We start from the raw sequence: 72,089 nt of genomic DNA on the forward strand, positions 1-72,089 counted from the left end.
TTTCAAAGTTCTACACCAAACAGAGTTAATCTGACTATTTTTTCCGTTTATCTACCTTGATCTAACTGTTTTTCTTCTGGATATAGGCTTCAAATCAAGATTTCAAAGTCATGCACGAGTCTTTTTCGCTGTACAACTTAACTGGTAAGGAATTTGTATCAAAATACTTTTTTCTTTACCAATTTATCTGTATTTTTTCACCTTTTACAAGCAAACCCTTCATCTTCTTCATTTTTCTACCTTAAACTCTGTTTGTGTCATTTTTTTTCGTTAATGGTATTTTTTTAATAATGCACTGTATCACCAAATCTCTTTATTTTTACCCAATTTTTGTTTTTATTCCAACATTTTTCAAAGAGTTCTTCACATTTTTCCAATCACCGTTTACTCCATCAAAACCATTTCGTTTACAAAACGTTTTGTATTCCAACCCCTTCAAATACGGCTTGAAATTTTTTTCCAAATCAACCTGTCAATCAGTATTCAAACGCATTAAATTTCGCACTGCTCGAGATAATGATGAATAAACTGCTCCATCATCTGCCACACGTTATAATTATTAAACTTTATTCTATTACAATATTAAATACCTGTTCCTGAAAAAAATCAACATTAGTAAATTACATTAAATAATTCTTCTTATACTTTTACGACGCTTCATAATTCTTTTTTTTAACGTATTATTTTTTAATTCGTATTTATTAACCTGTACTTTTACCAGTTCAGATTGTCCAGTATGTATGGATACTTCCAACAGCTATGACTTCTCCTATTCTTTTTATATACATTCCCTATGTTTACCAATTCAAAGTCAGACATCTGATTTTTCTACTGTTACCCATTTTCTTCTCTTACAATTTTACTTCATCACCAACCTATTCTCCTGCAATGGAATCCATGCCCACACCACAATCCATACTTTCTTCATAAATGGTTGGCAGATTCATTTCTATGTTTTTGAAAGACCAGGTATATTTTTTTATTCAAACTCATTTATTTTTGTTATTTATATTTATTTATTTCTTTATTCTTAACTTGCTAATATTTTAAGGACTTTGGACACGTCGACCGACTGTTCATAATACGTTATTGGAAGGACCTTGCTACTAAATGGATTGTTGTTGATTACCAAAGTAATGTTCACCATGTTACTTACAACATGGATATTCACACTCCAATGATTACCCAAGGCTAGAACCAAGTAAGATCTTTCTATGGAGATCATCAACTCTTTGCAGAGGATCACCCTGAATTGTTTTTTAAAGTTGAAAGTGAAAGAACAAGCAGAGATATCAAAGTTCTTTATCTATTTTTTTGGTATTAAAGTTGAAAATTTTATATGTAATTTTGTTTGAACTTCTTTTATATATATATATATATATATATATATATATATATATATATATATATATATAAAAGAAGATTTCAATTGGACTCTTATTTTGTATGCAGTTATTATATATCTCAATATAAAAGTTATATTTTATTCTCTTTTATTATATGTATTTTCCTTTTGTATTAAATTTTGTTCGACTTCATTTTAGTCAATATAAATCATTTTTAATTAGAAATTGAATTAATTAACAATTATTACCATTCCATATAAATGTTAATTAACATTTATCACATTTTTAATTCACTTTCACCTTTTTGAGGGAGCTTCTAAGTAGGTGGTCATGCCTTCATCACTGTGAAGCTTGTCCTGTTCACTTTAAGGGGATTAAAGGTGAAAGCGAGTGAATTTAGAGTAAAGTTTGTTGAAGTTTGTGAGTGATTTGATGGATGTGATAGATTAAAAATTATATTTAAATCATAAAGAAACAAGATTACCAAATTGTATTTTATTTTAAAAGTAATTTAAAATTATCATTATATAATTTTGATTTATCGGAGAAAAAATATGAAAATATATAAATAAAAGTAACATATTTTAATAAAAAAATAATTAAAAGATAATTTAATAAAAATATTTATAATTAAAAATTACTTTTTAAACCTTCTTTTTTTACAATTTTCAAATTTTCGTTATTAATTATTTCTGTAAAAATAATTTGAAAAGTCATATTTTTATATCATTTTCATAATTAAGCTGAAAAATAAATTGCGGACATAATTGTAATCTTGATATCACCCTCAAACAAAGACATAACAGAGATGATTTAAAAATAAAAGAATTTCCTTCTCTCTCCCTCAAGGTTGATCGGATAGAGAGGGAGAGGATGACATCAAGTGGATTAGAATGTGAAGTTTGTGTTGTTCACTTTAAGTGGATTAAAGGTAAAAGTGGGTGGATTAAGAGTAAAGTTTGTTAAAATTTATGAGTGATTTGATGGATGTGAGATTAAAAATTATATTAAAATCAAAGAAAAACAAGATTACCAAATTGTACTTTATTTTAAAAATTATCATTATATAAGTTTGATTTATCATAGAAAAAATATGAAAATGCATAAATGAAAGTAACATACTTTAATAAAAAAATATTTAAAAGATAATGTAATAAAAATTTTATAATTAAAAATTACTTTTTAAGCCAATTAAAGGGTTAAAGTGAGTGGATTTAGAGTAAAGTTTTAAAGTTTTTGAGTGAGTTCATGGATGTAATAGATTAAAAATTATATTTAAATCATAAAAAAAACAAGATTATCAAATTGTACTTTATTTTAAAAATAACTAAAAATTATCATTATATAATTTGATTTATCATAGAAAAAATATTAAAATGTATAAATGAAAGTAACATATTTTAATGAAAAAATATTTAAAACATAATGTAATAAAAAAATTATAATTAAAATTTACTTTTTAAACCTTATTTTATAATAATTTTAAAATTTGTTATTAATTATTTTTGTAACAAGAATTTGAAAAGTCATATTTTTACATCATTTTCATAATTAAGCTGAAAAATAAATTGCGGACATAATTGTAATCTCTATATCACCCTCAAAACATGACAAAGATGATTTAAAAATAGAAAAATTCCCCTCTTGCTCCCCCTCTCTCCCAAAAGGTTGATTATAAAGAGAGGGAGAGGATGAAATCAAGTGGATTAAAGTATGAAATTTATGTTGTTCACTTTAAGTGGATTAAAGGTGAAAGTGGGTGGATTAAGAGTAAAGTTTGTTAAAATTTATGAGTGATTTGATGGATGTGATAGATTAAAAATTATATTTAAATCAAAAAAAAACAAGATTACGAAATTAAAAATTATCTTATATAAGTTTGATTTATCGTAGAAAAAATATGAAAATGTATAAATGAAAGTAACATATCTTAATAAAAAAATATTTAAAATATAATGTAATAAAAATTTTATAATTAAAAATTACTTTTTAAACCTTATTTTATAACAATTTTTAAATTTTCGTTATTAATTATTTTTGTCAAAATAATTTGAAAAGTCATATTTTTACAACATTTTCAAAATTAAGATGAAAAATAAATTGCGGACATAATTGTAATCTTGATATCACCATCAAACCAAGACATAACAGACATGATTTAAAAATAGAAGAATTTTCCGCTTCCTTCCCTTCTCTCTCCGTCAAGGTTGATTGGAGGTTGAGAGGGAGATGATGAATTCAAGTGGAGTAGAGTGTGAAGTTTGTGTTTTTCACTTTAAGTGGATTAAAGGTGAAAGTGGGTTGATTTAAAGTAAAGTTTGTTAATGCTTGTGAGTGATTTGATGGATGTAATAGATTAAAAATTATATTGAAATCAGAGGAAAACAAGATTACCAAATTGTAATTTATTTTTAAAATAATTAAAAATTATCATTATATAAGTTTGATTTATCGTATAAAAAATATGAAAATGTATAAATGAAAGTAACATATTTTAATAAAAGAATATTTAAAAGATAATGTAATAAAAAATTTCTAATTAAAAATTACGTTTTAAACCTTATTTTATAACAATTTTCAAATAAAAAAAGTGGATTAAACCTAACCCTAGCTTCTAGAAACTAGGTCAAATAAAGTTTGTTGGAGTTTGTGAGTGATTTTAAGGATGTGATAGATTAAAAATTATATTTAAATCATAAAAAAAACAAGATTACGAAATTAAAAATTATCTTATATAAGTTTGATTTATCGTAGAAAAAATATGAAAATGTATAAATGAAAGTAACATATCTTAATAAAAAATAATTTAAAAGATAATGTAATAAAAAAATTTATAATTAAAAATTACTTTTTAAACCTTATTTTATAACAATTTTGAAATTTTTGTTATTTTTACATCATTTTCATAATTCTGCTAAAAACTAAATTGCAGACATAATTGGAATCTTGATATCAACCTAAAAACAGACATGATTAAAAAAAATAGAGGAATTTCCCTCTTTGTTGCCCTCTCTCTCCCTCATCGTTGATTGGAGGGAGAGGGATAGGATGAATTAAAGTGAATTAGAGTGTGAAGCTTGTCTTGTTCACTTTAAGGCAATAAAAGGGTTAAAGTGAGTGGATTTAGAGTAAAGTTTTGAAGTTTTTGAGTGATTTCATGGATGTAATAGATTAAAAATTATATTTAAATCATAAAAGAAACAAGATTATCAAATTGTACTTTATTTTAAAAATAACTAAAAATTATCATTCTATAATTTGATTTTTCATAGAAAAAATATGAAAATGTATAAATGAAAGTAACATAGAAGAATTTCCCTCTTGCTCCCCCTCTCTCCCACAAGGTTGATTATAGAGAGAGGGAGAGGATGACATCAAGTGGATTAAAGTGTGAAATTTGTGTTGTTCACTTTAAGTGGATTAAAGGTGAAAGTGGGTGGATTTGGAGTAAAGTCCTTTGTGAGTGATTTGATGGATGTTATAGATTAAAAATTATATTTAAATCAACGAAAAACAAGATTACCAAATTGTTTTTATTTCAAAAGTAATTAAAAATCATCATTATATAAGTTTGATTTGTCGTAGAAAAAATATTAAAATGTATAAATGAAAATAACATATTTTAATATAAAAATAATTATAAAATAATGTAATAAAAAAAATTTATAATTGATAATTACTTTTTAAATCTTATTTTATAAGAATTTTCAAATTTTCATTATTAATTATTTATGTAAAAATAATTTCAACAACCATATTTTTACATCATTATAATGATTAAGCTAAAAAATAAATTGCGGACATAATTGTAATCTTGATATCACCCTCAAACCACGACATAATATACATGATTTAAAAATAGAAGAATTTCCCTCTTGCTTCCCCTCTTTCTCCCTCAAGGTTGATTGGAGGGAGAGGGAGATGATAAATTCAAATGGATTAGAGTTTGAAGTTTGTGTTGTTCACTTTAAGAGGATTAAAGGTGTAAGAGGGTGGATTTATAGTAAAGTTTGTGAGTGATTTGATTGATGTGATAGATTAAAAATTATATTTAAATGAAGGAAAAACAAGATTACCAAATTGTTCTTTATTTTAAAAATAATTAAAAATTATCATTGTATAAGTTTGATTTGTTGTAGAAAAAAATATTAATATGTATGAATGAAGATAAAATATTTCATTAAAAAATTATTTATAAAATAATGTAGTAAAAAATTTTATAATTGATAATTACTTTTTAAAACTTATTTTAGCACAATTTTCGAATTTTTGTTATTAGTTATTTTTGTAAAAATAATTTGAAAAGTCATATTTTTACATCATTTTCATAATTAAGCTGAAAAATAAATTGCGGACATAATTGTAATCTTGATATCACCTTCAAACCAAGACATGATAGAAATGATTTAAAAATAGAAGAATATTCCTCTTCCTTCCTCTCTCTCCGTCAAGGTTGATTGGAGAGAGAGGGAGATGATGAATTCCTGTGGAGTAGTGTGTGAAGTTTGTGTGGTTCACTTTAAGTGGATTAAAGGTTAAAGTGAAGGATTTAGAGTAAAGTTTGTTAAAGTTTGTGAGTGATTTGATGGATGTGATAGATTAAAAATTATATTTAAATGAGGGAAAAAATGGATTACCAAACTGTACTTTATTTAAAAAAAATAAGAATTATCATTATACAAGTTTGATTTTCGTAGAAAAAAATATTAAAATGTATAAATGGAAATAAAATATTTTATTAAAAAAATATTTAGAAAGTTATGTAATAAAAAATTTAATAATTAATAATTACTGTTTAAACCTTATTTTAGAATAATTTTGAATTTTTGTCATTCTTTAATTTTGTAAAAATAATTTTAAAAGTCGTATTTTTACATCATTTTCATAATTAAGCTGAAAAATAATTTGCGGACATAATTGTAATCTTGATATCACCCTCAAACCAAGACATAGCATAGATGATTGAAAATTAGAGAAATTTCCCTCTTGCTTCCCCTCTCTTTCCCTCAAGGTTGATTGGAGGGAGAGCATGACATCAAGTCAATTATCAAGTGAAGTTTGTGTTGTTCACTTTAAGTAGATTAAAAGTGAAAGTGGGTTGATTTAGAGTAAAGTTTGTTAAAGTTCGTGAGTGATTTGATGGATGTGATAGATTAAAAATTATATTTAAATGAGGGAAAAACAAGATTACCAAATTGTACTTTATTTTTAAAAAAAATAAAAATTATCATTATATAAGTTTGATTTTCGTAGAAAAATATTAAAATGTATAAATGGAAATAAAATATTTTATTAAAAAATATTTAGAAAATTATGTAATAAAAAAATTATAAGTAATAATTACTGTTTAAACCTTATTTTAGAATAATTTTGAAATTTTTTTCATTATTTAATTTTGTAAAAATAATTTTAAAAGTCGTATTTTTACATCATTTTCGTAATTAAGCTGAAAAATAAATTCTGGACATAATTGTAATCCTGATATCACCCTCAAACCAAGACATAACATAGATGATTGAAAATTAGAGAAATTTCCCTCTTGCTTCCCCTCTCTCCCTAAAGGTTGATTGGAGGGAGAGGATGACATCAAGTCAATTATTGTGTGAAGTTTGTGTGGTTCACTTTAAGTGGATTAAAGGTCAAAGTGGAAGGATTTAGAGTAAAGTTTGTTAAAGTTTGTGAGTGATTTGATGAATGTGATAGATTAAAAATTATATTTAAATGAGAGAAAAATAAGATTACCAAAGTGTCCTTTATTTAAAAAAAAGAAAAATTATCATTATATAAGTTTCATTTTTGTAGAAAAAAATATTAAAATGTATCAATGGAAATAAAATATTTTATTAAAAAATATTTAGAAAATAATGTAATAAAATAATTTATAATTAATAATTACATTTTAAACAATATTTTAAAACAATTTTGAAATTTTTGTCATTATTTATTTTTGTAAAAATAATTTTAAAAGTCATATTTTTTCCTAATTTTCATAATTAAGCTGAAAATGAAATTGCGGACATAATTGTAATCTTGATATCACCCTCAAACCATGAAATAACATAGATGATTTAAAAATAGAAGAACTTCCCTCTTTGCTTCCCCTCTTTCTCCTTCAAGGTTGATTGGAGGGTGAGGGAGATGATCAATTCAGGTGGATTAGAGTTTGAAGTTTGTGTTATTCACTTTAAGTAGATTAAAGGTGTAAGAGAGTATTTTTAGAGTTTTGTTTATTTAAGTTTGTGAGTGATTTGATGGATGTGATAGATTAAAAGTTATATTTAAATCAAGGAAAAAAAAGATTACCAAATTGTCCTTTATTTTAAAAATGATTAAAAATTATCATTGTATAAGTTTGATTTGTTGTAGAAAAAACTACTAATATGTATGAATGAAAATAAAGTATTTTATTAAAAAAGTATTTATAAAATAATATAATAAAAAATTTATAATTAATAATTACTTTTTAAAACCTATTTTAGAACAATTTTCAAATTGTTGTTATTAATTATTTTTGTAAAAATAATTTGAAAAGTCATATTTTTACATCATTTTCATAATTAAGTTGAAAAATAAATTGCGGACATAATTGTAATCTTCATATCATCCTCAAACCAAGACAGAACATAGATGATTGAAAAATAGAGGAATTTCCCTCTTGCTTCCCCTCTCTCAAGCTTGATTGGAGGGAAAGGATGACATGAAGTGAATTATAGTGTGAAGTTTGTGTGGTTCCCTTTAAGTGGATTAAAGGTGAAAATGGATGGATTTAGAGTAAAGTTTGTTAAAGTTTGGGAGTGATTTGATGGGTATCATAGATTAAAAATTATATTTAAATGAGGGAAAAACAAGATTACCAAATTGTACTTTATTTAAAAAAAATAAGAATTATCATTATATAAGTTTGATTTTCGTAGATAAAAATATTAAAATGTATAAATGGAAATAAAATATTTTATTAAAAAATATTTAGAAAATTTTGTAACAAAAAATTTTAAAATTAATAATTACTTTTTAAACCTTATTTTAGAAAAATTGTGAAATTTTCGTCATTATTATTTTTGTAAAAATAATTTTAAAAGTCGTATTTTTACATCATTTTCATAATTAAGCTGAAAAATAAATTGCGGACATAATTGTAATGTTGATATCACCCTCAATCCAAGACATAACATAGATGATTGAAAATTAGAGAAATTTCCCTCTTGCTTCCCTTCTCTCTCCCTCAAGGTTGATTGGAGGGAGAGGATGACATCAAGTCAATTATCGTGTGAAGTTTGTGTGGTTCACCTTAAGTAGATTGAAGGTCAAAGTGAAAGGATTTAGAGTAAAGTTTGTTAAAATTTGTGAGTGATTTGATGGATGTGATAGATTAAAAATTATATTTAAATGAGAGAAAAAAGAGATTACCAAATTGTCCTTTATTTAAAAAAAATAAAAATTATCATTATATAAGTTTGATTTTTGTAGAAGAAAATATTTAAATGTATGAATGGAAATAAAATATTTTATTAAGAAAATATTTAGAAAATAGTGTAATAAAATAATTTATAATTAATAATTACATTTTATACCTTATTTTAGAACAATTTTGAAATTTTTGTCATTATTTATTTTTGTAAAAATAATTTTAAAAGTCATATTTTTACCTAATTTTCATAATTAAGCTGAAAAATAAATTGCGGACATAATTGTAATCTTGATATCACCCTCAAACCATGAAATAACATAGATGATTTAAAAATAGAAGAACTTCCCTCTTTGCTTCCCCTCTTTCTCCTTCAAGGTTGATTGGAGGGTGAGGGAGATGATCAATTCAGGTGGATTAGAGTTTGAAGTTTGTGTTATTCACTTTAAGTAGATTAAAGGTGTAAGAGAGTGTTTTTAGAGTTTTGTTTATTAAAGTTTGTGAGTGATTTGATGGATGTGATAGGTTAAAAGTTATATTTAAATCAAGGAAAAAAAGATTACCAAATTGTCCTTTATTTTAAAAATGATTAAAAATTATCATTGTATAAGTTTGATTTGTTGTAGAAAAAAATACTAATATGTATGAATGAAAATAAAGTATTTTATTAAAAAAGTATGTATAAAATAATATAATAAAAAATTTATAATTAATAATTACTTTTTAAAACTTATTTTAGAACAATTTTCAAATTGTTGTTATTAATTATTTTTGTAAAAATAATTTGAAAAGTCATATTTTTACATCATTTTCATAATTAAGTTGAAAAATAAATTGCGGACATAATTGTAATCTTCATATCATCCTCAAACCAAGACAGAACATAGATGATTGAAAAATAGAGGAATTTCCCTCTTGCTTCCCCTCTCTCAAGCTTGATTGGAGGGAAAGGATGACATGAAGTGAATTATAGTGTGAAGTTTGTGTGGTTCCCTTTAAGTGGATTAAAGGTGAAAATGGATGGATTTAGAGTAAAGTTTGTTAAAGTTTGGGAGTGATTTGATGGGTATGATAGATTAAAAATTATATTTAAATGAGGGAAAAACAAGATTCCCAAATTGTACTTTATTTAAAAAAAAATAAGAATTATTATTATATAAGTTTGATTTTCGTAGATAAAAATATTAAAATGTATAAATGGAAATAAAATATTTTATTAAAATATAATTAGAAATTTTGTAACAAAAAATTGTAAAATAATAATTACTTTTTAAACCTTATATTAGAACAATTTTGAAACTTTTGTCATTATTTATTTTTGTAAAATGATTTGAAAAGTCATATTTTTACATCATTTTCATAATTAACCTTAAAAATAAATTGCAGAGATAATTGTAATCTTGATATCACCCTCAAACCAAGACATAACATAGATGATTGAAAAATAGAGAAATTTCTCTCTTGCTTCCCCTCTCTCTCAAGGTTGATTGGAGGGAGAGGATCAATTATCTAGTGAAATTTGTGTGGTTCACTTTAAGTGGATTAAAGGTGAAAGTGGAAGGATTTAGAGTAAAGTTTGTTAAAGTTTGTGAGTGATTTGATGAATGTGATAGATTAAAAATTATATTTAAAGGAGGGAAAAACAAGATTACCAAATTGTACTTTATTTTAAAAAAAATAAGAATTAATATTATATAAGTTTGATTTTCGTAGAAAAAATATTAAAATGTATAAATAGAAATAAAATATTTTATTAAAAAACATTTCGAAAATTATGTAGTAAAAAATTTATAATTAATAATTACTTTTTAAACCTTATTTTAGAATAACTTTGAAATTTTCGTCATTATTTATTTTTGTAAAAATAATTTTAAAAGTCGTATTTTTACATCATTTTAATAATTAACTGAAAAATAAATTGCGGACATAATTGAAATCTTGATATCACCCTCAAACCAATACATAACATATATCATTGGAAAATAGAGGATTTTCCCTCTTGCTTCCCCTCTCTCCCTCAAGGTTGATTGGAGGGAGAGGATGACATCAAGTGAATTATCGTGTGAAGTTTGTGTGGTTCACTATAAGTGGATTAAAGGGGAAAATGGATGGATTTAGAGTAAGCTTTGTTAAAGTTTGTGAGTGATTTGATGGATGTGAAAGATTAAAAATTATATTTAAATGAGGGAAAAACAAGATTACCAAATTGTACTTTATTTTAAAAAAAATAAAAATTATCATTATATAAGTTTGATTTTATTAGAAAAAAATATTAAAATGTATAAATGGAAATAAAATATTTTATTAAAAAAACATTTAGAAAATAATGTAATAAAAAATTAATAATTAATAATTCCTTTTTAAATCTTATTTTAGAACAATTTTGAAATTTTTGTCATTATTTATTTTTGTAAAAATAATTTTAAAAATCGTATTTTTACATCATTTTAATAATTAAGCTGAAAAATAAATTGCGGACATAATTGTATTCTTGATATCACCCTCAAACCATGACATAACATAGATGATTTAAGAATAAAACAATTTCCCATCTTTCTCCCTCAAGTTTGATTGGAGGGAGAGGGAGATGATCAATTCAAGTGGATTAGAGTTTGAAGTTTGTGTTGTTCACTTTAAGTAGATTAAAGGTGTAAGAGGGTGTTTTTAGAGTAAAGTTTGTTAAAGTTTGTGAGTGATTTGATGGATGTGATAGATTAAAAACAATATTTAACTCAAGAACAAAAAGATTACCAAATTGTCCTTTATTTTAAAAATGATTAAAAATTATCATTGTATAAGTTTGATTTGTTGTAGAAAAAAAATATTAATATGTATAGATGAAAATAAAATATTTTATTAAAAAAGTATTTATAAAATAAAGTAATAAAAAATTTTATAATTGATAATTACTTTTTAAACCTTAATTTAGGACAATTTTAAAATTTTTGCTATTAATTTTTGTAAAAATAATTTGAAAAGTCATGTTTTTAAATCATTTTCGTAATTAAACCGAAAAATAAATTGCGGACATAATTGTAATCTTGATATCACCCTCAAACCAAGACATAACAGAGATGATTGAAAAATAAAGGAATTTCCCTCTTGCTTCCCCTCTCTCTCAAGCTCGATTGGACGGAGAGGATGACATGCAGTGAATTATAGTGTGAACTTTGTGTGGTTCACATTAAAGGTGAAAATGGATTGATTTAGAGTAAAGTTTTATTAAAGTTTGGGAGTGATTTCATGGATGTGATAGATTAAAAATTATATTTAAATAAGGCAAAAACAAGATTACCAAATTGTGCTTTATTTTAAAAAAAATAAAATTATCATTATATATGTTTGATTTTCGTAGAAAAAAATACTAAAATTTATAAGTGGAAATAAAATATTTTATTAAAAAAATATTTAGAAAATAATGTAATAAAAAAATTTATAATTAATAATTACTTTTTAAACTTTATTTTAGAACAATTTTGAAATTTTCTTCATAATTTATTCTTGCAGAAATAATTTTAAAAGTCGTATTTTTACATCATTTTAATAATTAGGCTGAAAAATAAATTGCGGACATAATTGTAAGCTTGATATCACCCTCAAACCATGACATAACATAGATGATTTAAAAATAGAAGAATTTCCCTCTTCCTTCCCATCTTTCTCCCTCAAGGTTGATTGGAGGGAGAGGGAGATGATCAATTCAAGTGGATTAGAGTTTGAAGTTTGTGTTGTTCACTTTAAGTAGATTAAAGGTGTAAGAGGGTGGATATAGAATAAAGTTTGTTAAAGTTTGTGAGTGATTTGATGGATGTGATAGATTAAAAACAATATTTAAATCAAGAGAAAAAAAAAGATTTCCAAATTGTCCTTTATATTAAAAATGATTAAAAATTATCATTGTATAAGTTTGATTTGTTGTAGAAAAAAATATTAATATGTATAGATGAAAATAAAATATTTTATTAAAAAAGTATTTATAAAATAAAGTAATAAAAAATTTTATAATTGATAATTACTTTTTAAACCTTAATTTAGGACAATTTTAAAATTTTTGCTATTAATTTTTGTAAAAATAATTTGAAAAGTCATGTTTTTAAATCATTTTCGTAATTAAACCGAAAAATAAATTGCGGACATAATTGTAATCTTGATATCACCCTCAAACAACCAAGAGAAAACATAGATGATTGAAAAATAGAGGAATTTCCCTCTTTCTTTCCCTCTTTGTCTCCGCTTAAGGTTGATTGGAGGGAGAGGATGACATCAAGTGAATTATCGTGTGAAGTTTGTGTGGTTCACTTTAAGTGGATTAAAGGTGAAAATGGATTGATTTAGAGTAAAGTTTTATTAAAGTTTGTGAGTGATTTCATGAATGTGATAGATTAAAAATTATATTTAAATAAGGCAAAAACAAGATTACCAAATTGTGCTTTATTTTAAAAAAAATAAAAATTATCATAATATATGTTTGATTTTCGTAGAAAAAAATATTAAAAGTTATAAGTGGAAATAAAATATTTTATTAAAAAAATATTTAGAAAATAATGTAATAAAAAATTTTATAATTAATAACTAGTTTTTAAACCTTATTTTAGAACAATTTTGAAATTTTCGTGATAATTTATTCTTGCAGAAATAATTTTAAAAGTCGTATTTTTACATCATTTTAATAATTAGGCTGAAAAATAAATTGCGAACATAATTGTAAGCTTGATATCACCCTCAAACCATGACATAACATAGATGATTTAAAAATAGAAGAATTTCCCTCTTACTTCCCCTCTTTTTCCCTCAAGGTTGATTGGAGGGAGAGGGAGATGATCAATTCAAGTGGATTAGAGTTTGAAGTTTGTGTTGTTCACCTTAAGTAGATTAAAGGTGTAAAAGGGTGGACTTAGACTAAATATTTTTAAAGTTTGTGAGTGATTTGATGGATGTGATAGATTAAAAATTATATTTAAATCATGGAAAAAAACAGATTACCAAATTATCCTTTATTTTAAAAATGATTAAAAATTATCATTGTATAAGTTTGATTTGTTGTAGAAAATTTTTTTTAATATGTATAGATGAATATAAAATATTTTATTAAAAAAGTATTTATAAAATAAAGTAATAAAAAATTTTATAATTAATAATTACTTTTTAAACCTTATTTTACGATAATTTTCAAATTTTTGTTATTAATTTTTGTAAAAATAATTTGAAAAGTCATGTTTTTAAATAATTTTTATAATTAAACCAAAAATAAATTGCGGACATAATTGTAATCTTGATATCACCCTCAAACCAAGACAAAACATAGATGATTGAAAAATAGAGGAATTTCCCTCTTGCTTCCCCTCTCTCTCCCTCAAGGTTGATTGGAGGGAGAGGATGACATTAAGTGAATTCTACTGTGAAGTTTGTGTGGTTCACTTTAAGTGGATTAGAGGTGAAAATGGATGGATTTAGAGTAAAGTTTGTTAAAGTTTATGAGTGATTTGATGGATGTGATAGATTAAAAATTATATTTAAATGCGGGAAAAACAAGATTACCAAATTGTGCTTTATTTTAAAAAAAATAAAAATTATCATTATATATGTTTGATTTTCGTAGAAAAAAATATTAAAATTTATAAGTGGAAATAAAATATTTTATTAAAAAAACATTTAGAAAATAATGTAATAAAAAATTTTATAATTAATAATTATTTTTTAAACCTTATTTTAGAACAATTTTGAAATTTTCGTCATAATTTATTCTTGCAGAAATAATTTTAAAAGTCGTATTTTTACATCATTTTAATAATTAGGCTGAAAAATAAATTGCGTACATAATTGTAAGCTTGATATCACCCACAAACCATGACATAACATAGATGATTTAAAAATAGAAGAATTTCCTTCTTACTTTCCCTCTTTTCCCTCAAGGTTGATTAGAGGGAGAGGGAGATGATCAATTCAAGTGGATTAGAGTTTGAAGTTTGTGTTGTTCACCTTAAGTAGATTAAAGGTGTAAAGGGTGGACTTAGACTAAATTTTTTTTAAAGTTTGTGAGTGATTTGATGGATGTGATAGATTAAAAATTATATTTAAGTCAAGGAAAAAAAAGATTACCAAATTGTCCTTTATTTTAAAAATGATTAAAAATTATCATTGTATAGGTTTGATTTGTTGTAGAAAAAAAATATTAATATGTATAGATGAAAATAAAATATTTTATTAAAAAAGTATTTATAAAATAAAGTAATAAAAAATTTTATAATTAATAATTACTTTTTAAACCTTATTTTACAATAATTTTCAAATTTTTGTTATTAATTTTTGTAAAAATAATTTGAAAAGTAATGTTTTTAAATAATTTTCATAATTAAACCAAAAAATAAATTGCGGACATAATTGTAATCTTGATATCACCCTCAAACCAACACAAAACATAGATGATTGAAAAATAGAGGAATTTCCCTCTTTCTTTCCCTCTCTGTCTCCCTCAAGGTTGATTGGAGGGAGAGGATGACATCAAGTGAATTATCGTGTGAAGTTTGTGTGGTTCACTTTAAGTGGATTAAAGGTGAAAATGGATTGATTTAGAGTAAAGTTTTATTAAAGTTTGTGAGTGATTTCATGGATGTGATAGATTAAAAATTTTATTTAAATAAGGCAAAAACAAGATTACCAAATTGTGCTTTATTTTAAAAAAAATAAAAATTATCATTATATATGTTTGATTTTCGTAGAAAAAAATATTAAAATTTATAAGTGGAAATAAAATATTTTATTAAAAAATATTTAGAAAATAATCTAATTAAAAAATTTATAATTAATAATTACTTTTTAAACTTTATTTTAGAACAATTTTGAAATTTTCTTCATTATTTATTTTTGCAGAAATAATTTTAAAAGTCGTATTTTTACATCATTTTAAGAATTATGCTGAAAAATAAATTGCGGACATAATTGTAATCTTGATACCACCCTCAAACCATGACATAGCATAGATGATTTAAAAATAGAAGAATTTCCCTCTTCCTTCCCCTCTTTGTACCTCAAGGTTGATTGGAGGGAGAGGGAGATGATCAAGTGGATTAGATTTTGAAGTTTGTGTTGTTCACCTTAAGTAGATTAAAGGTGTAACAGGGTGGATTTAGAGTACAGTTTGTTAAAGTTGAGTGATTTGATGGATGTGATAGATTAAAAATTATATTTAAATGAGGGAAACACATGATTACCAAATTGTACTTTATTTTAAAAAAAGAAAAATTATCATTATATAAGTTTGATTTTCGTAGAAACAAATATTAAAATGTATAAATGAAAATAACATATTTTATTAAAAAAATATTCATAAAATAATGTAATAAAAAATTTATAATTTCTAATTACTTTTTTAGTCTTATTTTATAACAATTTTCAAATTTTTGTTATTAATTATTTTTGTAAAAATAATTTCAACGGCCATATTTTTACATTATTTTCATTATTAAGCTAAAAAATAAATTGAGGACATAATTGTAATCTTGATATCACGCTAAAACCGTTACATAACAGAGATGATTGAAAAATAGAGCAATTTCCATCTTTCTTCCCCTCTTTCGCTCAACGTTGATTGGAGGGAGAGGGAGAGGGAGAGAATGAATTCAAGTGGATTAGAGTGTGAAGCTTGTCTTGTTCACTTTAAGCGGGGATTAAAGGTGAAAGTGAGTGAATTTAAAGTATTGTTTGTTGAAGTTTGTGAGTGATTTGATGGATGTAGTAGATTAAAAATTATATTTAAATTAAGAAAATAACATATTTTATTAAAAAATATTTATAAAATAATGTAATAAAAAAATTTAAAATTAATAATTACTTTTTAAATCTTATTTTAATTCAATTTTAATAATTTCAAAAGCCATATTTTTACATCATTTTCATAATTAAGCTGAAAAATAAATTGCGGATATAATTGTAATCTTCATATCACCCTCAAATCATTGCAACACAGATATGACTCAAAAATCGAGTAATTTCTATCTTTCTTCCCATCTCTCTCTGCCAAAGTTGATTGGAGAGAGAGGGGGATGATGAATTCAAGTGGATTAGAAATTGAAGTTTGTGTTGTTCACTTTAAGTAGATTAAAGGTGTAAGTGCGTGAGTGAATTTAGAGTAAAGTTTGTTAAAGTTTGTGAGTGATTTGATGGTATTATAGATTAAAAATTATACTTAAACCAAGGAAAAACAAGATTACCAAATTGTCCTTTATTTTAAAAATAATTAAAAATTATCATTGTATAAGTTTGATTTGTTGTAGAAAAAAATATTAATATGTATGAATGAAAATAAAATATTTTATTAAAAATGTATTTATAAAATAATGTAATAAAACATTTTATAATTAATAATTACTTAACAAACCTTATTTTGGAACAATTTTCAAATTCTTGTAATTAATTATTTTTATAAAAATAATTTGAAACGCCATATTTTTACACCATTCTCATAATTAACCTGAAAAATAAATAGCCGATATAATTGTAATCTGGATACCACCCTCAAACCATTGCATAATAGAGATGATTACAAAATAGAGGAATTTTCATCTTCCTTCACCTCTCTCTCCATCAAGGTTGATGGGAGTGAGAGGGACATGATGATGAATTCAAGTGGATTAGAGTGTGAAGCTTGTCTTTTTCACTTTAAGGGGATTAAATGTGAAAGAGGGTGGATTTAGAGTAAAGTTTGATAAAGTTTGTAAGTGGTTTGATGGATGTGATAGATTAGAAATTATATTTAAATCAAGGAAAAATAAGATTACCAAATTGTCCTTTATTTTAAATATGATTAGAAATTATCATTATATAAGTTTGATTTTTGTAGAAAAAATATTAATATGGTTAAATGAAAATAACATATTTCATTAAAACAATATTTATAAAATACTGTAATAAAAAATTTTAAAATTAGTAATTACTTTTTAAATCTTATTTTTACATGTTTTTCATAATTAAGCTGATGAATAAATTGCAGATATAATTGTAATCTTGATACCACCCTCACATCATTGCATAACGGATATGACTCAAAAATCGAGGAATTTCCATCTTCCTTCCCATCTCGCAATGCCAAGGTAGATTAGAGGGAGAGGGGATGATGAATTCAAGTGGATTAGAGTGTGAAGTTTGGGTTGTTACTTTAAGTGGATTAAAGGTGAAAGAGGGTGGATTTAGAGTAAAGTTTATTAAAGTTTGTGAGTGATTTTATGGTATTATAGATTAAAAATTATATTATAACATATTTTTACATCATTTTCATAATTAAGTTGAAAAATAAATTGCGGACATAATTGTAATCTTTATATTACACTCAAATCATTGCATAACAAAAATGATTGAAAAATAGTGGAATTTCCATCTTCCTTCGCCTCTCTCCGTCAAGGTTGATTGGAAGCAGAGGGAAATGATCAATTCAAGTGGATTAGAGTGTGAATTTTGTGTTGTTCACTTTAAATAGATTAAAGGTGAATAAGGGTGGTTTCAGAGTAAACTTTGTTAAAGTTTGTGAGTGATTTGATGGTTGTCAACACCTAATTTCGTCCGGGTAAGAAATAAAAAAATTTCCTTTAAAATAATTAGGAGAAGGGAAAAATAGGAAAAAGTGAGCATTGATTTGTATATAGATATATTCCTACTTTTACTTTCATCCCATTTTTAATTTTAATTTTTATCTTGTTTTATTTTATTTTATTTTATTTTATTTTATTTAATTTTATCTTTTTATTTTATTTAATTTTATCTTTAAACTTTTAATTTAAATTTTAATATTTTTGTTTACTTTTCTTATTTTGTTTTATTCTTTTTGAAAAAAGTATAAAAAAAAGAAGGTGAAAATAATAAAAATGAGAAAAAGTAAAATGAAAGTCAATGGTGCACCTTCTCTACACTTTTGAGATTTGGCATGAGAAAGGAAATGGTGGGGAGGTGTATCACCGGTAGAATGGCAGAAGCCAACCTGCATCTCACTTTTGGCCCTTTTCTAAAACCAGCACAGAATATGAGCGAAAGAGGAAACTGGCATGGTAAGAACAACGGTCAAACCATTTAAAAAAGGGGAGGACTCTGGCACAAGGGGCAGCTCACTCGCAGGGGGGAGAGGATAACATTTCAAAAATACAGTTCATATAGGGCGGAAAAAAGACATTTTCAAAAAAAAAGGGGAACCGGTTTCTGCAGAAGGAAGGGAGGGGGAAGACGGATTGGGAGAGTTTTTTTCACAAGATCACAGAGGGCAAGAGCAACAAAGCAAGAAAAAAGAAAAAAAGAGGAGAACGGAATCAACAAGCAACAAGAGAGGAACAACGAGCAATACAAACAGAAGGAGGCTGCTAGAGGTAAGCATCAATATTCTTAGATGTTTGGATCAATGCAAGACTATCTGACAGTCCTTGAATGAATACTGTCTGTGTTGTGTTTACCATGATAGTCCTTGAATGAATGCTGTCTGTGTTGTGTTTACCATATTCGTTATGCTTTGTTTATTGCTACTGGTTCATGATTATGTTACTGCACGAGTTGTAGTGATGATGTTACTGCACGAGTTGTAGTGTGGGTTAGTGTGGGTTGAGTGGTAGAAAACATATTCCACATTTACTCCGTTACTGTATGAGCACTACATTCTTGTCACCGTTCAAGCCCCAATCGAATCCCCACAGCCACGGTTTCCTACACCATCATCAACACACCAAAACGCTCATTCTCCATCCAGCTGCCGCAAACCATTTTCCTCCAATACCACGCATACCCATCACCGTCTTCATCTCAAATCCGCACGAACAACCCAAAATAAAAGAGCAAAGAACCAGAGAACCAGAGAACCAGAACCCTATCCCATGACCCCCATTTCAGTGCCAAATATCCTTGTTTCATTTTCCCCAATCAGCCAAGTCCAATCATATCCCATAGATAAACAGAAGAGTAGAAACCCTCGCCGGCGGCGGTTCGGAGCCATGAACGGAGGAGCGTGGTCGCATGATGGTTGTAGACCCAATCACGGTGGCTGGCACGGCGATGACGAGCTGTGGAGTCTCCGCGTACCTCTTTTCATGCGGAAGAGGATGAGGGGCGAGGGGGCGCTGGCGTGGACGTCAGCGGCGGCTGGAACCGTTGACGGCGGTCTCCAACAGGCGGGACTTCGAGGCCGTGAAGGGGGATCAGCGCAGCCCCTATCTCGCGCGCGTCGAAGAAGAAGGAGGAGACACAGATGCAACAGTGTTTTCGCGCGAGAAGTGGAGTGAAAGGTGATGGCGTCGCCGATGAAGCCTCCGGTGGAGGTCGCGGTGGTGGGGCGTGCGGTGGCGGCGCGTACAGTGTGGTGTGCGGATGGGAAGAAGAGCTGTCGTGCGTGCATGAAGGAGAGCTTTACCCTTAATTAGGGTTTCGTTTTTTTCCTTTGAGAGAATGAAAGAAAGGGCCTGCCATTTGTTTTTTTTTCATACACCCGTACTACACGTACCCCTATTTTTACCTCATACACCTCCCATGTGCTATGTTATGTTGCATCCTTTCTTTTCTTCGTGTACACCCTGTTTTTAATCCCTGCACCTCCATTTTGTGTTTGCTCATAACACCCCTCCATTACCAGATGCACCCCTGTTTTTTTATCTCATACACCTCTATGCTTCTCATCTCTTTTCTTCTCGCACCTCCAATTTCTTATAATTTTACACCCACTATTTTTACTAATTTGCACCACCATGTTTACTGATCCCACCCCCTTTGCATGTTCTATTGTATTTTTGGGCATGTTTTATATTTCACTTGTCACACCCTTTTTACTGTACACACTTGATTAACTTCATGCACCTCCCATATTATTCATGTACCACCCTTTTTAAATAATTTCATCCTTTTATTTATTTATTCTTATTAAAAAAAACAAATATATTTGAAAATTATAAAAACATTTGCAAAAAAATAAAAAATAAATAAAAACGTTCTCTTTCACTTCATTGTGTCTGTCCGATCGCTCGCACCGTGTGACACTTATTTTCTAAAAAAACACCAAAAATAGTTTTCTTTCTCTTTTAGTGTCTGTCCGGCCGTTCGCGTCACGTGACACATATTTTCAATTAATTTAAAAATACCAAAAAAAATATATATAAAAATTTCAAAATATAAAAACATCAACTTTTTTTAACAAATATCCTTTTAAGAACTACGTGATCCTTGATTCTCCCCTGTGAGATACGTAGGAGCAAGGCCAGTCCTTGTCAGGTTCACCTCTAAAATTCAAATCCTTTTTTCTCAATTGTTTTTTTCAAATATGTTCTAAAGAACTAGGTAACCCTGATTTCCCATTTTGAATGAGAATACGTAGGACCAAGGTCAATCCTTGTCGGGCCCAAAAAATTAAAAAAAATATTTTGTTTCTTTTAGCATTTTTATCTTATTATTTTTGGAGAAAATTAATATTTTAAAAACCACATCAACTTTGCATTTTTAATTAAAGGTGCCGCCCTCGGGCGGGCGCGGTAGGGTGCTAACACCTTCCCTACGCGTAACCGACTCCCGGATCCCAAACCTGGTTTTTCGCAGACTTGTTTTATTTTTATGGTTTTCCATAGTTTTCCAGAATAACTATGGTAGCGACTCCCAATCTCTTTTCAAACCCATTTTCTTTTTTGTTTCGTCGTCCTGTCGCGATTTCGGTTGCAACAATGGTATTATAGATTAAAATTTATATTTAAATCAAGGAAAAACAAGATTACCAAATTGTGCTTTATTTTAAAAATGATTAAAAATTATCATTGTATAAGTTTGATTTGTTGTAGAAAAAAAATATTAATATGTATAAATGAAAATAAAATAGTTTATTAAAACAATATTTATAAGATAATGTAATAAAAAATTTTATAATTAATAATTACTTTTTAAACCTTATTTTAGAACAATTTTCAAATTTTCATTATTAATTATTTTTGTAAAAATAATTTTAAAAGCCATATTTTTACATCATTTTTCATAATTAAGTTGAAAAATAAATTGCGGACATAATTGTAATCTTTATATCACCTTCAAATATTTGCATAACAAAGATGATTTAAAAATAGTAGAATTTCCATCTTCCTACACCTCTCTCTCCGTCAAGGTTGATTGGAAGGAGAGGGAGATGATCAATTCAAGTGGATTACAATGTGTAGTTTGTGTTGTTTACTCTAAATCGATTAAAGGTGAAAGAGGGTGGTGTTAGAGTAAACTTTGTTAAAGTTTGTGAGTGATTTGATGGTGTGATAGATTAAAAGATATATTTAAATCAAGGAAAAACAAGATTACCAAATTGTCCTTTATTTTAAAAATGATTAAAAATTATCATTGTATAAGTTCGATTTGCATAGAAAAAAATATTAATATGTATAAATGAAAATAAAATAGTTTATTAAAAAAATATTTATAAGATAATGTAAAAAAAATTATAATTAATAATTACTTTTTAAACCTTATTTTAGAACAATTTTCAAAATTTCATTATTAATTATTTTTGTAAAAATAATTTCAAAAGCCATATTTTTACATCATTTTCATAATTAAGCTGAAAAATAAATTGCGGACGTAATTGTAATCTCTATATTACCCTCAAACCAAGACAAAACAAAGATGATTTAAAAATAGTAGAATTTCCCTCTTTCTTCCCCGCTCTCGCCCTCAAGTTGATTGAAGGGAGAGGGAGATGGTGAATTCAAGTGGATTAGACTTTGAAGTTTGTGTTGTTCACTTTAAGTGGATTAAAGGTGTAAGAAGGTGGTTTTAGAGTAAAGTTTGTTAAAGTTTGTGATTGATTTGATGATGTGATAGATTAAAAATTATATTTAAATCAAGGAAAAACAAGATTACCAAATGGTGCTTTATTTTAAAAATGATTAAAAATTATCATTGTATAAGTTTGATTTGTGGTAGAAAAAATATTTATATGTATAAATTAAAATAACATATTTCATTAAAACAATATTTATAAAATAATGTAATAAAAAATTTAAAATTAATAATTACTTTTTAAATCTTATTTTATAACAAGTTTAAAATTTTCGATATGGATTATTATTGTAAAAATAATTTCAAAAGCCATATTTTTACATCATTTTCATAATTAAGTTGAAAAATAAATTGTGGATATAATTGTAATCTTCATATCACCCTTAAATCATTGCATAATAGATATGACTGAAAAATTGAGGAATTTCCATCTTCCTTCCGCTCTCTCTCTGCCAAGGTTGATTGGAGGGAGAAGGAGATGATGAATTCAAGTGGATTAAAGTGTGAAGTTTGTGTTGTTCACTTTAAGTGGATTAAAAGTGAAAAATGGTGGATTTTGTAAGGCCCAGTTTTCTGCCCTAAAGTTTTAAGGGCTGCCTTTAAGCTATTGGCCCTAATTCACTCATTCTACACTTTCAAAATCTGCTCCCTTGGTGGTTAGAGCCGCAACCGTCTTCCTCTACTAGGGTTCCACAGTACACTCAGCTCCATGTTCAGCTTGATCCCATTTTGGCTCACATAAGGATTCCAAACCTATGCTTTTCAATCCCTGGCCCTATTTCCATGGGCAGTGTTAGAGCTCCGATATTAAACACCCTTTGTTCCTTGTTTCCAGCTCGCTATTCTACTCTAGGAGCTACTGTGTTCCCCTATTCGTACCTAAGGACCCACCTACTAGCTTGTTTTCCAAGTACGGGAAGCTAGGTTCACCATTTTATCGTGATTGTTCCGCTTGTACTATTGCTATATCATTTTAATATACCTGGTGTGTTGATGTGAACATGTGAATAGCGTTATTGAACTGTTAGGGATCTATTGTGTGTTTGTGCACGATCGAACAGTGGTGAGCACTGGTTTTCTTGCCCAAGCGAGCATGTCTCGCCTAGGCGAGATCAATAGATGCTCGCCCAAGCCGCTTCATGCGAGCGGTCGTTCAGGAGACCCACGTCCTTTCTGAGCGAGCAAGCGTCTCGCCTAAGCGAGATCCCGTCTGAGGCTATTGTTCCCCTTTTCGAGCCCTCCCCTAGGCGAAGGGGGCTCGCCTGAGCGAGACCCTTCAGCTTGAGCGAGGAGCTGGGCGAGGCAGTGTGGTACTTGGTTGTTTATTGATCTTGGATGATTGGCACTTACTTGGGTATGATTGTTATGATGAAAAATATGTAATGAACTATTATGTATGAGTGATTGATTCATAGATGGTGAATGATGGGTATGGTATGAACTTGGCATGTAAACTAAATGAGATGGTTGGTTTTAAAATGGCATGGTATTGGCATGAACTGAATTCCCATAACTATTGTTTGAGAGAAATGAATGGGTATGGAACCACGGGGAAAGAAATGAAAGAGGTGAATTATCAAGAGATGGTATGTGATGTATATGTATATGTGTAATAAATCTTTATTGATTGGTCTAGTATGCTTAGTCCGTGTTAGTGCGTAATTCCTTGGAAATCTCTAGGTGGGATTTCAGGGTCGTGCTTCAGTGGTCGGAACGTAATTCCATGGCCCCTGTTAGTGGGTGTCCATGGTGGTGCCCCATCTATATAACTTGGTAAGGATTCAAGGTAAGGATTGCATCCTGACACTCTAAGGAGTCAGTTAGTCTCACTTAGAGCGGAATGACTCTTGTGGGGAGAGTAGCAGGAGGCCCAAAACTCATTAAGGGCTAACCTTGTGTGTGAGGGAATTGATTCATTGTAACACTTGTAACACATAGCTCGGGGGTGAGTAGAGGTATCCACCACAAGTGCAAGCATCCGTTGAATTCGACCAGGTTATATGTATCCGGATGAGTCGAGTCGAGTCTTAGTGTATTGATTTGGAAGGTCATAACACGCTTGGGTGATGTGTATATATTGGACTGTGAAAGTATATCTGATTACATTGATGAGATCTTTATGGCTCTAGCTTATCCTGTTGCTTGTTTGATTGTCTTGTATGTTGTTCCTCTACTTTTGCGATGATCATCAACTTGTTGATGTGAGCAGATGCGAGAAGCACTCGATGTCAACCGGGAAGACACGATTTCGCCGCATAGTCCGTTTGGGTTGGTCATCGCGTTTTGTTTGGGCTTTTGTTAAGGCTATGGCCTATGTATTGCTTTACTCTTTAATACTCTACCTTCTCCTGTTAGACTTTTCAACTGGTTTACTGTTGGCATTGTGGTGTGCCAAGGTTTGTAGGGGTTGTGTTTAAGACCCCAGGACTGTGTTGTTGTACTATTTATGTATGACATTTCTTTTAATTATGCTTATTAATTAAATGGGACGTTAAAAATTTAGAGTAAAGTTTGTTAAAGTTTGTGAGTGATTTGATGGATGTGATAGATAAAAATTATATTTAAATTGAGGAAAAACAAGATTACCAAATTGTCCTTTATTTTAAAAAATATTAATATGTATAAATGAAAATAAAATAGTTTATTAAAAAAATATTTATAAAATAATGTAATAAAGAATTTTATAATTAATAATTACTTTTTAAACCTTATTTTATAACAATTTTAAAATTTTCGTCATTAATTATTTTTGAAAAATAATTTCAAAAGCCATATTTTTACATCATTTTCATAATTAAGTTGAAAAATAAATTGCGGACATAATTGTAATCTTCATATCACCCTCAAACCATTGCATAACAGAGATGGTTGAAAAATAGAGGAATTTCCATCTTCCTTCACCTCTCTCAGTCAAGGTTGATTGGAGGGAGAGGGAGATGATCAATTCAAGTGGATTAGAGTGTGAAGCTTGTCTTGTTCACTTTAAGGGGATTAAAGGTGAAAGTGAGAGGATTTAGTTAAAGTTTGTGAATGATTTGATGGATGTGATAGATTAAAAATTATATTTAAATGAAGAAAAAACAAGATTACCAAATTGTCCATTATTTTAAATATGATTAAAATTATCATTATATAAGTTTGATTTGTTGTAGAAAAAATATAAATATGTATAAATGAAAATAACATATTTCATTAAAAAATATTTATAAAATAATGTAATAAAATTTTTATAATTACTAATTACTTTTTAAACCTTATTTCATTACAATTTTAAAATTTTCGTTATTAATTATTTTTGAAAAAATAATTTGAAAAGGCATATTTTTACATCATTTTCATAATTAAGCTGAAAAATAAATTGCAAACATAATAGTAATCTTTATATCATCGTCAAATCATTGCATAACAAAGATGATTGAAAAATAGAGGAATTTTCATCTTCCTTCCCCCTCTCTCCGTCAAGGTTGATTAGAAGGAGAGGGAGATGATCAATTCAAGTGGATTAGAGTGTGAAGTTTTGTTTGTTCACTTTAAATAGATTAAAGGTGAAAGAGGGTGGTTTTAGAGTAAAGTTTGTTAAAGTTTGTGAGTGATTTGATGGTGTGATAGATTGGTGGAGTGATATGCTGCCATTGGTGGAGTTCACGTACAATAATAATTACCATTCCAGCATTGGAATGGCACCATATGAGGCATTGTACGGTAGGAGATGTAGAACTCCATTGTGTTGGCAGCAGGACGGAGAGTCAGTAGTGCTTGGGCCAGAGTTCTTCCAGCAGACCACCGAGAAGGTGAAGATGATACAAGATCGAATGCGTGCAACTCAAAGTCGGCAGAAATCCTATGCAGATAAGATGAGGATGCCGCTTATGTTTGAGGTAGGTGATCACGTATTTCTCCGAGTGACTCCTACAGCAGGCATTGGGAGAAAACTTAAATCGAGGAAGTTGACTCCTCGATTCATTGGCCCATATCAGATCATGAGGAGGATTGGACCTGTAGCATACGAGATTGCTCTGCCACCACATTTGGCAAACCTACATAATGTCTTCCACGTATCGCAGCTGAGGAAGTACATGCCAGATCCTACTCATGTGTTGGAGGGGATGATGTCCAGATATGAGAGGATTTAACGATTGGAGTTGGACCAGTGAGAATATTGGATTCTCAAGTCAAACAACTCAGGAGAAAGAGATCAAACAGTGAAGGTTCTCTAGGACGAGGCTACCCAGGAGATGACGTGGGAGATGGAAGATGTCATGAGGAGGTCATATCCTCACCTATTTCTTGGTAAGTTCTCCTTTTCGAGGACGAAAATTTTAAAGGAGGGGAAAATGTAAGACCCGTGAATTTAATTAATTAAATAAATAATTAATTAATAAATGCGGGTGGGTAGATCATTTATGACATTAATTTCTGATTGGTATGACGTGGAAAAGTACTAGTTCAAATGATTGAGATTACTTTAATTGTATGAGAGGACTTGGGTTCAAGTCTTGTGTATGCCATTTATGTGTTATTTAATTATTATTGTTTTTAATAATACGATTGATCATGTTCATATGATATATCATCTAAATTATATTGGTTAGCATGAAACATTAATTGGCATGATGGTTTGACATTGATTTGATAGTGCTTGGTTGTGGGTTCAAGTCTTGGAAAAATCCCAAAGTAAACTTTTTTTTTGTTAAAATTAGTTTTGGGTGGAATTGGAAGGGTTAAAGGAAAACCTAAGTTGAATCAACAGCCAAGAGTGGCTGTAACGACAATCCATAATGATGAATGAATGGCCATTAACATTCTATTAAGTGTATTTTCGTTTTGATCATTGACCTAGCTTTAAGGTCTCACTTTAAAAGGCAAAAGAGAGGTTGTATGAAAGGTTTGGCAAGCTGGAAGTATCCATAGAAAACAGAGACAAAAATCAAGAGTGATTAGAGGGTAGTGGGTGAACTATTGAGGTAGGTTGAGGAGAATCACGGGTGGTCATTGGTGGTCAAAGCAAGAGCTTAAGATTTTCAAATTTGGCAAAGGAACCCAGGTTAGGGGAGCTGTAATCGTTGTTTTATTCTGTATTTCAATAATGTACAATGAAATGTATGAAACTGGATGCATGTCTGTTATATTCTGTCAATTTTCGTGTTTTCTAGAAATTTTCCAGAAACCGCCTGGCAGGTATTGAAAGTCGCCAGGCGGCTCATGCTATTTTTGTGATGTTTGTGGGTTCCAGAGATGGGACCGCCTGGAGGCACTACCCGACCCGCCAAGCGACGCTTGGAGACTTACCAGTTTTTTGGGTTTTTGCTTGAACTGCCTGGGGTAATGATCAACCGTCGACGCGAACCTTTCCCCTCATTTTTGGTATTTTTGAGGTCTTAGGATGATTTTGTTCGGGAGAAAAGCTAGCCAAATCCTTAAAGAGTATATTAGATAACATAATGTTGGTAAAAATCACGAAATTGATGGGGGAATCGGATGGAACAGTAAAGATATTCTAGGGTTGATTATGTAGGATCATTTCGACTTGTCATGTGTTAATTAGTGATTTTTGTTGGGATGGTGTGTTAGAATTTGAGGAATTGGACCCTGATTATGAATACCTGAGTGCATCCATTAGGTAGTGAATCATATTTCGATTAGAAAAGCTAGGGTTGGATGGAGCTGATGGTCCGAGAATTCTGGGAAATTACCAGAAATGTGAGTACCACCTGGCGGCACGAGACTTGCCGCCAGGCGCCAGCGCAGTGGCAATGCTGTTGCGAGGTTGTGATGACATGCGTTGGGTTAGGTTCTATTTCAGTTTTATTGGATTCTGTGAGAATTGAGGAAATTGGATGATGGAGTTCTTGAAAATGAACTACAGAGGTTGGGAGTATTTTAGGAGGAGTGATATTAGATAATATAGGTCTTGCTTATATTATGTCACAGTACGAAATTTGGACCTAAATAAGTGGGTGCAAGGGGTTTAAAGACTTGAACAATTGTTGTGAATGAGAGTGTAAATACAAGGTACCATTAGAAAGGGGATTGAGTCAAGAACGGTTGAAATGGCTAGAAGTAAGTGCAGGAAGCAACATATGGAAGTGCATGGTGATATGGTAGTGCTGAATAAGGTTGAATCTGAGAAAAACCAAGTTGTGTCCTTATGTGGTTAAGTATGAATGAAAAGTAGGGAGTTGGATGGCAAGTTAACCACTAGAAAAGGCAAAACCATAAACTGGAGTAGGAGCTTAATTCGTGATGCTTAGATTGTAGGTCAACTTGTGCAGATTAGTACCGAACCAGTATAGCGACAGTACTGATATGGCGCCCGGTGAGGACTGGTAGACCGCCAGGCAAGAGCCACAGTGTCAGCGAGGTTTGGTGCGATTCCGCCTGGCGATGAATGGGGTTACGCTAGGCGATTGCGGTGAAATTAGTGAAGTTTGAACGTGGATGCGCCTGGCGGTGTGAACTGTTCCGCCAGGCGGTGTCTTCAACTGTTGATGGTTTTGAGGCGCTTGGCGCCTGGCGATACGTGTCCCCTGCCAGCGGTTTGGAAGCTGTAGTGCCTAGCGATACGTGTCCCCCGCTAGGCGATTTGACTGTTGTAGGTCCTAGTTGTTGGACTTTATAGGCGTGATCTACAAGGCTTTTGGGGATTCTTCAAAGGTAAGATTGCTGAGTTCCTTGAGTTGAGTTCAGAATGGCATCCCTCGAGTTGAGCTTGGGATGGCGGATGAACGCGAGGAACCTTGAGTTGAGCTCGGGTTGGCGAGTGTTGCTGGTGTGAGTGTGCTGGTTGTGGCCAGTACGAATGGGACGTTACGGACTATGTTCGTATTTAGGAACTCCACCTAGCGTTACGATGTATGATCCGTGTCAATGGTTCTCGCACGTGCTCTATCGGTTGTGACCAATAGGTTTGACAGCAAATTACCTTGGGGTAATCACTAGAAGAAGTAAAAGACAAATGATCTGGTTGTGGCCAAATGATAGAGAATAGAGAAAGATACTATGTTTTGGGTCCTTGCAGAAAATATAGATATATGGTTGTTTATATGTATATTACTATGAGGTATGTTGATTTCATAAGCTCACCCATATTTGCTTGTGTTTGGCGATGATCGTGTACGCGATACACGTGAGCAGAGATGTTGATGTAGGTGGTGCTGGTGATGCTTAGACGTGGAGCGAGGGATAGCATGGGATTTATTACTATGTTTTATTGATTTTAGTTTTGGAAATGATATGTAAACTTTTGAGAGATATTTAAATATTGTTTCGCTTTATAAACTAAGGAGCAGTGTTTTATTATACGATAATAAAAGTTTTAAATTTCCTCAGCTTTTAGAAAATGAGGTTTATTCATAAATGCGATGTATTTATGTTTTTGTTATTCATTTTAATTATTTAATGATTTAAATCCGTAATATCCAGACAGGATGTTACAGTTTCGCTAGAGGAGGCTCTACCTCTTCTGCCAGAAAGAGACCCTTCCGCCATGTCCAATCAATCAACCACATTACCCATTCCCATCACAAACGCCGTATGCCTCCCATAACCTTCACGGACGACGACTTCCACACCCTTGGCGCTGTCGTCTCCACCCCTCATCTGGCCATGAAGTTTCCCTTCCCATCTGGCAACATCCTCACCATTCATTGCAATCAACGCCTTGCACGTGAATGCTACATGGCCAGCCTACGCCCAAAACTCCCCATCCAGCAAACCAATCACATCGAGCGGCCACCCGGCTCTGGGATTGCTCTATCGGGTGACGATCTAGACCCAGAGTGGGTTGGGATGTTCGTCTCGAACCTGTTGAAGAGACCACCCCCTGGAGCTCCCAAATGGCCACTTCATCAAACTTGGCACCGATCTAGAATCTGAAGAGCGTGACATCATCACACCCATCCTAGTCGGCAACACGAACCTCTTTGCTTGGTCAACTCCCGACTTGCCTGGAGTTGACCCTCAAGTAGCATCTCACAAGTTATCTATCTATAAAAAGGCCAGGTATATCTCCCAGAAAAAATGTAAACTTGGCGAGGAGCGACGCCTAGCAGCCAAGGCCGAGGCTAATAAATTACTGAGCGCAGGGTTCATCGAAGAAGCTCACTATACCACTTGGCTTTCTAACGTGGTCCTGGTTAAGAAAGCCAATGACAAGTGGCAGATGTATGTTGATTACACGAATCTTAATAAAGCCTGTCCCAGAGATGCCTACACCTTACCAAATATTGACCGACTTGTTGACGGCGCGGGCGGTAACAAGGTCCTCAGCGTTCTTAATGCATACTCCGATTATAATCAAATCCCCATGGCCGCATCCGACATGAACAAAACCGCTTTCATCATAGACAACGCCAATTACTTGTACAGGGTCATGCCATTTGGCCTTAAAAACGCTGGAGCGACCTACCAACGGTTGATGGACAAAGTCTTCAGTCATTCAATGACCAGTGTTGACCAGTTGACCAGTTTGACTGTCCAATAGCAGCCTGACACGTGGCACATAGAGTCTCTCTCCAGAATTAGGGTTTGCTGCCCCTATCCTTGTTGCTACCGCAGGTGCAAGGTGCAATGATGGTTGCTCCGTTTCTCTGGCAAGGATGAAGCTGCGCCAATTGTGGACAACGCGATGGTGGTTGCTACGTGGAACCTCGACGCATTGCATACCTGTGGTGAATGCGTGATGGCCATGCTCCATGGATGCGGGATAGTGCAGATCCAATGGTTACGCTGCTGCTTCGCGTTTCTTCTCTGCTGTTGTAGGTTCGTTCTGGTGTGAGGTTCACTTACTAGTGTTGTTCGAAGGTGGTGCTGCTGCGAACATGGTTGCAGGTGCGGTATAAAAATGGAGGTTCTCGTGTGAAGCTGCTGCCATGGTTTCCTTCCGGAGAAGATGACTCGCGATGGTGGCTGCAAGATGTGTAGAGGCGCTGCAGTTGCAGACGGAGATGGTGGCTCACAATGGCGCGAGGTCCGTGAATGGTGCAGCTGCGGCGTGGTGCAGTGGTGGCCGGCGGGGTTCAGATGCGTGAAGGTTGACGAGATGATGGAGGTTGCAGGTGCGGTAGAGATGGAGAAGCGTGGTGATGATGGTGCGCGGTGCCTCACGGTGGTCGAAAACGGCGGCGGCTACCGTGGAGGATCATGGTGGCGGCTAGGGTTTGAGGAAAATTAGGGTTTTTGGTTTGGAGATGAGGATGATGACTTGGCAGCCTTCCATTGGACAGCTTGTTAGTGCAAGGATTGTTGCCACGTGGCTTGTTCTGTTGGCCAATTTTAAAAGTTGAGGATTCCAACATGGCAGCTTATAAGTGAATGAAGTTTAAGTGGTAGGAGGGGGGCAACTTAGTAAAACTGGGGGTGCAGAACATGTTTTTGTGGTCCACTTGCAGTAGGAGTGTGCAAATAACATCTGGGAGTGCATTTAGCTCCTGATTTATTCTTTTCAAGAATTTCCTGATTTTGGACTCATTTTGTAACTTTGAATATTTCAAATCCACACTATTAAGCGACCTGGGTCGAACACCGTTAACTCGTGGTTAATTCGTTTAAGTTCCCCACCCTTACCACAAGCAAGCGGCCTGGATCAAACACCCTTAACTCGTTGTTAATTCGTTTAAGTTCCCCACCCTTACCACAAGTAAGCGGCCTGGGTCGAACACCCTTAACTCGTGGTTAATTCGTTTAAGTTCCCCACCTTTACCACAAGTAAGCGGCCTGGGTCGAACACCCTTAACTCGTGGTTAATTCGTTTAAGTTCCCCACCCTTACCACAAGTAAGCGGCTTGGGTCGAACACCCTTAACATACAATCGATTGCACCATACATAACATACATCACAAATTATCAAAACCCGGCATACACAATAACATACAGAACATTAATCGCATTAAGCATAAACGCAAAGAAATGTACCAACGCAACGAACATAATGTACCAGTTATTACAGACATAGGCTCAATAATACTTTTAAATCATTAAAAAATCGATGTCCATTCTGTTGAATCATGGGCCACCTCCGCAGCATCATCCACCTTCTTCTCTTCTTCGACCGACTCCTTCTCTGCCTCCTCGTCCAGACTGCTCTCATCCTCCTAGATAAGCTTCCTTTCAACAACGTCCTTGCTCACATCAAATTTTGAGTTAGCTGCGTCAACTTCTTGATGAAAAAAGGCCGCTTGCCGCAATCCCTTCTCAAAGTCGTTGATATGCTCTTGGATGATGCAATTCTTCAAGTCGTCTAGTTCACCTACGACACCATCGTACTTGTCTTTCAATTCATCATAATCTGCCTCCAAATCTTCTATGTTCTTATTCAGTTTTCTCTCCGAGTCCAAACACCGGACCTTACAGGTTCCCAGCCTTTTTCTCTCTTCTTCCCAACTCTCCCTTTCCTTCTTCCACGCAGCTCTCTCATCCTCTAACTTATCGACCTTTCCCTGTAACTCCTACACTTTCTCCCTACCTCCTTCCTTTACTTCCCATCGATACAGAGACCCAACACGACGGCTCAATATCAACGCCTTACTTCCAAACTCAACCATCGTCCTCACAATATGATTGATGAGTCCGTATTTTTGCCCTCATTTAGTGTTTAATTCTGGGTATTTAATTAAATTTGTATGTTTAAAGAGTGATTTAATTGACAGTTCTGATAATTAAGCTATTTGAGCTTGTGTGATAAAAATGTGTTAAAAAGTGATTTTTAGCTGAATAAATTATTTTTTAATATTTTAACGTTTGTTGATGCAGCTGAAATTAAGATTAAGCTTATTTAAGGTGAGAAAATAAATTGATTGAAGTTACAGAACACCCTTAAATAAGGCTGAAATTAGCAAGTTCTAAAAATCACTTATGCACCCCCTAAATTACATCTACACTCCTCTTTTCCAAATGGGTTGCAGAATATCTACTTCTACACCCCTAACTTTATCTATTTTCACCCCTCCTACCACTTAAACTCCATTCATTGAGATGCTGCCATGTGTCAATCCTCCACTAATTGAGTTGACCAACCAGAAGGCTGCCACATGTCATCCTGTCATTGCACAGTCAAACTGGTCAAACTGGTCAAACAGTCAACTCTGGTCAAATATTCAACTCTGGTCAAAAATTGGTCAAAGGAGAGGGATTTAACTGTAAATATTGATATTTTTGGATGTCTATGCAAAATTGGACTACAGAATTGAAAATTGGCTATTTAGAAAATTAATACAAATATTATTTGGTGATAATTTATAAGATATCTTTAAATAATTAATTTATTTAATTATATCATAAATTATTAACCAAATATATTTGTTAAATAGTCTATATCTCTCCAAATATCTTTGAATATTTATCTTTATCTTTATTTTAGAAGATATTTGAGAGGTTTTAGCAACAGAAAAGCCCAGTCAATTCCTATATAAAGAGACCAAGGGAGAAGTAGAAAAACAAGCTCGACACTTCGGAATTTAGGAACCCTTAGGGGGACCTAATTTCTTTCTCTCTTTTCTTCTCTCTATTCGTCTTTTTATTTTGGATTCCATGGATTGCTAAACTTTTTGGGTTGATTCCATTGTAATTTCATTATGGATTCTGAGATTAGAATGAATTAATTTCTTTGTTCTTTTTATTATTGTTGAGGTTTTAATTCATCTATGTCTTTTATCTTTGAATCACGTAAAAAGTAATGATTTTAAATCTATATGCATGTTGATCATATGAGTTCAAGGGTTTTTAAATTTAATTGAGACTTTACTTTGATTTTATTTAGAAACTTTCATATGATTAAATTTGTTTTTACCAATAATTGAGACTTTACTTTGGTTAAAGGTATCTACTCTAACTACAATTAATTGAGACTTTACTTTGATTAATTAAGCTTTTTATTTGGTGAGGAGATAAAAGAATGACATGATTAGGCATAGTAAATTTGATTGAGACTGTACTTTGGTTGAATTTACTGTGGATAATCTAAAAGTTCTCACTTTTAATTGAGATTGTACTTTGGTTAAAAGTGAGAACGCCAACAAATTAATTAAGACTTTACATTGATTAATTTGTAAATCTATAACAATAATTAATTGAGCAATAATCTTTAGATAACCGATGATGAATCTATTTTGAAAAAGCAATGGAATCAATCTATTTTCTTTACTATTGTTTTTATTTCTTTTTATCTTTTAAATTTTATTTCTATCTTTGTTTATCTTAATCCCCTATATTTTTTATTTTATTTGACTAACCGTTTTGTATAGATTTTATGAACTAACTTGTTAAAAATCAATTCCGTGTTCGTTGGGAGACGACTTTGGGTTACTTTACCCTTTCTATTTTCTTGACTACTATCTTAGCAATACTGAAGTTGCTATAGTTTAGTAGTATTAATTTGAACGCCTTACTTCCAAACTCAACCATCGTGCTCACAATATGATCCGCCTCCATACCGTCAATGGAGTTGATGATGGTATCTGGGAGGTTGATCGCAATATCTTTTCTGACAGATATTTCCGGCAACTCAATCAAGCCGGACTCAAGTCCCTTCACCCCGCTGGCCGATCACGCCCCACTAACCAGCCCCGAACCGAGTAATGCAGCCCTCACCTTCTTCACATCCTTCCCCTTGCCGGGTCGAGGCGGCAACTCGGCCTTCCTCTTGGTCCCGGCTTCCTTGGCCTTAGCAGCCATTTCTTTCCTCAACGTCTGGAAGAGCGCCAAATTCTTCTTCCCCGATTGCGCCATGTGCCCTACAATAACATATCAAACCTCGGTTAAGACAACTTAGAATCATTAACACATTTAAGTAATAAACAGATACCTTCAATATCAATAATCGGGTGCACCGAATTATAAACTCTAACTAGGCCCTTAGTGGGCAACTTATCAGTAAACTTCATCAAAGTCTCCACCACCTCCTTATCCCCCGCCGACAACTCGTCGGTACCCATATCCTTATACCGAGAGGGGTTCCTGTCCAGCTAAACGGGAACTTCTTACTCCCATCTGCGTTCAAGAAATGGGACTTGCCCTCTTCCTTCACCACAACTTTAAAGTATCCGTCCTTAAAATGCTTGAAGGACTGAGAAAATGCGACCAATCTGCTGATGCTGGGGCGACTTATCAGAGACAGCCAAGTAGTCGGTTGGCGAGGCCTAGTATCATAGAAGTATAGAAATACATAAGGAGAAGGCTGCAGATATACGGATTGGCACAAAACGTGGAAGGCTTTCATATAAGCCCAACTGTTTGGATGTAGTTGTGTGGTTGCAACGTTCCACGCACGCAACACACCCATGTTGAAGTCGTCCAGCGGCAACCGCACATGTAACTGAGAGAAGTGGCACATGTACATGTAGAAGAACTTTTCGGTTGCTCGCTCCTGCCAGTGGCATACGCGGTCGATGGCGCTCACCCTCTCCAAGGAAACAATACCCCCGCTTACACATTTTGCGATAACAGGTGTACAATTCAGCCAAGAGTTCAACAGGCGAGACCACCGAAATAAGGATGATTGGTTACGAACATCGGCAGCCACCCACCCATAGCCCCCTTGGCCGGCCAGTTACTCTCCGCCAACTCCTCTGGAGGGTCTTCTCGAACCTCCTCACCGTCTCCATAGGGATTCCACCTACCATACCCCCGGAGCTGGTGCTCTCCTCTTCAACATGTCGACCTCTACTCCTCCCAAACTTTATACTCTCACTACTAGACGTAGACAACAACACACTATCGCTACTAGACATACCTTTTCTCTTTTCTGGAAAGATGACGGTTGAAATTAGGAACAAGTCGGACAAAAAAACGCACACAAGATCTCTGAATGAAAATTCTCGCGAATGAACCAACAAACCCTTACTCGTTGTAAAATCTACATTTATAGGTTAGAATCCCAAATGGTAAAACCCCTTCCCGCCAAAATGACAACCCATACCAATAGACACAATCATTCTAAAAGGCATGAGTGTTAAAAATGATAGCACAAAACTCCTTTTGATTTGACCTCTGACATGCCTTCACCTACCATCAACCCTTTCTCACCTTAGCCTTAACACTGTTCATCACATTTAAAGGATGGGGGACTGGTGTACCACACCTAGCTGGCCCCGCTAGCATATCAACACACATCACCCTTGACCGACACCTATTTCGGTCAAGGCTGGGGGATTGGTGTACCACACCAAGCCAATTTAAATAATAATAAAACGATCACCCTACCTATATACCCAAGCACTCAAGTAACCGGCCTAGGCTGGGATGACTTGAGCCTAGCCGGCCTAAACTGGTAACACAAACCACCAAGGAAAGTAGTCGGTTTAGGCCGACAACATCAATATACTTAGCAAAATAAAAGCCCCCATGGTATTCAACGAGTCCACCTAAGGGCCTAGGTTAGGGCCCAGGCCCATTTACAGCCCAAACTAGGGCCCAACCCACAATATAACCAGACATAATTAATGCTCTATAAATACACGTGGACCCCAGTAATTAAAGGTACGCATTCATTACTCCATTAATCACCTGATTTGATATTTTGAGAGCTTTGACTCACTTGAGCTTCGGAGTCCCTTCTGCAGGTAACCCCTCCTGGGTCCAAGCCGACATGTACCAACCGAGAAAAGGCCAACTAAGGAGATAGCGGACTACATGGGTAAGGTGACGCTTGTGCCTGACTTATCTTGTTTGTTCTCTGCAAGAACAAAAATATATAAATGAAAGTAACATATTTTAATAAAAAAATTATTTAAAAGATAATAATGTAATAAAAAAATTATAATTAAAAATAACTTTTTAAACCTTATTTCATGACAATTTTCAAATTTTCGTTATTTTTACATCGTTTTCATAATTATGCTAAAAAATAAATTGCGGACATAATTGTAATCTTGATATCACCCTCAAACCATTCTATAACAGAGATGATTGAAAAATAGAGGAATTTGCCTCTTCCTTCCCCTTTTTCTCCCTCATCGTTGATTGGATGGAGAGAGATAGGATTAATTTAAGTGGATTAGTGTGTGAAGCTTATCTTGTTCACTTTAAGGGGATTAACGGTGAAAGTAAGTGGATTTAGAGTAAAGTTTGTTGATGTTTGTGAGTGATTTGATGGATGTGATAGATTAAAAATTATATTTAAATCATAAAAAAACAAGATTACCAAATTGTACTTTATTTTAAAAATAATTAAAAATTATCATTATATAAGTTTGATTTATTGTAGAAAAAAATATGAAAATGTATAAATGAAAGTAACATATTTTAATAAAAATATATTTAAAAGATAATGTAATAAAAAATTTATAATTAAAAATTAAATTTTAAACCTTATTTTATAAAAATTTTCAAATTTTTGTTATTAATTATTTTTGTAAAAATAATTTAAAAAGTCATTTTTTACATCATTCTCATAATTAAGCTGAAAAAAAAATTGCGGACATAATTGTAATCTTGATATCACCCTTAAACCAAGACATAACAGAGATGATCTAAAAATAGAAGAATATCCCTCTTCGTTCCCTCTCTCTCCCTCAAAGTTGATTGCATTGGCAGGGAGAGAATGACATCAAGTAGATTACAGTGTGAAGTTTGTGTTGTTCACATTGAATGGATTAAAAATGAAAGTGGGTTGATTAAGGATATAGTTTGTTAAAGTTTGTAAGCGATTTGATGGATGTGATAGATTAAAAATTATATTTAAATCAAACAAAAACAAGATTACCAAATCGTACTTTATTTTAAAAATAATTAAAAATTATTATTATATAAGTTTGATTTATCGTAGAAATATATGAAAATGTATAAATTAAAGTAGGGTATTTTAATAAAAAAATATTTTAAAGATAATGTAATAAAAAATTTATAATTAAAAATTATTTTTTAAACATTATTTCATAACAATTTTCAAATTTTCGTTATTTTTACATCGTTTTCATAATTGTGCTAAAAAATAAATTGCGTACATAATTATAATCTTGATATCACGCTCAAACCATTGCATGACAGACATGATTCAAAATTGAGGAATTTCCCTCTTCCTTTCGTCTCTCTCCCTCATCGTTGAATTCAGGTGGATTAGAGTGTGAAGCTTGTCTTGTTCGCTTTACAGGGATTAAAGGTGTAAGTGAGTGGAGTTAAAGTAAAATTTGTTGATGTTTGCGAGTGATTTGATGGATGTGATAGATTAAAAATTATATTTAAATCATAAAAAAACAAGATTACCTAATTGTACTTTATTTTAAAAATAATTAAAAATTATCATTATATAAGTTTGATTTATCGTAGAAAAAATATGAAAATGTATAAATGAAAGTAAGATATTTTAATAAAGAAATATTTAAAAGATAATATCATAAGAAAATTTATAATTAAAAATTATTTTTTAAACCTTATTTTATAACAATTCTCAAATTTTCGTTATTAATTATTTTTGTAAAAATAATTTCAAAAGCCATATTTCTACATCATTTTCATAATTAAGCTGAAAAATAAATTTTATACATAATTTTAATCTTGATATCACCCTTAAACTAAGACATAACAGTGATGATCTCAAAATAGAAGAATATCCCTCTTCGTTCCCCTCTCTCTCCCTCAAGGTTGATTGGATTGACAGGGAGAGGATGACATCAAGTGGATTACAGTGTGAAGTTTGTGTTGTTCACTTTAAGTGGATTAAAGATGAAAGTGGGTTAATTAAGATTTTAGTTTGTTTAAGTTTGTGAGTGATTTGATGGATGTGATAGATTAAAAATTATATTTAAATCAAAGAAAAACAAGATTACCAAATTGTACATTATTTTAAAAGTAATTAAAAATTATTATTATTATATATGTTTGATTTCTCATAGAAAAAATATGAAAATGTATAAATGAAAGTAACATATTTTAATAAAGAAATATTTAAAAGATAATGTAATAAAAAATTTATAATTAAAAATTATTTTTTAAACATTATTTTATAACAATTTTTAAATTTTCGTTATTTTTACATCGTTTTCATAATTACGCTAAAAAATAAATTGCGTACATAATTGTAATCTTGATATCATCCTCAAACCATTACATAACACTGATTGAAAAATAGAAGAATTTCCCTCTTTCTACCCTCTCTCTCCCTCATCGTTCATTGGAGGGAGAGAGATAGGATGAATTCAGGTGGATTAGAGTGTGAAACTTATCTTTTTCACTTTAAGGGGATGAAGGTTGAAAGTGACTGGATTTAGAGTAAAGTTTGTTGATGTTTGTGAGTGATTTGATGGATGTGATAGATTAAAAATTATATTTAAATCATAAAAAACATGATTAACAAATTGCACTTTATTTTAAAAATAATTAAAAATTATCATTATATAAGTTTGATTTATTGTAGAAAAAATATGAAAGTATATAATTGAAAGTAAGATATTTTAATAAAGAAATATTTAAAAGATAATGTCATAAAAAAAATTATAATTAAAGATTACTTTTTAAACCTTATTTTGTATCACTTCTTAAATTTTTGTTATTAATTATTTTTGTAAAAACAATTTCAAAAGCCATATTTTTACATCATTTTCATAATTAAGCTGAAACATAAATTGCGTACATAATTGTAATCTTGATATCACCTTTAAACCCCAAGATATAACAGAGATGATCTAAAAATAGAAGAATATCCCTCTTCGTTAGGGATGGCAACGGGGCGGGTCAGGGACAGGTTTCACTATCCCATACCCATCCCCGTAAAAAAAATTCATCCCCATCCTTGTACCCAAACCCAACGGATATCAAACTTTTAACCCATCCCTATCCCCACCAGGTAACGGGTATAATCTCGTACCCATATCCGTACCCGTTTTCTTACTATTTTAATATTAATTTTAATTAATTTTTATAAAATAGTAAAAAATTACGGTAAAGGAAACATAATATTATCAAGTATGGTTGTTTCTTCGATATCAAATACTTTGAAATAAATTATAGTTGTTTATATTTTAGATTAGAATACCAAATAAAATTTAATGAGAACCAAAACATTTATTAAATTTGCAAACATTAATAAAACCTAGTTGATAAATTTTAAAAATATTTTTAAAAAACTATAAAAGAAAAAACTATTTTTAAAAAAATATAAAAGGAAAAAAATATTTAAATTAAAATATATTTTAAATGTTTGTTTACTTCAATTTTTTAAATTATAATGAATCTATTTTTTATACAGTAATAAAAGTTATAATACATCACTTGATTAAAATGACGCAAAGAACAAATAATAAATATAATAATAAAATTTTAATATAGATCTTGTATCTTTTGAACCACAATATATGTTGGATGGTGGTAAAAAAATATTCATGACAATTACATTAAATTTTTATATTGTAGTAAATAAAAATTATTTATACAATTATAGTGAAAAAATTAAAGTATGATTGTAATGAGTTAGAAAATAAAAAATAATTAGATAAAATTTATCGAAATAGTATTCTACATGATGAAAATAAACAAAAAATTAAAAAATTAAAAAATTAACAAATGTGTGTCTTATAAACAATTTGGAGACTATTGGAAGGAATCACACAAAGGAAAACAAATATATAATTAAAAGTATGATAAGATGAAAAATATCTTAGAGATCTTAGAAAACTTTTCAAATATCAACATATATACTCAATGGTTGGTAAAAAAAATGACACAAAGAACAAATAGTAAACATAATAAAATTTTATCATAGATCTTGTATCTTTTAAACTCTAATATATGTTGGATGATGAAAAAATATATATTCATGGCAATTACATTAAATTTTTATATTGTAGTAAATAAAAATTATTTATACAATTATATTGAAAATATTAAAGTATGATTGTAATGAGTTAGAAAATAAAAAATAATAGATAAAATTTATCGAAATAGTATTCTATATGATGAAAATAAACAAAAATAAAAATATTAAAAAATTAATAAATGTGTGTCTTATAAACAATTTGGAGACTATTGGAAGGAATTGCACAAAGAAAAACAAATGTATAATTAAGGGTATGATAAGACGAAAAACATCTTAGAGATCTAAGAAATATCAACATATATACTAAATGGTTGAGAAATAACAAAAAATTTTTTAGCGAAATAAAAGTGTTCTTCAAATGAAACAAAAATTCATAATAATAAGTAAATTTTTTTTTTATATTACCTAGTAAATGAAATGTTTTTACTATTAAAAATTTAAATTGAGAGTATTAAACATTCTCAGGTAAAGGAAAATATACAATAAATAAAAATATTAAAAAATAATAGAAATATTCAAATGTTAGACATAAAAAATTTTTAATTGACATACATCATTTTAACATAATTACACAAAGGTTATGATAAGATAAAAAATATATTGGAAATGCGAATGAGTTTCATGACAAACAAAATATTTAGAAAAAATAAAAAATAGGAAGAATATATATATATATATATATATATATATATAGGATTACTTAATTAATTGTGAATATTTTAATAATTTAAATGAGGATGGAGATATGGCGGAGACGGGTATTATCGCAGGATATATTCATCCCCATCCCCATACCCATACCCAATTGAAAAAATCGGGGATTCCCCATACCTATACTCATACCCAGTAAATGCGGGGATTCCCCGTCAAAACGGGGACGGGTTCAGACAATACCCACAGGGACGGGTTTATTTGCCATCTCTACTCTTCGTTCCCCTTTCTCTCCCTCAACGTTGATTGGATTGACAAGGAGAGGATGACATAAGTGGATTACAGTGTGAAGTTTGTGTTGTTCACTTTAAGTGGATTAAAGATGAAAGTGGGTTGATTAAGATTATAGTTTGTTAAAGTTTGTGAGTGATTTGATGGATGTGATAGATTAAAAATTATATTTAAATCCAACAAAAACAAGATTACCAAATTGTACTTTATTTTAAAAATAATTAAAAATTATTATTATATAAGTTTGATTTATCGTAGAAAAAGTATGAAAATGTATAAATGAAAATAACATATTTTAATAAAAAATATTTAAAAGATAATGTAATAAAAAATTATAGTTCAAAATTATTTTTTAAACATTATTTGATAACAATTTTTAAATTTTCGTTATTTTTACATCGTTTTCATAATTATGCTAAAATATAAATTGCGTACATAATTGAAATCTTGATATCATCCTCAAACCATTGCATAATTTATCACAGGTGGGTTGTTGCCAGTGGGAATCGAACCCCAAACCTGACCTTTAACACCCTCTCAACAACAGAGATGTTACCAGTTGCGCCATCTTTGGTGTTACCTGGGTGTTAAAGGTCAGTTTTGGGGTTCGATACCCACTGGCAACAACCCACCTGCGATGAGGGAATCCCGGGGTGAGGGGTTGGGGTGTATTGGGCTGCAGACCTGACATGCCGCTGGGCCGGGGATGGCGCCAGGGATGTTATAATTTCCATCTTCATACCCTCTCTCTCCCTCATCGTTGATTGGAGGGAGAGAGATAGGATGAATTCAAGTGGATTAGAGTGTAAAGCTTATCTTTTTCACTTTAAGTGGATTAACGGTGAAAGTGAGTGGATTTAGAGTAAAGTTTGTTGATGTTTGTGAGTGATTTGATGGATGTGATAAATTAAAAATTATATTTAAATCATAAAAAACAAGATTACCAAATTGTACTTATTTTAAAAATAATTAAAAATTATCATTATATAAGTTTGATTTATTGTAGAAAAAATTTATAATTAAAAATTACTTTTTAAACATTATTTTATAACAATTCTCATATTTTCGTTATAAATTATTTTTGTAAAAATAATTTCAAAAACCATATTTTTACATTATTTTCATAATTAAGCCGAAAAATAAATTACGTACATATTTGTAATCTTGATATCACCCTTAAACAAATACATAACAGAGATGATTTAAAAATAGAAGAATATCTCTCTTCCTTCCACGCTCTCTCCCTCAAGGTTGATTGAATTGACAGGAAGAGGATGACATCAAGTGGATTACAGTGTGAAGTTTGTGTTGTTCACTTTAAGTGGATTAAAGATGAAAGTGGGTTGATTAAGATTATAGTTTGTTAAAGTTTGTGAGTGATTTGATGGATGTGATAGATTAAAAATTATATTTAAATCAAAGAAAAGCAAGATTACCAAATTGTACTTTATTTTAAAAATAATTAAAAATTATTATGATATAAGTTTGATTTATCGTAGAAAAAATATGAAAATGTATAAATGAAAGTAACATATTTTAATAAAAAAAAATATTTAGAAGATAATGTAATAAAAATTTATAATTAAAAATTATTTTTAAACATTATGTTATAACAATTTTTAAATTTTCGTTATTTTACATCGTTTTCGTAATTGTGTTAAAAGATAAATTGTGGATATAATTGTTATCTTGATATCACCCTCAAACCGTTGTATAACAGATATAATTGAAAAATAGAGGAATTTCCCTCTTCCTACCCTCTCTCTCTGTCATCGTTGATTGGAGGGAGAGAGATAGGATGAATTCAAGTGGATTAGAGTGTGAAGCTTATCTTTTTCACTTTAAGGGATTAACGGTGAAAGTGAGTCGATTTAGAGTAAAGTTTGTTGAAGTTTGTGAGTGATTTGATAGATGTGATAAATTAAAAATTATATTTAAATCATAAAAAAAAGATTATCAAATTGTACTTTATTTTAAAAATAATTAAAAATTATCATTATATAAGTTTGATTTATCGTAGAAAAAATATGAAAATGTATCAAGGAAAGTAACATATTTTAATAAAAAAAAGTATTTAAGAGATAATGTAATAAAACAATTTATAATTAAAAATTACTTTTTAAACCTTATTTTATAACAATTTTCAAATTTTCGTTATTAATTAGTTTTGTAAAAATAATTTGCAAAGTAATATTTTTACCTCATTTTCATAATTAAGTTGAAAAGTAAATTGCGGACATAATTGTAATCCTGATATCAGCCTTAAACCAAGACACAAAATAGATGATTTAAAAATAAAAGAATTTCCTTCTTTCTTCCGCTCTCTCCCTCAAGGTTGATTGGATGGAGAGGAAGAGGATGACATCAAGTGGATTATAGTGTGAAGTTTGTCTTGTTCACTTTAAGTGGATTAAAGATGGAAGTGGGTGGATTATGAGTAAAGTTTGTAAAAGTTTGCGAGTGATTTGATGGATGTGATAGATTAAAAATTTATTTAAATCATAAAAAAAAAGATTACCAAATTGTACTTTATTTTAAAAATAATTAAAAATATCATTATATAAGTTTGATTTATCGTAGAAAAAATATGAAAATGTATAAATGACAGTAACATATTTTAATAAAAAAATATTTAAAAGATAATGTAATAAAAAAATTATAATTTAAAATTAGTTTCCAAACCTTATTTTATAACAATTTTCAAATTTTTGTTAAATTATTTTTGTAAAAATAATTTAAAAAGCCATATTTTTACATCATTTTCATAATTAAGCTGAAAAATAAATTGCGGACATAATTGTAATCTTGATATCACCTTTAAACCAAGACATAACATAGATTAAAAAATAGAAGAATATCCCTTTCGTTCCCCTCTCTCCCTCAAGTTGATTGGATTGACAGGGAGATGATGACATCAAGTGGATTACAGTGTGAAGTTTGTGTTGTTCACTTTAAGTGGATTAAAGATGAAAGTGGGTTGATTAAGATTATAGTTTGTTAAAGTTTGTGAGTGATTTGATGGATGTGATAGATTAAAAATTATATTTAAATCAAAAAAAACAAGATTACCAAATTGTACTTTATTTTAAAAATAATTAAAAATTATTATTCTATATGTTTGATTTATCATAGAAAAAAATGAAAATGTATAAATGAAAGTAACATATTTTAATAAAAATAATTTAAAAGATAATGTAATAAAAAATTATAATTTAAAAATTATTTTTTAAACATTATTTGATAACAATTTTTAAATTTTCATTATTTTTACATCGTTTTCATAATTATGCTAAAATATAAATTGCGTACATAATTGTAATCTTGATATCATCCTCAAACCATTGCATAACAGACATAAATAGAGGAATTTCCCTCTTCCTACCCTCTCTCCCTCATCGTTGATTGAGGGATTGAGATAGGATGAATTCAAGTGGATTAGAGTGTGAAGCTTATCTTTTTCACTTTAAGGGATTAACGATGAAAATTAGTGGATTTAGATAAAGTTTGTTAAAGTTTGTGAGTGATTTGATGATGTGATAGATTAAAAGTTATATTTAAATCAAAAAAAACAAGATTACCAAATTGTACTTTATTTTAAAAATAATTAAAAATTATTATTATATAAGTTTGATTTATCGTAGAAAAATATGAAAATGTATAAATGAAAGTAACATATTTTAATAAAAAAATTTAAAAGATAATGTAATAAAAATTTATAATTAAAAATTATTTTTTAAACATTATTTGATAACAATTTTTAAATTTTCGTTATTTTTACATGCTTTTCATAATTATGCTAAAATAAATTGCTACATAATTGTAATCTTGATATCATTCTCAAACCATTGCATAACAGACATAAATAGAAGAATTTCCCTCTTCTTACCCTCTCTCTCATCGTTGATTGAGGGAGAGATAGGATGAATTCAAGTGGATTAAGTGTGAAGCTTATCTTTTTCACTTTAAGGGATTAAAGATGAAAGTGACTGGATTTAGAGTAAAGTTTGTTAAAGTTTGTGAGTGATTTGATGGATGTGATAGATTAAAAATTATATTTAAATCAAAAAAAACAAGATTACCAAATTATACTTTATTTTAAAAATAATTAAAAATTATTATTATATAAGTTTGATTTATCGTAGAAAAATATGAAAATGTATAAATGAAAGTAACATATTTTAATAAAAAAATTTAAAAGATAATGTAATAAAAAATTTATAATTAAAAATTATTTTTTAAACATTATTTGATAACAATTTTTAAATTTTCGTTATTTTTACATGTTTTCATAATTATGCTAAAATATAAATTGCGTACATAATTGTAATCTTGATATCACTCAAACCATTGCATAACAGACATAAATAGAAGAATTTCCCTCTTCTTACCCTCTCTCTCATCGTTCATTGGAGGGAGAGATAGGATGAATTCAAGTGGATTAAGTGTGAAGCTTATCTTTTTCACTTTAAGGGATTAACGATGAAAGTGACTGGATTTAGAGTAAAGTTTGTTAAAGTTTGTGAGTGATTTGATGGATGTGATAGATTAAAAATTATATTTAAATCAAAAAAAACAAGATTACCAAATTACTTTATTTTAAAAATAATTAAAAATTATTATTATATAAGTTTGATTTATCGTAGAAAAATATGAAAATGTATAAATGAAAGTAACATATTTTAATAAAAAAATTTAAAAGATAATGTAATAAAAAATTTATAATTAAAAATTATTTTTAAACATTATTTGATAACAATTTTTAAATTTTTGTTATTTTTACATCGTTTTCATAATTATGCTAAAATAAATTGCGTACATAATTGTAATCTTGATATCATTCTCAAACCATTGCATAACAGACATAAATAGAGGAATTTCCCACTTCCTACCCTCTCTCCTCATTGTTCATTGGAGCGAGAGAGATAGGATGATATCAAGTGATTAGAGTGTGAAGCTTATCTTTTCACTTTAAGGGATTAACGATGAAAGTGAGTGGATTTAGAGTAAAGTTTGTTAAAGTTTGTGAGTGATTTGATGGATGTGATAGATTAAAAATTATATTTAAATCAAAAAAAACAAGATTACCAAATTGTACTTTATTTTAAAAATAATTAAAAATTATTATTATATAAGTTTGATTTATCGTAGAAAAATATGAAAATGTATAAATGAAAGTAACATATTTTAATAAAAAAATTTAAAGATAATGTAATAAAAAATTTATAATTAAAAATTATTTTTAAACATTATTCATAACAATTTTTAAATTTTCGTTATTTTTACATCCTTTTCATAATTATGCTAAAATATAAATTGCGTACATAATTGTAATCTTGATATCATCCTCAAACCATTGCATAACAGACATAAATAGAGGAATTTCCATCTTCCTACCCTCTCTCTCCCTCATTGTTGATTGGAGGGAGAGAGATAGGATGAATTCAAGTGGATTAGAGTGTGAAGCTTATCTTTTTCACTTTAAGGGGATTAAGAGTGAAAGTGAGTGGATTTAGAGTAAAGTTTGTTGATGTTTGTGAGTGATTTGATGGATGTGATAGATTAAAAATTATATTTAAATCATAAAAAAAGATTACCAAATTACACTTTATTTTAAAAATAATTAAAAATTATCATTATATAAGTTTGATTTATTGTAGAAAAAAATGTATAAATGAAAGTAAGATATTTTAATAAAGAAATATTTAAAAGATAATGTCATAAAAAAATTTATAATTAAAAATTAATTTTTAAACATTATTTTATAACAATTCTCAAATTTTCGTTATTAATTATTTTGTAAAAATAATTTCAAAAGCCATATTTTTACATCATTTTCATAATTAAGCTGAAAAATAAATTGCGTACATAATTGTAATCTTGATATCACCCTTAAACCAAGACATAACAGAGATGATCTAAAAATAGAAGAATATCCCTCTTCTTCCCCTCTCTCCCTCAAGGTTGATTGGATTGAGAGGGAGAGGATGACATCAAGTGGATTACAGTGTGAAGTTTGTGTTGTTCACTTTAAGTGGATTAAAGATGAAAGTGGGTGATTAAGATTATAGTTTGTTAAAGTTTGTGAGTGATTTGATGGATGTGATAGATTAAAAATTATATTTAAATCAAAAAAACAAGATTACCAAATTGTACTTTATTTTAAAAATAATTAAAAATTATTATTATATAAGTTTGATTTATCGTAGAAAAAATATGAAAATGTATAAATGAAAGTAACATATTTTAATAAAAAAATTTAAAAGATAATGTAATAAAAAATTTATAATTAAAAATTATTTTTTAAACATTATTTGATAACAATTTTTAAATTTTCGTTATTTTTACATCGTTTTCATAATTATGCTAAAATATAAATTGCGTACATAATTGTAATCTTGATATCATCCTCAAACCATTGCATAACAGACATAAATAGAGGAATTTCCATCTTCCTACCCTCTCTCTACCTCATCGTTGATTGGAGGGAGAAAGATAGGATGAATTCAAGTGGATTAGAGTGTGAAGCTAATCTTTTTCACTTTAAGGGGATTAACGGTGAAAGTGAGTGGATTTAGAGTAAAGTTTGTTGAAAGTTTGTGAGTGATTTGATGGATGTGATAGATTAAAAATTATATTTAAATCATAAAAAAAAAGATTACTGTTATGAATTAATGGTCGTCCATTGATTTATAACAATTACTCATATGATTGATAATCATATTATGCATTACTCTTTATGTAATATTTTGTATTTACTATTTGATTTCATATCCTTTCTAGGTTACCATGTTGTATCTATAAATAGGACAGGTTCTATCAGTAATAAGACACACATACAAACAGAAGTTGCTCCCTACTCTCTCATTCTCTATTCTTCCTCTCCTTTGTCTCTCTCTTATTACCTTTATTTTATAACACATTATCAGCACGAGGGTTATCCAACTGAGCGTGAAGGCATATTTTTTTCTCCCTAAGAACAACGCTCTACATTCCTCAACCGAGGTTCTTTCTAATCTTTTTCTCATTCACAAACTTTATCTTATATTTTTTTATGTAATGATAATTGTTTGATTTATTTTTTCTCTGTCATTATTATTATTATTATTTGATTTTAATAATTTCATACATGAAATTTGATTATATTAATATTTTATGTGCTAGTTCTAAAACATGTCAAATCTTGCAAAGCTTGAATTTGCGGCCCTTAATATTTCGGGGGAGAATTATTTATCATGGATTTTAGATGCTGAAATTCATCTAGATGCAATGGGTCTGGGTGATGCTATTAAAGAAGGAAATAAAGCATCTGAACAAGATAAAGCTAAAGCTATGATTTTCCTTCGTCGCCATCTTCATGAAGGGTTGAAAATTGAATATCTTACTGTAAAAGACCCTTCTGTATTATGGAAAAATTTAAAAGAAAGATATGACCACCAGAAAACTGTGATTTTGCCAAAAGCTCGTTATGATTGGATGCATTTACGGTTGCAAGATTTTAAAACTGTAAGTGAATATAATTCTGCAATGTTTAGAATTACTTCTCAATTGACTCTATGTGGAGAAAGAATTACTGATGAGGATATGTTGGAAAAAACATTCTCAACTTTTCATGCAACTAATTTGCTTTTGCAACAACAATATCGTGAAAAAGGTTTTCACAAATATTCTGAATTGATTTCATGCCTTCTTGTGGCTGAACAAAATAATGAGCTCTTGATGAAAAATCATGAGGCCTGACCAACTGGTTCTGCTCCATTCCCAGAAGTGAATGCAGCAACATCTGATCCATATAATCATGGACGAGGTCAAGACCATAATAATAATCGAGGTCGTAATTTTGGTCGTGTGGCGTGTTATTAATCATGGTCGTGGACATGGTTATAAAGGAAATTTCAAAGAGAAACTTCATCAACAGAAGTGGAACAAGAATGCGAAAAAGGAAAAAGAAAGGGGTGAAAATAATGGCAAAAAGGCTGAAAATATATGTTATCGTTGTGGCAGTAAAGGTCATTGGACCCGTGCCTCTTATACACCAAAGCATCTTGTTGAACTCTACCAAGAATCACTTAAAAAGAAGAATATAGAAACACATTTTGCTTATGAAGATGGTGATTCTGATTATGGTCATATGGATACTACTCATCTTGATATTGGTGATTTCTTTTCTAAACCCGATGGAAGCATTGATCACCTTATTGGTGATGGGAGTGTTAGAAAATAGTTTTATTTTATTTTATATTATGTTATTAAATTTTAAGACAATGTTTTATATTTAATTCATGTTGCTTTTATATGTATAAGTTTTTATGTTTTTATGAATAAAATCCTCTATTTTTATTTTTATTTTATTTTTTCTCCTCTTACAAAGTAATCTCTAATATTTATATTTATGTTTATATGAAGAATGAATATTGGCATTAACACCAATGATGAGGATCTGTGCCTTGCTGATAGTACAACAACTCATACAATTCTCAAGAGTAATAAATATTTCTCTTGTTTGGTAATGCAAGAAGTCAATGTTAGTACTATTTCTGGTACTACAAATATAATTGAAGGCCTGAAGAGCTACAGTACTTCTACCAAGAGGTACAAGATTGCATATTAAAAATGCATTTTATTCTCCTAAGTCCAATAGAAACTTATTAAGTTTCAAGGATATTCGTCTAAATGGATATCATATTGAGACAAATAATGAAGGAGATGTTGAATATCTTTATATCACTCAAATTGAGTCAAATAAAAAATGTGTATTGGAGAAATTATCAGCCTTCTCTTATGGCTTGTACTACACATATATTAATGCGATTGAGACGCATGTTATTGTAAGCCAGAAGCTTACAAATAAGAATGAATTTCTTGTTTGGCATGATCGGTTGGGTCATCCTGGACATATCATGATGCGAAAAATAGCTGAAAACTCATGTGGACATCCACTTAAAAGTCAAAAGCTTCTTCAGTCCAATGATTTCTCATGTACTGCATGTTCGCAGGGAAAGTTGATAATAAGACCATCACCAGAAAAAATTAGAAATGAGTCAATCTCATTTTTAGAACGAATACAAGGTGATATTTGTGGTCCAATACACCCACCATGTGGATCATTTAGATATTTCATGGTATTAATTATTGTGTCCACTAGATGGTCACATATTTGTTTACTATCAACTCGAAATCAAGCATTTGCTAAGTTATTAGCACAATTGATCAAGTTAAGAGCCCACTTCCCAGATTATCCAATTAAGAAAATTCGTCTTGATAATGCTGGTGAATTTACATCTCATGCTTTTAATGAGTATTGTATGTCAATTGGAATTGAAGTTGAACATCCAGTAGCACATGTTCATACTCAAAATGGACTTGCAGAATCATTGATAAAACGTCTAAAATTGATTGCAAGACCTTTACTTATGAAAGCTAATCTTCCAATGACTACTTGGGGATATGCAATTCTGCATGCTGCAGTATTGATTCGCATCAGACCAACAAGTTATCACAAATACTCTCCTTTACAGTTGGTTTTTGGTCAGCAACCAAATATTTCTCATTTAAGAATTTTTGGGTGTGCTGTATATGTCCCAATTTCCCCACCAAAAAGGACTATGATGGGTCCTCAAAGACGTTTGGGAATATATGTTGGATATGATTCTCCATCGATAATAAAATATCTTGAACCATCAACAGGTGACTTATTTACAGCTCGATTTGCTGATAGTCATTTTGATGAATCAGTTTTTCCAACGTTAGGGGGAGAAAGAAAGAAACTGGAAAAGGATATTGGTTGGAATGAATTATCATTATCTCATCTTGATCCTCGTACAAAAGAGTGTGAACTAGAAGTTCAACGGATAATTCATTTACAAAATTTGGCCAATCAATTACTAGATGCTTTTACTGACACAAAAAAGGGTAACTAAGTCGCATATACCCGCTGCTAATGCTCCAATCAGAATTGATATTCCTGTTGGACAATCTAATATAGCAAATGAATCTCAAACACGCCTAAAGCGTGGTAGGCCTGTCGGTTCCAAAGATAAAAATCCTCGGGTGAGAAAAAGGGAAAAAAAGGCAAGATGGCCTAATCGAGGGGGTAAAAGTCCCAAAATATTCTTTTGACATAATTAATGATTCGGTTCCAAAGAACCTCAGGTACCTGAAATTGTTGAAAATGATGAGATCTCAATAAATTATGCCATGAATCATAAAATATGGAATCGAAATGGACGAGGCTTTTGCATATAATGTAGCAAAGGATGTTATAAGTGATATTGATGATCAAGAACCAATGACAATTGAAGATTGTCGGCAAAGAAATGATTGGCCAAAATGGAAAGATGCAATCCAAGCAGAATTAGATTCGCTTGCTAAACGAAAGGTTTTTGGACCTGTAGTTCGCACACCTGAGGTGTAAAACCTGTTGGGTACAGATGGGTTTTTGTACAAAAACGAAATGAGAATGGTGAAATTGTTAGATACAAAGCACGGTTAGTTGCTCAAGGTTTTTCACAAAGACCTGGTATTGTTTTTGAGGAGACATATTCTCCAGTATTGGATGCAACAACATTTAGATATTTAATTAGCCTTGTTGCACAAGAAGGTCTGAATTTGCACCTCATGGATGTTGTTACAGCCTATTTGTATGGCTCTTTGGGAATGATATTTATATGAAACTCCCTGAAGGATTTAATGTGCCCAATAAAGCAAATTCTAAAGAGGATTATTCAATAAAATTGAATAAGTCCCTTTATGGATTGAAACAATCAGGACGTATGTGGTATAACCGTCTAAGTGAGTACTTATTAAAGGAAGGGTATAAAAATGACCCTATTTGTCCTTGTATTTATATGAAAAGATCTGAGAATGAATTTGCCATAATTGTTGTTTATGTAGATGACATAAACATAGTTGGAACTCCTAATGAGCTCAAAAAGGCAATTGATTGTTTAAAGAAAGAATTTGAGATGAAGGATCTTGGAAGGACAAAGTTTTGTTTGGGATTACAAATTGAGTATTTAAACAAAGGTGTTTTTGTACATCAAGAAGCTTATATAACGAAAGTGCTTAAAAAGTTCTATATGGACAAATCACATTCATTATGCACTCCAATGGTGGTGAGGTCATTAGATGTTGATAAAGACCCTTTTAGACCTCAAGAAAAAGATGAAGAACTACTTGGTCTTGAAGTACCATATCTTAGTGCTATAGGAGCACTAATGTATCTTGCTAATTATACTCGACCTGATATAGCATTTGCTGTAAATTTGTTAGCAAGATATAGTTCTTCACCTACAAGAAGACATTGGAATGGAGTAAAACAAATACTCTGTTACCTTAAAGGCACTATGAATATGGGCTTATTTTACCCAAATGATTCAAAACTAGATCTAATGGGTTATGTAGATGCATGTTATTTATCAGATCCTCATAATGGTCGATCACAAACAAGATATTTGTTCACATGTGGTGGCACAGCGATTTCATGGCGATCTGTGAAACAAACAATAATAGCAACATCGTCAAATCATGCAGAAATTTTAGCATTAGATGAGGCAAGTCGTGAATGTGTTTGGTTAAGGTCTATAATTCAACATGTGCGACAAACTTGTGGTTTATCCTTGGAAAAATGAAACCTGTAACATCCTGTCAAGATATTACTAATTTAATAAAATAAAATAAAGCAATTAATTACATTCCATTTAATAATACCTCATTTCCCAAAACACGGGAAATTGAAAACTTTATTAATTCACTAATAAGTCCATAATTACAAAACTGCAAATATAACCAAAGTATTCCATGAGCCTTTACAACCCGTTTCAAATAAAATAAAGAAAACATAAAGAAAAAGATCCCATGATCATCCCCTCTCTGCAATTAAGCATCACCAGCTCCACCTGCATCATCACCTGCTCACGTGTACCGCGTACACGATCCTCGCCAAACACAAGCAGATAAGGTGAGCTAAAAGATGAAACACAAAATATATACCAAACATACATATACATGTATAATCGATACAAATAATATAACAATAATACAAACTGTTCCTTTATATCGCATGGCCATAACTATATATAATATCTTTTCATTTCCCACAGAACACTACTCCATTTCCATCACATGGCCACCACCATGTACACCGATGCACCTCATGGAAGACTCATTACCTTCCCTCCACATGGCCACCACCATGTATATTAAAGTACATCAGGGAAACTCTTTCCAGTCCTTTCAAGCCACAACCATGTTAGCAGTGTTCTAAATCTCCTATTAAGTATCTCAAAGCGCCCTGCTGCCACACCTATCGGCCACAACTGATAGACCACGTGCGGAAACCATGCTACGGATCACACACCGCAATGCCAGGTGGAGTTCCCAGGTACGAACATAGTCCGTAACGTCCCAGGACTACCAAACTCGTCAGCAAAACACTGAGGAGGCCAATCCATCTGGACCCATCCGTACTGTCCACAGCCAGCACACTCCCATCGACAACACTCACCAACCCGAGCCACAACTCAAGGTTCCTCGTGTTCATCCGCTAGCCCGAGCCACAACTCAAGGGAAGTCATTTGATGAGTTCAAATTTTTGCCCTCATTTAATATTTAAATTTGGGGATTTAATTGAATTTTCTGTGCTTAAAGATTGATTTAATTAGGATTTGTGATTATTGGATTTATTGAATAAGTTTGGTAAAAATGGCGTAAGAATTGATTTTAGTTGCATAAAATATTATTGGATATTCTAACGTTTGTTAATGCAGCTGGAATTTATTTTTGGTCATTAATAGTGTGGATTTGAAATATTCAAAGTTACAAAATAAGTCCAAAATCAGGAAATGCTGGAAAAGAATAAATCAGGAGCTAAATGCACCCCCAGATTTTATTTGCACACTCCTTCTAAAGTGGACCACCAAAAACCTGTTTTGCACCCCCAATTTTTACTAAGTTGCACTCCTCCTACCACTTAAACTACACTCAACCAGATCTCGCCATGTGGCAATCCTCAACTTTTAAAATTGGCCAACCAGAACAAGCCACGTGGCAACAATCCTTGCACTAATAAGCTATCCAATGGAAGGCTGCCACGTCATCATCTTCATCTCCAAAACATAAACCCTAATTTTCCTCAAACCCTAGCTGCCACCATGACCCACCATTGTCGGCAACCACCATGACGACGACGCACCAGTCACAGCAGCCACCACAGATCTGCCAACACCACCACCGCATATGAACCTCGCGCCATCGTGAGCCACCATCTCCGTCTGCGTGCCTCCGACCACCACACTTCACGCGCAGCACCTCCATTTTCTCTCCATCATCTTCAACGCACCAGCAGCCAACACCGCGAACCAGTCCCAGCCACCATTGACGCATGCAACAACAGCAGTCCAACACCTTCTTCAACCTCCATCCTTGCTGGAAAACGGTAACAACATCCGTCACAGCACCTTAACAACCAAAGTGTGAGAGAAACCCTAATTCTAGAGAGAGAACACTCTGCCACGTGTCAGGCTGCTATTGGACAGTCAAACTGGTCAACTGGTCAACTGGTCAACTGGTCAACACTAGTCACATGGTCAAAGTCAGTAGTCAACTCTGGTCAAAACTGGAAAAATGGTTAAATAAGAGGGGCATAATTGGAAATTGGACAGAGATTAAGTTGCTTATTAATTAAATAAAAATTAAAGATGTTAGCAACCGACAGATAAAGCCCAAAGTCCATTTGAAGCCTATATAAAGATACTTAAGGTAGCAGAGACAACTAACAACTTAGACACTTAGAACTCTCTAGTTTTGGCAGACACCGTCATCCATTTGATTAAATAAGTTCTTGCCAATAATTGAGACTGTACTTTGATTAGAGGTAATTACTTTAACTAAAATTAGTCAAGACTTTACTTTGATTAATTAAGTTTTCTATTTGGTGAAGAAACAAAGGAATAGACATGATTAGGCATAGTAAAATTTAATTGAGACTGTACTTTGATTGAATTTACTATGGATAATCTAAAAATTCTCACTTTTAATTGAGACTGTACTTTGATTAAAAGTCAGAATGCCAACAAATGAATTGAGTCTTTACATTGATTGATTTGTAAATCAACAACAATAATTAATTTAACAATAATCTCTAGATAACCAATGAAGAATCTTATTTAGAAAAAGCAGTGGAATTGACCTATTTACTATTACTGTGTTTACAATCTTTCGTGTCATTTTCTTTGCATATCAAAACCCTATATTTTTATAGTTGCTAGTTTTAATTGCATTTTTAAGAATCAAATATTTGAGATCAATTCCGTATTCGTTGTGAGACGACTTAGGGTTATCTTAACCCTAACTATTTTGTTCACTACTAATTTGGCAATACTGAAGTTGCTAAAGTTAAGTGGTGGTAACTCGTCAGTAAAACACTGAGGAGGGCAATCCATCTGGACCCATCCGTACTGTCCACAACCAGCACACTCCCACCGATAACACTCGCCAACCCGAGCCACAACTCAAGGTTCCTTGTGTTCATATGCTATCCCGAGCCACAACTCAAGGGAAGTCATTCCAGGCCACAACCCATAGAATGCCACGTGCTTATCCCCTATCCTGGGCCACAACCCAAGGATATATTCTGGGCCACAACCCACGGAACACCAGCAAGCTCACCATTAAGATACCCTAGAAGCATGTTAGCTCACGCATTTCCAGTTCCACCACCAATCAGTTTAATATCACATAACCATATGCATCTTAAGTACATAATCCTACCATCCTTTAGTTAATGTTCAAACCTTTTCCTAAGCCCTCTAATCCAACTCGCTTAAGCTAGATTACCTCGCCCAAGCGAGCACCACGCACTAAACCAACCTCTAACTCTCGCTTAGGCGAGTTCACGTTTCACCCAAAACATCAAAACTCTTGCCTGAGCTACGAGTCAAACCCACAACAACACATTCTTCACGTTCTCGCTTAGGCAAGAGGCTCTCGCCTGAGCGAGACATTCTTTCGCTCAAAAGATTGCAATTCCCGCCTAAGCGGGATGTCAAATCGAATTGCCAACCACTACAAGAAATCTGCTTATTATCTACGCCAGGTTTTCGTAGGTAATGTTCACTTTTCGTAGGTAATGCGTTGTTATCTACGAATTACATACGAAGCAAATTTCGTAGCTATTGAGCTGGTAGGTAACTTTATCTACGAAATTGTGCTTCGTAGATAACGTACCTACGAACACTATCTGCGAAAGAAAGATATAGATAATTATCTATGAATAACCTACGAATATCATTATCTACGAAAATAATTGGTGGATAAATTACAACTGGAGTTATCTACGAAACATTTCGTAGGTAACTTATCTACGAAAATTGTCGTAGGTAATATATCTACGATATTCTGCATATGTAATTTACCTACGAAAATCCTACGAAAATCTTCGTAGGTAAATTATCTACGAAATATTTCGTAGGTAATTATCTCCTACATTTTCCGCATATGTAAATTACCTACGAAGTTCTTCGTATGTAAATTATCTACGAAACTTGTCGTAGATAATTACCTATGAAACTTTTCGTAGATAACGTTATAATATTAAAAAAAATTATAAATAATTTTAATTTCTAAAAATTATTATTATATATTTGTCAGGACTTACGTCTAAACTTCACCTGTAAACAATGCAGTAGACAATTTTGTCTACTTAACATATTCTAGAATTAGAAAATATAGTAGTTTATCACAGACAAGAGAAGTGATGTCTAGACATAAAAGCTGGACTCCACCTGTAGATCCTACAAACATTCCAGCATTCAAATAACACCTTCAAATATAAAACAACATAGTTATCCAAAGGTTTAGCACCATTCATATCATCACATCAAAACTATAAAACTACAAAGATAAAATAAAGTAGATAACACAGATTAAGAAAATAACAAATAAGCTACATAGGTCAAGTCCTACAATTTAAAAACTAACTAATGTTACCCCTAGTTCAACAAGTCCTACAATTACAAACCTAACTAATAATCTACATAATGAGAAGTGTTTTGCCCATGTGGGTGGTCCCTCTCCCGAGCATCATCTTGGTTTTGATCCTCATTTTGTGGTTGTTCATTGACGTCTTGCAAAATGGTTTGTGCGGCGGGAGGAAGAAGAGGGAGAACAACAGTTACTAGGGATTCTAATTTTCTCTGCAGTCGTTGATTCTCCTCCCTAGATTGACGAATTTCTTCTTCCAACCTTAGAATCTTTTGTGAATCCATACTTGTAGAACTGGATGGTTGTTGTGTGAAGGCTTCCCCACAAAGATAATTTTCATTCAGTTTTCCAACACCATATACTCGTCCCTTAGGATTTTTGCCATCAGCAGCAACTAACCAACTTTTTTTCCTTAACTTCTCTTCCTCACTAGGGTCCAATGGAGATATTTCTTCTCCTTCACCACAAGAAGCAACCTCAGATCTTGCTTGGGAAAATACAGTTTGAAATTCCTCCTGTTATTCAAAATAGACATGTTATATAATGACAAATCTTTATATTTAAAAAGGAGGAAAGATCTAAGTTAGAGAAATTACATATGTTTGTTTAGATCTGTGATCTACAAAATCACTGGTATTCTTGCGAACATGAGTATGGTGGAAAAGCTCATCAAAATGTACAGGACGACCCAATTGTTCTGCCTATAACCAAAACTAATTAATCATGATAAAATAGTAATCAACTTATATAACTGAATTTTTTAGTGTACATACCATGCGAAGGGCATGTTCATGGATGGTGATTGAGCCACTTGTGTGCAAACATCCACCCTTCATAGATGCTCGATTCTTTTGATTACGAGCACTCTTTGATCGAAACTCGGGTTGGTTCCACTTAGCAAGCAAACTGTTCCATACTTATCAAACATCTAGTGAGGTTTTTTCCCAGTTTTTCTTGCTTCCATGAAGATTTCAGAAAGTCTATGAGAGGCCTTTGTGTTGAAAATCTTTCTAATCTTTCTCATGTTCAGGTCTCCAAGTAACCTTTCTCTACATTAAGAGATAATATAGTAGTTAAGATAATGATTATTACAGTAAACAATATATGCAAAGAAATTAAATATGCTTAATTGAAATCTAGTAAAGGGTAGGTTACAAATATAAACTTACCTTGAACCTTTCGAAGAAGATCTCCTTCTCTTCATCCAACATTGCACCCAAGTTAACCATGGCTCAACATATTGTTGCTTAATTGTCTTTGTGATTGCCTTGGAGACAACTCTACTTGGGTAAAACCTAAAAATATAAACACATTATGGAAAAATATGATGTCAATATGAAAAAAACCATATAATATAAAAGAAAAATTGATTTCAACTAGTGTTGATTATTACCCATCATTACAAGGTTCAATAATTTCAAGCCTTGCACCAACAGGAGGTCATCGTCTTCATTTATGGATGGTTCACCTGCTTCTTCGGTAGACATGTGTTGGTCTTCCTGAAGTACATTATGAATAGATCGAGTGGGTATTGAGGTTGGTGTATCATTTTGTTGAGAGGGGGAAGATAAGGATGTCAATCTAGCACCAACACATTGGGAAGCCATAGATGACGGTGTAGGTTCATTAACATAAGGTTGCATAGGTTGAACAATGGGGGGTTGAGAAGGTATGGGTTGGTCAATTGAGGGTTGGGAAGCGGTAGATTCGGCTATTGATGGTTGGGAAGGAATTGGTACAACATTTGCAGTTGTAGAAGGATTTTGTTGATCAACAGGGGATTCAAGTATAGGTGCTTTTTGTGATGGTAATCTAAGAACATATTTTGGTCGTCTTCCCTTCATTGTCCCCTTTCTCCCCTTTTTGGCAATAGGCAAAGATGGTTCAGGAATGTCTTTATTACATTCTGATGACATATCTACAACTGCAAAGAAGAACATATACAAATCAGTTGCATTGCATTAGAAATGTCAGTAAATTATCCACTCAAATTTGTTATCAAGCTAAACTCTTATAAAATGTGTATTGTAATAATCTCGTCCTTCAATCGGACAACAACACCAATTAAGACCCCATTTCAGTTTAAAGACTGCATGTCAAGATGTATTAATCCTTGATACAAGAAGAACATAATTAATCCTTGATTAGAAGATCTTTAATAACTAATTATGGATAAATCCTTATCTTTAAGATGTATTTTGTGATAGACCAAACACATTGTGTTATGTTATTCCTTTAATTACTACAGAAGGGAAAAAAAGGAGTATTGAACACATATTGAGGAAAGAAGTCTCATACACATCACTACACCAAGCCTAGACAAGAACATAGTTCATGCCATCCGTAAATAGAGAAAAAGAAGAGAAGCAAAGGAAAACACCAACTTACATATTGAGTTTCAAAAGAAAAGTTCTGAAAAATGAATGCTACACTGTAATTATATATTAATTACCCAAAAGAGTTTAGGATATTGATTATTTGATCTGCTAAGTCTTCAGCAGAAGGAACACATCCTCACAACAAATTGTAGCTGCTCCCAACTGCAAGAACTCTTGTTGAAGTTCCAGAGGAAAATCTATGTCAATAACAATATTCAGTTCTAAATGCAATAAAGAACCCATTCAAATTTATCAACTTACAAACATCATGTCCGGGAGGACTGATATGATAAATGCAAAAGTTGTGAAGCAGTAAAGAAGCTGCCTCTGGACAGAAAAACAATCCTTGGAAACAATAGGTAATCCTTAAACAAGTGGAACTATGTAAAAGAAAATAAATTGGCAAAGCTTACAGTTTGGTGCTAAATCCGGATAGGTGATCAGAGTTGGTTTGTCAGGATCCTCATAGACTATGACAGACACAGAACCACAGCCAGTTCGAATGTGATGCTCCTGAAAGGCAATCCAAAATGAATGGTGGAATGAGAAAAGGGTACAAAAATCCAAGTTGGAACTTTTAATTAAATATCATATCCTTACATGAGAAAAATGTTCAAAAAATAGTTTAAAATATCATATCAAACTACTGAATGCAGATCCTCTTTCTTGAATTAAGCAAAACATATAGATATAAATAGTTTTATGTGATTCCAATGCTTTCTATATATTGCATAAGAATGGAATATTTATCAGATAGAAACTAATATAACTAAAAATAGAAAACTTCTTCACATAATTTCAGACACATGAATGAAACATTTTCCATAATTAGATACAAAAATACACTATATCTATATGTCTATGTAGTGTAGGTATGTATGATGGTGTCAGATTTGGCCCTGGCTAAGTATATTTACTGAAAATTCAATCACGAATATATGTGATGACAATTAAAATCAACACATGAATGGCTATAAAAGGGTGCATATCAATATCACTATTTACCATTTTTAATTTTGTTGTTAACCTACTAGAATCTTTCACTGAGAGAAAATTTCAGTGTAGATAGTGAAACTAGTGGAATTTAGCACAAATCATTGCTTTTTTTCTGCTCTGCTGCTGGTCAGAGAATATCAGAACTCCACCATATGATTTCCTACAACTAACCTACCATTTGTCGTTATATTTATGAGTTTTTCTGTTTTCCATTACTGTTCTTATAGTGTTTTTTTTATTGTTCTCAGTTCAACCCTCTAATCCAAAATGAATGGTGGAATGAGAAAAGGGTACAAAAGTTGAAGTTCGAATGGGAAAAAGTTTGTCAGCATAATTAGCATATCTAATTAGGTGAATATATGATATAATTGTAACTTGAAATGATTAGGCAACAGGAATAGAAGTCTTAAAAATCTGCTAGAATTATTGGATGAAACTGTTAAATTAGGATGTAAACCAGTAGAGACACATATTGCACAAAATCACAAAGTTAGAGAATTAATTGTATGATGTAGGCACCCCATAATATCAAAGTCCCTCTCACTACCCCACTTCTACCACTTCTAATTAAAGGTACCACTCACAACTGTTTGTAATAACCATAAATGTTCTTCCTTTAATTACCTAATCTTTCCCCTACAATATACTTCTAAGGTCCATTTGGTAGAGTAGAAAAATAAAGTGGGTGAAACTAAAATATGCAGATGGAAATAAGAAAGAAATAACGAGAAAAGTAAAGATATTGGGTTGAAGGGAAATAGAAAAGAAATAATGAGATAAATAGATAGATTAATAGAAATAAATGAGATATAGAGCAAAAAAACTCTAGTGAAACACACTAACTTTCTAATTCTCTCATTCCATTTTCTATTATACCAAACAAACCCAATTTTATGCATCCCACCCATTTCCAGTCCCTCCCCTCCAGCTTTGGAACCTATTGGTACCCAACTCATGCAGAAAAGTATCTTCATTGGTCGTGATCTCGTCCATAAGAGAAATAAATGTCTCCAAACGGGTACATACACACTGATGTAGTGTGTATTTTCTTGTAAAGCTACAACAAAGCAACAACAGTTATATCCTTCTTTACCAATAGCATATAAATCACATTTTTCAGCACATGGATTAAGTTTAGGCCTAAAATTTACTATGTACATAAACAAAGATAATACAACCAGATTGTTTTGGTTAAGAGAATTGAAGCTGTCTATAGTTGTCAATAGAATCAGCACAGAAGTATGATTTTATTAGCTAATAAATATGATGCTAGTAAACGTGATAAGCCAAACAAGTTCAGCAAGACCATTCTATTGAAGAATGTTAGGATAACCAGATTAGAACTGAAGTCCTATTTTAGTTAAAATCATTGAGGGCAACTATTAAAGCTCGAATTGTGTCCCAAGCTTCAGCCTTTGATCTAAGTACTCAGAAAGCGTACGAAAAATGGTCAAGCTCAAATCATAAAGAGGTGGTTGTCATCTGTTGGTCACATGATTGTACTATGACTAACCAACAAATCATATTATTCTGTAAATCAAACTATAGCACATAAAACACATAAAGACCATTTAATCAGTATAGTCTAGACTTACTAAAGTATATGTTTAACGACCCTAAACTAGAATGGAAGACACAAATATACTGTTGTAAATTAACACAAAGATACACGGTCTCCTTTTACCAAAAATTATTGTTTTATCATTGATCAACATGAAATAGAGATGACAAAGATATAAAAGATTAGAAATGCTTTAAATTTTGAAGTCTAATTTAGTTGAAGTTCATGATTCTATTATCAAAATTGAGGAGGGATGTTTTGGCAAGAAAGACTGGGGTCCTATCAACTTGAAGTCATTAATATTTTTTTTTAACCGTTGGTAGTGAAAGATGAATCTGTACTAAAAAGAAATGAGAGAAGTCTTGTGTCAATCTTCTTAGAAAAAAACAAGTACAATGTATCATTTTGCAACCCTCATCTAAAAGTACTTAATAAAAGCCATAAGTTTAACACACAAAAGGCAAATCTAACAAAAAATTTTACAAATAGAAAGTGGTACAAATCATTGATCTAATTATTGTACGCCTATTCAGAACTATCATCATTCAATTCCATTTCTTCATTGTCTTCTTCTGACATGTGATCATCAAATTTTCCTTCATCATCTTCTTCTTCCAAATCAAAGTCTTGAATTTCCTCTTCTTCTGTGTCTTCTTTATGGCTTCATCTTCTACTTCAACACCATTTTCTGAATCTTGGAAGCCTAAAATAGGTTCAACTTTTATGATTTCATTGACATGTGAAACTTGGTCTTCTTGGTAAGGCATATCATCATCTACATCAGTAGCTTCTATGCGACCTCTAGGTTTTTCTTGATTACAGCACACCAGCCACGTTTATCTATTCGAGATGGTGGATATGAGACATAGTATACTTGCCTTACATTGTGAGCAATTATAAATGGATCATACGGCACATATCTTTTATCCATCCGAATATCGACAACATGGTATTTAAAGTCCACTCTTGTACCTTTCGTGATGGATCAAACCAGTCACAATAAAATACAAATACTTTCTTGGGAGTGCTTGAAGTATTGTACTTTATCTCGTAAATGTGTTTAATGATCCCATAGAAATCATCTTCACCTCCGTTTGTAAGCCCTTTTACATAAACCCCACTATTTATTGTCTTTTTACCTTGACTCCATGCATCAGTGTGGAACTTATACCCATTGACATATAACGTGTGCCATTGCTTAACCTCGATAAGAGGACCTAGTGATAAATCTCTCAAGTGTTGGTTTGTCACATTTAAAGGCTCATTGTAAACCTATAGTAGAACACAAACTCAATGTCATATTTTATTTATTAAACCTTGAAAGTGTAATTTAATTATCAAGTACATACTTGATTCTTGAACAATCTAGGAAAATCAGCATGTACACGACCAGAAGTAGTTGAGTCAGGTATTTCCTGAGATTGAAGGAATGACCTATTCAAATAAGTCATTAAGAAGGTTAATTTAATAAAAGAATTAACTCAATTATAACAAATGAAATTGGTAGTTGGAAAATATTTACTCGAGGTATGGTTTCACTTCTTGGCAATTGATCAACACATGAACGTGGATCGAATCCCATTCTCTTTGTGTTAACTAATGAATTGATGGCTTGCCAGAAGGACGACTTGGTTGGTTGAAGATGGACAATGATGGTTGGTTGGTTTCAACTCCCATTTCATTTCTACTACTTCGCAATGACAACATATAACCTTTGAAATAGTGGGAACAAAATTAAGTTGTTTCTCGGTGTATGTAAGATGCACATATCGATCCTTCAATCCTTGCCCTATTTTTGATTGATCGCTTAGAATCTCCCATAAATCTATAAAAAAAAATGTTTCTTGGTCATGCTTTGTAATCGTTAAATAAATGCATTTTATATGAAAACATTGATCATATATTACCTTTCAAAGGGATACATCCACCTATATTGCACTGGCCACCAAGTCTAGCTTCATATGCAAGATGAACTGGGAGATGTTCCATTGAATCAAAGAATACAGCGGGAAATACTCTCTCCAACTTGCAAAGAATTAGTGGAATGTTTTCTTCCATTGAAACCAAATCGTCATACCTCAATGTCGTAGAGCATAAGTCTTTAAAGAAATGACTTATTTCGATTAGGGGATTTAAAACATGTGTTGCCAATGTACTAAATGCAATAGGAAGTAAGCATTCCATGAACACATGACAATCATGACTTTTCATCCCATGTATCCTTCCCTTTTCAACATCAGCACATCTTGCCAAGTTTGATGAATAACCATCAGGGACCCTGAGTTCTTTTATCCAACGACAAACTAATTTTGCTTCCTCTATAGTTAAAGAGTAATTGGCTTTAGGCTTAAACATTTTTCCATTAGCTAGCAGTTTCATCTCTAAGTCAGGGCGACTACAATACAAAGCAAGATCCATCCTTGCTTTCTCATTGTCTTTTGTTTTACCACTAACATTCATGACCGTGTTCAATATATTGTCAAAGAAATTTTTTTCTATGTGCATGACATCTAGGTTGTGTCGTAAGAGATTATCTTTCCAATAAGGAAGATTCCAAAATATACTTTTTTTCCTCCAATTATGAACCTCGCCATATCCTCGTAATTTCGACAAACGAGGATTTTCTAATGTAAAGGCTTTTGAATGCTCCATACAATGTGGACATGCCAATTTACCTTGAGTACCCCAGCCAGACAACATCCCATATGCAGGGAAATCATTTATAGTCCACATTAAACTAGCTCTCATGATAAAGTTCTTCTTTCTTGAAATATCATATGTTTCTACACCATCCCACAACTTCTTTAGATCATCCACCAAAGGTTCGAGATACACATCAATTCCTGCCTTTGGATTGCGTGGTCCAGGTATTAGACAACTTAAGAACATAAATGGCTTTGTCATGCACATTTCAGGAGGAAGATTGTATGGGGTGACAATTACTGGCCAACAAGAATAAGGGATTGTTGATTGAATGAATGGGTTAAATCCATCAGAGCATAAACCCAAGCGTACATTGCGTGGATCAACTGCAAAGTCTGATGTACCTGATCAAAATGCTTCCAAGCTTCACCATCTGAGGGATGACGTAACACGCCTGAGCTACTTCTATTTTCACGATGCCAAGACATGTGACTAGCAGTTTCCATTGATGCAAACAGTCTCTGCAACCTTGGAATTATAGGTAAATAGAACATTGTTTTCACTAGAACAAGCTTTTTTGTGTTTGCTCCTGTGCTCCGATCATGATACCTTGGCATATCACAAAATTTGCAACGTATAAGTGCTCCATCATTTTTCCCATATTCATTGTCGTAAAACAACATGCAACCTTGTATACAACAATCAATCCTTCTAGCAGTCAATCCAAGCTTTGATACTAATCGTTTAGCATCATAGTAATTTTTAGGTAAAGCTTTATTCATTGGTGTTACATCTTGAAGCATTTTTGCTATAAAATCTAGACATTCGTAAGGGACATTCCAATTCGACTTGCATGCTAAAAGTCTAACACAGATTGATAATTTAGACTCTGATGATCCTTCAAATAATGGTTCATTTGACTCGACTAACAGATTATAAAATCGTTGAGTTGCTTCATTCGGAGGCTCTTCGAAGTTTGTTTCTGGTATTTCAAATGACCCATGTTGTCCAAAGAGCATCACACAACATCTCATGCATCGAGTTAAATGTTTGTCCTTCAGTCACATGTATACCACTTCCTGAAGCATCGTCAACATGATGGGAAATATTCTCTATGGCTTCCCCGTGATCAATCCAAATAAAGTAGTCAGGCATAAAGCCATGCTTGTAGAGATGGAGCTTGATTGTTTGAACATCAAAAATCCTTGTACACTCACATTTAATGCATGGGCATTTAAGTTGTCTTTCATTAACATAACTTTCTTGTTGACAGGCTATTTCGATAAACTCTTCAACCCCAGCTACGAAAGTAGGTTTCAAACCTCTTCTACCTTTATACACCCTATCATACATCCAATCACGACTTGAAGGAAATGAAGTCATGATCTGTGTATTTAAAGAAGTTACGTATATATTAGATCACAATGTTCAAATCATTCCTACACATTTGAATATCTTTATGTTAACTATCTTTATGCTAATCATCAATAATTAGCATCGTTATAGTATAACATAAACCTCTAAGAACCTAAGGATGGATTGCTTTTTAGAAAATATTAACAAAAGATGAAATCAAATATTCATCAATGATGAAAACAGTGGTAACTTGTCAAAAAATAAATTAAAATGGATATTGATTGTTGAAATTTGAACTGCAACAAGTCGCAGGATCATTAAACTTCCTGGAAGGTTAACTTTTACATGTTTTTCACACACACTACTTTGATCATTCTGTTCTATAACAATATAGTTGTGTAAATAATTCTGCAATTACTATTTTAGCTAGTCTTATGTTGTTTGTTCTGTTTTACTAAGATGATTCTAAGATTCTGTTTTGTTTTTGTAAATACTTGCAGATTTGGTTTTGATTGATGAATTTGGACATGCTTAGTGGCTGTTTTTGGTTGATTTTAGTAGTGTTGGGTTTGTTTTAATTTATAGGTTCATTCTAGTTGTTAACTACTATAATAGTTTAACTTCTTGGGTTGTAAATTGGACAAATTTTAGTCTATAGGTGGTATTTTGAATTTGTCATTATTTTTAGTAGTTACCTTAAATTCTACTCTCAGTTTTCTGTTTAAACTTGTATGAATTAGTTTAGATAGATTACAACTTTTGTTCCATGCTTAGCTTATTTTGCTATTTTTGTTGTTTAAAAAATTTGCATTTCTAGGTTCTTATAATCAGATTTTCTTTCTGTTATTGTTTTTGATATCATACTTTATTTTTACCTTTCTGTTATTGTTTTAGTTGCTTAGTATTTCCATTTCTTAGTTTAGTTCAATTCTTAGTTTTAGCATAGTCTTAGGGTGCTATTTTAGGTTTTCAGTAGTCAAATTCTGATTTTCTTGTAGAATTTGATTTTTGAGTTGATTTCTAGCTTTCTTTATTTCTTTTAAACTTTAATACATTTTACCTCTGTTTTTATTGATCATTACATATTTGAATAATTCCCATTTTACTAGTTTTAGTTCTTGAATTGTAGGTGATAGATCGAGTGTCTAATTTGAGTGGATAGCTTTCTAGTCATATTTGTACAGTGCCAAATATAGCCTAACTTGGACAATTTTCCCTTGCACCCGTTTTTGAGCCTATTTTTAACTTTTATTATGAATTTTTAGCTTATTAGCACCTTGGACCCGTAAAACCATGTTTATACATTATTCTACAGTTGTGAGGTGAATTAGGCTGAGTTATGGGACATTGTTGAGTTCAAGTGTGGGGTATTATTGATAAAGAGGAATATGTGACTGACTTGGTTACTGAAATATCTTGTGAATCAGTGAAAAATGAGAGAAAAAACTGGAACAAAATGAGAAAATTCTGGTGAAGAAGAAAAATAAGAAAAAGATGGAGAAGTGGAAAAAAATGAAAACAAAAGAAAGTGAAGATAAGAGGTGATGAGAGCAGAGAAAATAAGTGTGCTAGATTTTGTTCTACACTTGAACTCGTATTATCCCACCTACATTCATCTCACTTGTCTTAATTAGTGTTAATTAGCTCTTTTTAAGTCATTTTTAGTGTAAGTGTTAATTAGTTTTGGATCGTAGTAGTTTAGCCTAGTTGTTAGTTGTTTAGCTTCAATAACCTATACTAGAATAGTGTAGTCTAGTATTGGTCATAACATTTACTAATTTCAGCATCCTAGTTCTAGAATCAATTTGAGTAGCTAGTTACTCTTAGTTTCTATTTTTTATTTTGTTAGTTCTATAATTCTGCTCTATTAGGCTAGTTATAGTATTTTTACATCTTAGCTTAGTTTAGTATAGCACAAACTGATTTCTAGTTAGCTTATAGTATTTTTACTTTGTATGCATTTGGAGAGTTTTATTGTGTCATAAATCTGCTTTAGAATAGGTAAATTGTAGGTGTTGGTTTGTAGTTTTTAGCAAGTTTAGTCTAGTTAGTGACCTACCTTAGTCTAGTTTGAGTAGTTTTGTAAAAATAGTGTTTCTAACCAGCAAGTTTATGTATCTATAGCAGATTCAACCAAAAATACACAGTCATCATAGCAAAACAAAAAGCTATAAAAGATTAAATTGTATATAAGATAAACCAAGCATTTACCTTAATTTATCTCACACTCAAGCAATTTATCTCACACTCAAGCATTTTCTAACCAGCAAGGTCTCTTCAAATCTGAACTTTGATCACCCAAATCTACATAAGCACATTTTAATCAGAAACACAAGATAACAAACCTAGAAACAAGAGATTACGAACTTTGTGAGTTTTAAGTAGTGAGTTTTAAGTAGTGAGTTTTAGAAATTCTTTTACAACTCAGGTTTTGAGTCTTCCTTTGATCACTTTTAATTAATTAGGATTTGTTTGTATGGTTCTAGTTTATGTTTTTGGTGTCTTTTACAGATTATGTATCTTTTCTCCCTCGTCATTTTAACTTTCATGATGTTTTTATATGTAAAAAATTCTGATTTAAGTGTGAAAGTGAAGCCAATTTGATATAGCATAATTGAGTAGTTGTGTGTGATTTGATTTTTGTTAGTTAGTACATCATATCATGCAAGAGTGGTGTCGCATATTTAGCACTAATTGTTGTTTTGTCTCAACTTTTTAAAAGCTTAAACATCACATGTAGAGTACGTTCCTTTTTTGACACAAGATATGATTTAAAGAAGCTTTCTAAATAAGAGCTTATTTGTCTCAAAAGATTAAAAGACAATAAAATGAACAAACTTCCAAAGCAATTACAATGTAACTGGTGTATCATCCTTCACAGTCTCATAGGAACAAACTTCCAAAGCAATTGAAGTAGATTACCTGTTGTCTCATCATTCACAGTCTCATAGGAAGAGCCACCTATGGCATAAGAGAACCCCACTCCAACTGGTGTCTCCAAATATAAAATGTTTTCCTTTGCATTACAATGTAACTCTTATCATATAGGAGCAATTTTTGCACTTATAATGGAATGATCAGTTTCTCCATGGATTACCTCTGTTCCATTTGTACTCGTTTCTAATCAGAACTTTCCCGTTTGGTCTAAAAGCTCCATTTTCAGATAATGCACCCACTCCAAGAGAAGAACACCCGGTCCTGTACAAAAAAGTAATTAGCTTCGTCCCTCAGTAAGCATGGCATATTATAAATCAAAGGCACGCAGATGAAAGATTCAAGGGAGGGAATGTAAAACCCTAAACCCATCACTTATTCACGAGGATTATTCACAAAGCCACCAACATACATCCCAAAATGTAAAACCCTAAACCCATCTCTTACAATTTTTTCCCAATTCGCGGAGGGTTTTCTGACAAGGGTTTTGCTTTGTGAACGATGAAGGTCGGGACACGTTTCTGCCACAGAGTCACTACGTGGGTTGACGATGGAGGTCGGCGACGATAAAGGGCGACGATGACACTGTGTTTCGCTGCGACGATGACACTACGCTGCGTCTGCATGATGGAGGCTCACTATCGCTACGACGATGCACTACGCTGATGGAGGTTTTGAGTGATGGAGGTTGAAGTGATGATGGGCGTTGATGGAGGTTGAAGTGATGATGGGCGTTGATGGAGGTTGAAGTGATGATGGGCGCTGATGGAGGGAGAGTGTTGGTTTCGAGAGTTTTGGTTTTGAGAGTGAGTGAGAGTGGAGTGAAGGGTTCGAGAATTAGTGAGAGGAGTGGAGGTTTCGACAGTGAGTGAGAGTGAAGTGGAGTGAATATTTTGTCTGAACGTAATATTTTATTTTTAATAAAAAATAATTTAAATTTTACATATGAAATATGTTCGTAGGTAACATTTTTAAAAATCTTTTTATATATTTTTTATAATATTAGTTATCTACGCAGACTTTTATAGGTAATGCTTAAAAGTTTTCTACCAAAGTCAGTCATGATTACCTACGAAACTTCCGTACGTAATTTATTTTTCTGTTACCCACGAATGTATACATTATCTACGCCTACCTTTCGTAGATAAAATAAAATTATCTACGAAATATTTTTCATAGATAAATTTTCCTAGATAATAGCTAGTTTTCTTGTAGTGAACCCTCTCGAATTCTCGCTTAGGCGAGACTCACTCGGCTAAGCGAGATGACCTCTCGCCCAAACCCATAATCATCCGCCTGAGCGATAACCTCAAGTAGGGTAAGAATATGAGTCCCTGCATGTCTCGCCTAGGCGAGCCCGGCTCGCTTGAGTGAGAATTGTAGGTTTTGACAGCCTTACACTCACAAAACAACAAAGTATAAATGCAATAGAGACTCCTACTCCCAATTTTCGTACCATAATAGTATACACAACACAGAATAGCCATCATGATCATCAAATTAAATGCAAATTTCAATAAAATAGTACCCAATCACCCCACCCCGAATTCACCCCAAGATCAAATCGAATTTTATGGCAATAGGTCATCAATCTCATATAATCAAACCAAAAACTTAACAATACGGGTTCGGCTCCCCTAACTTGAAAGTTGTGCCCCCTTTCTGCTAGGTTTTCTCCACCCTTTCTTATTCAGCCCACAACTAGTTTTTAACCTTACCAATACCAAATCAAAGCTAAACCACCAAGCCAATTCATGTTTCATGCCAATTCACACACGTTTTCAATCATGTTATCACCCAACACGGCCATGCATAATTTTAAAATAAAAATAAGTCAACCAACACACTAATAGCACACACAGGACTCGAACCCAAGTCCTCACACACAATGAAAGTACTCTCAACCACTTGAGCTAGTACTTTTCTACGTCATACCCATTAGAATTTAATGTCATAAATACACAACCTTCCCCGCATTTATTAATTAATTATTTATTTAATTAATTAAATTCTGCGGATCTTACAAAAACCAACAACG

At 31.5% G+C, this 72,089-nt stretch overlaps 1 protein-coding gene across 1 annotated transcript; it reads left to right on the top strand.

Annotated features, from left to right (window-relative positions):
- Window positions 1-49,375: 49,375 nt before the first annotated feature.
- LOC114172223 lies at window positions 49,376-54,467 on the top strand. The gene is made up of 2 exons (XM_028056820.1): window positions 49,376-49,856; window positions 54,304-54,467. The coding sequence occupies exons 1-2, from the start codon at window positions 49,376-49,378 to the stop codon at window positions 54,465-54,467; spliced, it is 645 nt and encodes a 214-aa protein (XP_027912621.1).
- Window positions 54,468-72,089: the final 17,622 nt, after the last annotated feature.

Source organism: Vigna unguiculata, unplaced genomic scaffold (genome assembly GCF_004118075.2).
Source record: "Vigna unguiculata cultivar IT97K-499-35 unplaced genomic scaffold, ASM411807v1 contig_5, whole genome shotgun sequence".
Taxonomy (NCBI): Eukaryota; Viridiplantae; Streptophyta; class Magnoliopsida; order Fabales; family Fabaceae; genus Vigna; species Vigna unguiculata.

Coding starts and splice junctions, on each gene's coding strand:
- LOC114172223 (XM_028056820.1), top strand. CDS start 49,376: ATGTCAAATCTTGCAAAGCTTGAATTTGCGGCCCTTAATATTTCGGGG. Junction 49,857..54,303: donor ACAACAATATCGTGAAAAAG/GTTTTCACAAAT, acceptor CATTTCCCACAG/AACACTACTCCATTTCCATC.